General features: G+C 52.0%; 3 protein-coding genes across 3 annotated transcripts; 2 read left to right on the top strand and 1 right to left on the bottom strand.

Moving 5' to 3' along the window:
- The first annotated feature begins 6,827 nt into the window (after positions 1-6,827).
- On the top strand, positions 6,828-7,808 carry LOC127028261 (olfactory receptor 14A16-like). Its single transcript, XM_050913996.1, has one exon. It carries the CDS (start codon positions 6,843-6,845, stop codon positions 7,806-7,808), a length of 966 nt encoding a protein of 321 aa, XP_050769953.1. The 5' UTR covers positions 6,828-6,842.
- A 9,395-nt stretch (positions 7,809-17,203) lies between these two features.
- LOC127028260 (olfactory receptor 14A16-like) lies at positions 17,204-31,354 on the bottom strand. The gene is made up of 2 exons (XM_050913995.1): positions 30,839-31,354; positions 17,204-17,638 (listed from the first exon to the last, which is right to left on the bottom strand). Exons 1-2 carry the CDS (start codon positions 31,346-31,348, stop codon positions 17,204-17,206), a joined length of 945 nt encoding a protein of 314 aa, XP_050769952.1. The 5' UTR covers positions 31,349-31,354.
- A 15,847-nt stretch (positions 31,355-47,201) lies between these two features.
- On the top strand, positions 47,202-48,121 carry LOC127028259 (olfactory receptor 14I1-like). The gene is given in 2 exon segments (XM_050913994.1): positions 47,202-47,514; positions 47,517-48,121. Coding segments are annotated over 2 exon segments (918 nt in total).
- The last annotated feature ends 19,272 nt before the right edge of the window (positions 48,122-67,393 follow it).

Raw genomic sequence — 67,393 nt, 5'->3', positions numbered from 1 at the left:
GTTTTCGGTAAGGATATAGTTCAGTCCATGTGCAATTCGTAAGTAACAAATTACTTTGAGTTTCCTGTTGTCGAAATTTTTAGACAGGGTTAGCGAGGTCACAGCCAATCCACCAGCTCTGTGTAGGTTCCTGGCTATGGGTAGTTTTGTCTTTCCAGGGAGGATGTTCCTCAGTGTCAGGAAGGTTCCTGATTCCAATTCTAGACCGGTCACGGCTTTCAGGAGGGAGTGATGGATCCAAGTCGGTTTTTCTTCCCCTTTACTGCTGAGAAAGGTGAGCAATACCAGCAATGGTCCCTCCCACCAAGGGGATAAGTGTTCCTTTTTTTTCATGTGTTTTACCCAAACATAATTCCTTCGATTGAAGCAAAGTTCCTTCTAGAGGTACTGGCTGTAGTAGCTGTGCCCAGGCCTGATTGTGATAGTGTTTCACAGGGAGACAGCTTTGTTTTTGTTGAGGTCTTGCTAAATATTCATTAAGGCTAAAGGTAGTGCGTGCAAGAGGCAGTTACCTATTTGGCTGTGGCATAAATTCCTGGCACGAACCAATTCTTCAGCGCTGTCTGGGCTAGTGCAACTGTCCCCAAATGCCCTGGATGGTGATGCGTTTTTGCTATGGGAATCCGGTGTTGCTCAGGTAAAATAGGAAGGTTTTCCGTCCCTCTCTCTGGAGTACTCTTCCCTGGGAGTCTTTGGTTGCTTCTTACCTTTCCAAGAGTCAATTTCTTCAGCAGGAACAGTCAAATAGATTTTTCAGGAGCAGATAACACCAGGTCAGACCGCGGGACTGCTTGTAAGCCTGGTGTTTTGTACGGCTGTCGTGCTGTTGCTTTAGCTGTAACATCCGATAGATCTTTTCCTATTTCTTCTTTTGTCCTTTCACCAGTATTGGCTGGCTGATGAATGACAGCTAGTTTTTGTGGCAACTGTCTAGTTTTTAACAGTTCAGTACTTACTCTCACAAAAAGTTATAAACCCGCGCCCCTTCCAGAACTGCCCAGTGGCGTGGCACGCTCCAAAGGCTATCGAGACTCAGTGTATTTACAGTCTTGTCTTTGGACAGCTGGCAAGTCTTTGTTAATGCAATCCATTCTGCTGCTTGTTCACTCAGCTTTGGACTGAGTGGCAAAGGCTCCACGACTTTATTTTCAGGAGTTACTGAATAACCTGTAACCTGGTCACTGTTAGATAATATGGGGACCCGTCTACACAGAGGTCAAGATCCGGATCTGGAAAGGCACTTCTGTAAATATTTTTGAGTTTTTGGCTTCACGGGTTGTTACCAGACAATCGTGATGTGGAGGTTCTTCCCCAGGTGGAGGGAGTAGAGTAAGAGGGTTCAGTGTATGACATCACTTCATTCTTCTGTGTTCCGCCATTAAGAGAATCAGCTCATAGCGATGTATTCGCTGTGGTGACAGTGTGGTGACAGCAGCATTTCAAGTCCATGTGGTACTTGTAGCACTAGAGGGGATCCAAGCAGCACGTTTTTCACTCTGTTCAACTAGGAGTGCTGCGGCAGCTGTCCTAGGGGCACAAGCAAAGGGTCCTTGAGCTGCCAGACCGTACTGGTGTTGGCTGGGATAGTTACATTGCTTCATGTACAAACAAGATAAATGGCTTCCTGTAGTCTGGCGATCCCACAGCAGGTGCAGTCACTAATGCGTGCCTCAAAAGCTCAGATGCCTTTACCTTGTCTGTTGTTCAGTGGATGGGTTCTCCAGCACCATGAGCAGTTGCCCGTGTACCTGTTAGAACAGGAGGAATTATGTCATCAGCAGTAAAAGGTTTGAGACCAGATTCTCATAAGAAGAAAGGGGAAAAATTTCCTATTCAGAGGTCCTGTAGTGTCTGCCCGAGGTTCCTGGTAGGCTGTCAGTCCTGGGTGAAATCGAGCTGCCCCTGGTGCAGAGAGCAGGGCAAGGACTGCAGCAGAGGATTGAGAGGTGGCTGTTGGGAGGCCCTTTGGTCACACTGGGGCACTCCTGTTTCCCATGGCCTTAGTGTCCACAATAATTACAACCGTCTCCAGTTCCTCGAGGTCCATTGCTCCTCCAATTTCCTCCTCTGACCTTACCTCAGAAAAACCTCCTCATCCCTGTCCCCTTAGTCAGGATTGCTGTTTAATGCTGCCGCCAACTAGCTTTCTGTTCCTGTTCTTTCTTTTTTTGCTTCAGCTGTCTTTTCATCTCTTCCATTCAACACAAACATAGCAATGCTGACTATTTCATCCAATCCTTTGCCCTGCCATCCCTGCACAGGTTAGAAAAAATATTTCTTTATCTCTGGGCTGACTGATGTACAAAAGAAAGATACGATTAAAGATCGATTTTCCACCTTCTCCAGGGTCGACCCCTCCAAAACAGTCTTGTTTGTTTAACCAATTGGACGTAATATTCAGAGAGGTGTTTGGTGTTTCCTTGCTGACATTCTTGGACTTTAACCCAATCTACACTCTTTCTAATGACTCTAACAATCCCCTTCTCTCTCTTTGCAGCATACCTCTGTTCACTGGTAAGTTGGGGTCCCGTCCTGGGTCATTGCCTGGCCATGGGCTTCTGCCCTGTGCTTCCCTGGCCCATCTGCAGTTTGTTTCCCAGATTTTCAGTTTTTCATCTGCAGAAAAAACAGTCTCAAACAGTTGCTGCACATGGGCCCACGTAGAGTCATAAACACAGAAGATGCTGTGCGTGGTTTGCAGCAGCTTCTCTGGATCATCCTGCAGTCTGGGCATTTGTTGTTTCCCCAAAACCAAATCAGTGGGTGCAAATGGCAGGCGGCCTGTTCCCACAGAAAGCTGGCCAGGTTCCCGTCCTGGCCCTAGAATTTCTTCTCCAGAGACGTGCTAGCAAAGCAGAAGCAGTCGCAATAGCTGGAGCAGAAACCAGAGGAAAAGCAGAAAAAAGAGCAGTAGGATGGGCAGGGGTGGAGCTGAATGGGGAACATCCTTGGTTTTCCCATTTGGCTGAAGGTTTTATTCACTTTCCAACCCACAGGGGAAACTTCTCTCTGATATTTGTAAATTCCAGAATGGAAAGAGCTCTTCTTTTTCCAATTCATTCAGAGATCTTTACTTATTGCTCTGCTCTGGAGGGAATTTTTTAGGTTTTTGTTTTGGGTTTTTTTTTAATACCTGGTATCCCAATGGTCCAGTAATTATCCCAGATACCCCAAGAGTCCATCTGTAATGGGAACCAATCCTTCAATTGCTGGGATAAATACCTCAGCCTAATGTCATCAACAGAACCAGGCCATGGCCACATTTGGGACGCATCATCAAAGGCGGTCACTTCTGGCCAAATTTCCTGACACAGGGCTCGGGCTTTTGATGACCCGGCCATCCCATCAATGGATTTCCAGGGCTGCAGCAATTCACCTATCGGTGGACCTCATCACCATACTTTGTCTGCCTCTCATTATATAAAAACATCACCTCCTTACTGCCAAGCAAGATCCATGCTTCATTGTCCCTGTGCCCAAGTATCCTGAGGGGAACTCACTTACAAGCTCGCAGTGGAGATCATCAGGGTCCTGGTGGTAGTGAGAGGTTGGATCAGGTGAGTCGGCTGTGTCCCACCTGGGTCACCAAACTGTTAGGGAAATTCACAACTGGCCCGTGCCGACCGAGGACTGAGGCTGCGACACAAAGTGCAGAATTACAAGCGTAAATATTTAGTCAAGTGCCTGAGGTGTTCCAGACCAATTGGGGCACCCTGAATGTGGTTAATACAGAGGGTTCGTACACTCTTCAAGCATTCAGGTACAACAGGATTTGACTAATCACTAATTAACACACACACTACCCATTGCTAATCATAGTAAAACTTGACAAAGCAACTGCTTCTGCAGCACCATCATCCATCAGCAGTCTTATTGCGTGTCTATTGATCCAGAACATCCCTGGAGTCGGTCTTGCTATAATTACCTGTCTAAGATATCAGCCAACATTGGGAGGGTTTGAAAGATGTGTTAGAGGGGCTGGGCTGCTGGCATTATCTTGGTTTTCCAGGGGTAGCTTTTATCTTCATGGAAAGCTCAAAGATACTGAGAAGCCAAAGCTTTGTTTCAAGGGCTATGCTGTCCTTCTGGTCCTTGTGATGATCCTGGTGTCCTTTAGTTTTGCTTCCTCAAGCATGACTAGCAGTGTAGAATGCGAAATACATATATATTAAGAAAGTTAATACACTTTCATACTAGAAAGAGTGGTTTGCATACTAGTTAGGAGGGAAATGTTCATAACACTATGTAGACACAGATACAGTATGGTTCCTCCCAGGAGCTGCTCTTAGAACCTCTGTCTATCCAGGAGCTGGCCCTGGGATCCCCTCATCCTGCCAGTTCCTCCCTGCACAGACAAGCACACACACACACACACTGAGATGGCTCTCTCCAGCACAGAATCACAGAAGCCTTGAGGCTGGAAGGCAGCCAGCTTCCCCCTTCTCTGGGCTTCCACATCCACCCACCACAGTGTTGACCATGAGCGTTCAGCTCTCAGCTGACTCGTCGTCCTCCCCAGGCAGAGCTCCACATGTTCCTGCTGCTCTCTGCCGTAAAAGGCAAATTCCCCTCGGGGTCCACACCTATGTAGGACAGGCTATCATGGAGATCATAAAGGTCTGAAGAAAGCTGGAAAAGCCCCCAACAGAGATGAGCTCTTTCTCCCCTTGGCTATGGCTGTTGTCTCTGCCACTGATGCCTATGAGGAAGCACCTTATCCTTACAACACGAGGGTCTGACTGCCTCCCCTTCCCCACCCGAGAGCCTGGGAGGTGTTGCACCATAATCCTGCCCTTGACATTGCACGTCCCCACGTCACACTGCCCCAGGAAGAGCCCTGAGCAATGTGTGAGGGACAGGATCTCCCTTCCCAGGGGCTGGGCTCACGCCTTGGCCCTTTGGCTTAATGGAACACATCCAGGTTTCCTCAGAATCTCTTCCACCTTTACATTGCCTTTGTCTACCTGTCATCTGTGCCTCCAGTTCTGTGTTCTAACCACATCCCAGGGAAGCTTTGTCAGTAATGGTCCCCACTGGGACCCATTAACGCTCCTTGAAACTTTGGAGTTTGCATCTGACTTTGACTTCTGGAGAGGTTTCTTCAGCATCCTCTCACTGTCTGAGGTTCATGGAGTCGACACCAAACCCACCAGAGGGGTCATTAAAATGCCACCTTGAGCTGATCCTGTGCTGCTGAGCTGGGCTGGGCTCCTGGGATGGAGGGAGCTCATGGCAAGCGGGCAGCGCTGCCAAGAGACAGCTCTGCCCAGGAGCAGCTCCTCTGCAAAGGGCAGCAGGGCTGAGGGCACTGCCTGCAGGCACTGAGGGGAGACATGCAAGAAAGAGAGAGGTTTAAAGGCAGTGTGGGATGGGAGGATGCTGAGAGCTCAACAGAGGAGAAACCTTCACAGCCCTTGACACGGTAAGTCTCTGCGTGCAGGGCTATGCAGCTGCAGTTCATGGAGGGATCTCCTAAAGCTGGCACAGCCCACAGCCTGTGGGATGTCTCTCTGGTGTAGAGGAGGAGGATGTGCTCCAGAGCAGGGCTTCCCTGCTGCACCATCAGAGGGAGAGGGCATGACGGCTGCCTTCTTTCCGGAATGGCTGCAGCTGGGTGTGCAGGCAGGGGTGCCCAGGGCTGTCCTTCACAGCAGGGTCCCTGCACCTCAGGGGGCTGTGTGCTGGGGCAGGGACTCTGCCACCTGCCAGGGTCAGCACTCAGCCTGCCCGGGGAGCTCCCCATGGTGCTGTGGGGAGAAGGTGTGGGTGGAAGGAGCAGCCCTTGTCAGGGCAGGGTCCTTCTGCTGTTGAGAGGGTGCTGCATGGGTCGGGTCTGCTCACAGCTCCAGATCACCCCACAACATTGGCAGAGGCAGCATTTTAAGAGGAAGGTCAAGGCAGGGGCTACCTTGAAGATGAAGACCCTTCCAGGGTCTGTGATCTCAGCTTCCTTCTAAGGGAAAGGGGAAAGGAGATGTCAGGTGTGGATAAGTCACTGAGACTCCTGAACTGTTACACGGAGGGATCAGCACATCTGCCAGAAGCCTCCTCAAGTGCCTTCCCCCACTCCTCTGCCTCCAGGCAGCACCAGCATCCCCTTTGCTTGCAGCATCAGTGCTGATCTGCCCTCGTGCTTAGGACCTGCTAAGAGGGAGATGGTCCTGGGCAGTGCCCTGCTGCCAGGAGGGGTGTGCAGGGCCGAGCTGAGCACAGAGCGGGTGGGATGGGCTCTGTGAGCACTGAGAGGGAGGAGACCTGGGGACAGAGAAACAGCTCCCTGCAGGGACAGCTCCAGGCAGCAGAGAGCCAGGCCACCCCTCTGCATCACTCTCTGCTCAGGTGCCTGGGGAAAGAGAGAAGAGTTTGGAGAAAGGGACTTTGAAACTGGACTCCTCGGAGCTCACTAAAGTCCAGTTTCTTCTTCAAGTACGTTGTTCGTGAGGTCATCCTCCAACGGAGAGAGGTGTAATAAGCACAGGGCACCTGCATGGTGACCAGCAGGTCAGTCGTGGGCAGAGCAGCTCTCCTGACTGTGCATTAGGGCACAGGGAGCCCATTTGTCCCTCAGGACTCTGCAGTGTTCACGCTGAGAACAATGCGAAAGATGTTGACTTCTGCCCCTTCACAGAAAGTGCCTTCTCTCAGCAGCACAAACCTGAGCTCACAAACAAGAGCTGAATGAAGTTGCCCCAAAGAAATCTCTTTCTTTAAAAAAGAGAAATCTCTTTCAGTAATTCTGAGGGGATTTTTTGGGAAACAGCATAGGACTGCCTCAAAGACGTCTGCCCTAATGTGTCAATGTTTTCTCCTCTTCCAACAGTCCCAATGCAGACAGTCAGCAGATGTCCAACGGCAGCTCCATCACTGAGTTCCTCCTCCTGGCATTCGCAGACACACGGGAGGTGCAGCTCTTGCACTTCTGGCTCTTCCTGGGCATCTACCTGGCTGCCCTCCTGGGCAACGGCCTCATCATCACCACCATAGCCTGCGACCACCACCTCCACACCCCCATGTACTTCTTCCTCCTCAACCTCTCCCTCCTCGACCTGGGCTCCATCTCCACCACTCTCCCCAAAGCCATGGCCAATTCCCTCTGGGACACCACGGCCATCTCCTACACAGGATGTGCTGCCCAGCTTTTTTTTTTCCTCTTCTTGATATCAGCAGAGTATTTTCTTCTCACCATCATGGCCTATGACCGCTACGTTGCCATCTGCAAACCCCTGCACTACGGGACCCTCCTGGGCAGCAGAGCTTGTGTCCACATGGCAGCAGCTGCCTGGGGCAGTGGGTTTCTCTATGCTGTGCTGCACACTGCCAATACATTTTCCCTACCTCTCTGCCAAGGCAATGTCCTGCACCAGTTCTTCTGTGAAATCCCCCACATCCTCAAGCTCGCCTGCTCAAACACCTACCTCAGGGAAGTTGGGCTTCTTGTGGTTAGTGCCTGTTTAGTTTTTGGGTGTTTTGTTTTCATTGTGCTGTCTTATGTGCAGATCTTCAGGGCTGTGCTGAGGATCCCCTCTGAGCAGGGACGGCACAAAGCCTTTTCCATGTGCCTCCCTCACCTGGCCGTGGTCTCCCTGTTTGTCAGCACTGCCATCTTTGCCTACCTGAAGCCCCCCTCCATCTCCTCCCCATCCCTGGAGCTGGTGGTGTCAGTTCTGTACTCGGTGATGCCTCCAGCAGTGAACCCCCTCATCTACAGCCTGAGGAACAAGGAGCTCAAGGACACCATGTGGAAACTGATGACTGGATGTTATTCTGAAGCAATCAACTGCCCATCTTCTTCTGCAGAGCAGTTATAATGTAACTCATTACAGGCCCAGCTGGTCATCTGTAGTTTTTGGTGGTGGTGGTGGTGTTTTACTTGTGATAATGTTTTCATCCCCTTTCTAATTCACTCTCTGCTTTTCTTTTCTGACCAAGTGGCTGTGTAAACGAGGAGCTGTGCTGTCTGTGTGCTGAAACAAAATAAAGGGCCCTGCAGCGACTTTTTCTTTTCTAAGATCGTTCCTCCAAGAACTTTTGGGAGCTGCAGGGACAATTTCTGTGTGCAGAGGTGGAGAGGAAGAGTGTCCCGGCATGGCAGCACTGCCAGGGAGCACTTGGTCTTCCACAGCTGTTCTCTTTTCACTTCCACACTCTCTTTCTGATCGCTTGGGTTTGGTGTAAGGCCTGATTGCTCTGGCACCTTGGTCTTAGTTCTGCTGCATGGCAGTCCTGTGACCGCAGGCAGGGACAGGCAATGGGCACTTCTGTGACAGAGCTGGCCTCTGTAAGAGCGGTTCCATCATGAAAGGGGATCTCCTGAGGACAGTGCCTGAAGGCTTAGGTCTTCTTCCAAAGTTGCTCTCACAAACATGCCCAAGAAAGTGGCCTGCAGATGAAGACACCAGTGTAAAGCTAAACAGTGTGAGTGTGCAGGGTTGGGGCATGCAGCAGTGTCCTCACACAGCCAGGCCTCCTGTGAGAGACCTGAAGGACCAGCAGAGCAGGGTGTGGTCTGTGCCCGTGTTCACTGGACACCCTGGGGAAGCTGCCCCAGGGCAATCATCATGGACTAGCCCCTCACAGCCACCATTTCCAGCACTCACCTCTCACCCCTGTTCGCAGAGGTTCTTTGACCCTCCACGGAGGGACACCAAAAGAGTAGCTCAGAAGTCCATGTTGGCATTGTACGGATGAGATGTAAGCATGCACATCATGCGCGTGAGGTGAGATGAACCTGAGTGAGCACAAATGCCACCAGCTATTCCTAGGGGTTCCCTGAAGGCCTGAGAGACAGGCAACATCCTGAGGTCACTTCATGTTGGGAATAACATCCCATGGGAAACCACCTGAATGCAGCACTGGGATGTGCTTCCTTGAATGGAGGTCCCTGTGTCCATTTCTCTTGCCTTGGGGCATCGCAGATGAGTGCAGAGCAGGGCGACACACGGCAGGGCTGAGGTGCCTCCCAGCCTCTGGGAGTGGCAAGAGGAGGCCAGAGAGACACGGTGACTCCTGCAATGCACTGCTTGTGCGTGTGCAAGGGAAGGGCTCGTGTCTCTGAACACATCTGTGTGCATCAGGAGTGCCTGAGGCCAGCTCAGCTGTGGACACCTGACAGAGCCCTGACACTGCTGTGGGTGACTCCAGGAACAACCCCCACCCTCCCAGTGAGATTCAGCTCAGCTGCCTTGGATGGGCTCATTGCAGGTGCTCCTGTTTGCTACGTCACCCTTGCCTGTGATTCTGGACTGTGCCCTCAAAAGTGCCAGAGCAAGGAGAGAGGTTGTGGGGTCCATGGAAAGGCAGACCTCAAAGTCATCTTCAAGAAGTACACGAACGAGAATTGGGAGAATTACAGGCTGGTCATCCTACCTCCGTCCCTGGGAAGGTGATGGGACATGTCCTCCTGCAGCCGCCTCCAGGCACTTGAAGGACAAGAAAGGGATGGCCGAACCAAAATGGAGAGGGGAAAGTAGAGCATGTTGTGTACAGGGATTTTGCAAGGCCTTTGACATGGTCTCCCGTGGTGTCCTTCTAGCCAGGTTGGTGCTATCTGGGCTGAAGAAGTGGACGTTACGGTGGGTGGGAATCTGGCTGGATGATCAAGCCCAAATGTCGTCAGTGGTACAAAGTCCTCCGTGCAGCCAGTTACTAGTGGCATCCCTCAGTGACCAGCACTTGGGCCAACACTGTTGACCATCTTTATTGTCCCCCTCTATGATGTGACAGAGTGCGCTTTCAGCTCCTTTGTGGATGATGCAAATCTGGGCAGAGGCCTTGAACAACCTCATCTAGTTCACCCTGCCTTGAGCAGGAAAGTCGGACACAATGATGTTCAGGGCTCTCTTCACACCTGAGTTTTAACCTGTGAGTCAATGAATCTTTCCCTTGAAGAGGTTTTTGAAGATAGAATAGGCTGAGGAAGAAGGGGAAAAAAAGAGGCAGAAGAGAAGATATAAAATGTATCAACACAAATACTTCAGTTCCTGTGAAGAATGTTTCTCCACTCCAATCATTGGTAGGAAATATATTTGACAAACTGGATAAAACAAGCATACTTTTATCCTGTCAGGTCCTGCGCCATAAGGAGGGTGGTGGATGGGTATGGTATTATGACGTTGCTTGTGTCTCAGAAACTCCTCATCCAGTAAGAAGGGTATGGCTGTGAAGGGGACTGTGAGGTCAGTTCTGTCTCTGGAGGTGCTAGGCAGCAGAAGGAACATGGCTGGGAAAGTACCTCTGCCCGAGTACCCCATAGGCCCTGTCCAGGAAGAGGGCTTGGATAGGGGTTGTCATGTCCATTCCACCCGAGTACATGATGGGACAGCCGCAGGCACATGGCTTGGTCGCGTCTATATGAGAAGCTGAAAGGCCAGCAGCACTCGTGGTTTAGAAGATCATGGTGAGGTTACTTCTCTGTGGTCAGGTGAAAGGCCACAAGAAGGCTAACGGGTTGGGTTGCCTGCTTGAAGGGTCCTTTCTGAGATGTTCAAGCTTTCCTTGGTAGCAGGGAAAAACAAAAGAGAGAGAAAAAAATATGACAAAGTGCAACTTGGAAGGTGGAGACTGGCTATCAGGAGGAAGAAATGTCACTCAAAGGGTACTGCTGTGGTGCAAGAGGTCACCCAGAGGGAGTGTGGATCAGCCCATGGCTTTGTGTTTGAAGGAACAGCCAGTGAGGGTGGAGATACACCAGTGAACGTACGGAAATGGTGAGGTGAGAGCAAGGCGGGGAAGCGAGATGGGTGTCTACAGCCTGCAGGGAAAGAGGGGCAGGTGTAGGACAGTGTAGAACAGCCTGCGGTGGAGATGGCAAGAGGCACTGGCAATGCTGGAAGGCACCAACAGAACCAGGGTCTCTGTCCCCATGGCTCTGGCAGTTGTCTCTGCCACCGAGGTCTCTGAGAAGACATGTTGTCCTCATGGCACTGGCGCCTTGATGCCTCCTCGCAGCCCCATGGCGAAGCTGGAAGTTGTTGTGCCATTGTTGTCCTTCGCTCGGCCTTGCACACCCTCACATCCCACGGTCCCAGGAAGAGCCCTGAGCCACGCGTGAGGGACAGGACCTGCCTTGCCATGGGCTGGAGATCAGGGCTTGGCCTTTCTGCTTCATAAAGCAAAGCAAGGGTTTTCTCAGCATTACAGCCACCTGCACAGTGCCTTTGCCTACCTGCAATCACAGCCTCCAATTCTCTGCTCTAACGAGTCCCTGGGGAGGCTTTGTCAGTAAAGGCCCTCAGTGGGGCCAATCAGTGCTTCAAGGTACTTTGGGTTTTGCTTCTGACTTGGACTTCTTGAGAGGTTTGTTCAATCTCCTCCCAGTGTCTGAGGTTCATGGATGCAGCCTCAAACACATCATGGGGCTCATTAAAATACAGAAAGCCTAATGAACTATTTCTCTTCCTAATTTCCTTCAAGTCTTCAAGCGCTGTACAGCTAATTGGAGTCATTTCATACTGTAGAGAATGAAGAAGATTTCAAAGTGCACCTAATAAGAATGAGGTTTTTTTAAAGTATATTTTTAATTACTTTTCAGTTTAAAGAAGAGGTGATAGAAGCTTTCTCTCATTAATATTGATGCAGAGTGTCTCCTCAGGAGGTCTGGACAGGTAGGAAAAGCAGTCCCTTGAGGTCTGACACTGTATGGAGAACTTTGCTCCTCACCTCCCCAGCCTCACCATTTCTGACATTGGCCACCTGGGACTTGCATCACTCTTCCTTGCATCAGACTTCTCCACTGAAGTCTGCAGCTGGATGTTACAGCTCCTTTGCACCATCTCCCGCCTGCTCTCCTTAGAGAACTGGCTGCACACAGGCACAGAAGATTTTTTCCTATTTGTAAGACAAGAAAAGTAAAGCATGATCACTTTTCATAAACAATCAAACACACTCTGTAACCATAGGCTCAGTACAAGCTGCCTCTAGTGAGGTTGCCTTTTTACAAAGGATAATCTTGTCAGAAATGTTTTAGATGGGTAGATACAAAAAGCTGGATAGAAACATAACTAAAAAGTTGGCTACAGAGAGAATTAGGCTACTGAAAGAGAGGCCAACTTTTACTCCCGGAATCTCGAAGCAGCAACATAGGTGAGAGGGATGGGAATGAAGAAAGAGTGAGGGGAGGAGAAAAGTGGAGAATAATGGAAAGGGCCTTTGCCTCGGCCATCTGCATCTGACAAGATGACTTCAGAAATGGTCATTGTATCAGGACAGGTGCAAGTATATGAAAGATCAGAGAAACTAAATACACCGTAGAACAGGCAAAACAGTGGTACTGAAGTTACAGGGGAACATTGATTATTTCTTTGGAATATCCCTTTTGAATTGGGATTGGTAGAGGTCTGTTGTGAGTGAGGACATGCCAATGTTGCACCCATCTTTGAAAGGGGCCAAAAGTGCAACCGAGGGAACCACAGGCTGTACAAGCTCGCTTTGGTGAGGAGTGTGCCATCAATGAGAGGCCTCTTGAGGGACATTTCTGGGCAGCTAAAAGAGAAGAATGTGTCCAAAAGCAGGCAGCATGGACTTACCGACGATAAATCATGCCTCAGTAAGGCCGTGGTGACAGTAAGGAAAGCTCTCAGATTTTCCGCGACCGTGGAAGTCAGTCAGATATTAGTATAATCAGAGCAGCGGCACCCTTCTTGTGCTGCTCCAGGCTGTGCGGCTCAGATGCAGGGCTACTTGACAGGTATCCCCAAACAGCCTTGATCATTTGCTTCCCCATTCACTCCTTCTCCACTCTTTTCCCCCCTCTCAAGTCCTACTCTTTAACCAACCTTATCCACTCCCTTGCAAAAAGTCAACCCCTTTTCACCATTTCCCCACTGGCGCTGCATTTCCTCACTTTGCACCCTCCTTTCTTGTTTCTGAGATGGTTATCCCGGTGCTTTCTACCTTGATTAGCAACTCCATGACACTAGTACTCTTTTCTCATCTGTAGTGTCCTGTTGCTGCTTAAGTTCTGGTCTTGTTAGAGGCATCATGCCTCAGGAGGGATATCAGCACATGTACTTTGAATGCCTGCCTGCTGGAGGTTCAGTGCACCCACAAACCTCACCTGCTCTTCCTTTCTCTCCTCCCAAACCCTGAGCAAGGGACAGGAGGAAAGGCAGCAGAAAGGCCCTTAGGGCTCTGTGAATGAGCTGGGGTCTGGCACTTGGCAGGGCCACAGTGTCATTGCAGTGGACCCCCAAGAAAGAATCAAGGCGGGAAGTGAGTGTGCAAGGCTGATTCAACAAAGTCCATGGGCAGGCAAGGCTGTGTCTCTGGCTGTGTCTGGAGAGCAGGAGAGCTCCAGCAGAGACCAAGGTGGGGCTGAAACTGAGGCCTGGCTTCAATGGTCTGCTGGGCCCATGGACAGAGGGGTGAGTGGAGGCCGCAGGTGACGCTGGTCAGGGCCATGAAGGCCTATGGATGGTGTCAGGGCCCTGACACTGCCCCCATAGGATCCCACCTGCCAGTGCCCTCAACAGGCCAAGTTCTCATGCCCTCATGTCCAGGGTCTGTGCTCTGCGACTCTCCTTCCCCATTTCCCGGGGAATCTGGGAGACCACAATTTCATGGTCGCTGCAGCCAAGGCTGACACTGGTCTTCACATCCCACACCAGCTCTTCCCCGTTTGGGAGTACCAGGTCCAGGTGAGCATCAGAGTGGATGGCCCATTTCAAAGTTGACCCCCACAAAAGCTCCCACCTCACCTGTTGCCTGTCCCACAGAGAACCTCCATTTATCTGAGCTGCCCTGAAATCACACAGGGCATCCCCCACTTCTCACCTTCCCCGTCGGTCTCTCCTAAAGGCGCTGTATCTCCATCCAGCACAAAAGCCATGGGAGCTGTCCTTCCCTGCCTCAGCTCTCCTTCCCCTGATGTCCCAGCTCTGTGATGGCGCACGAGGGTCCTGCTGTCAGTGCCCCCGGTTGTGGGCTTTGGTGCACATTTGGGCTGCAGCACCTCAGATAGGGCAGCAGGGCCAAGGGCAGACTTGTCACGTGGAAACCTGGTACCCACGGACTCGACCCCTGGGTGGCAAGGCTTTGCTTCCCAGCAGAGGCATGCTGGAGGGGACGGCAGGTGGCAAGAGAATGAGGAAGGAGGTTGCCACAAGGAGAGCAAAAGCTGCAGTCCCCAAGGCCCGAGAGCAACAGGCCTGGGCTCTGCAGCCCCGGCAGGAGAGGGCTTTGCTGTGCCAGGTGACTCTGCAGCGCTGTGTGGGGCCCTGTGACAGAGGGGAAGCTGCTGCCCAAGAAGGACAAGGTGCTGCTGAGAAAGTCCCTGCAGGAGGACAGCCTCTGATCCAGCCACCCTGTGGCCATCATGCTGGAGGCCGACCGGCTAGAGAGCAGCTCTGCAGAGAAGGACCTTGGGGTCCTCCTGCAGCGAGGACAAGCAGCTGAGCATGGGCCATCAATGCAGCCCTGCGGCAAAGGCCAACAGCCTCCTGGGCTGCGTTAGGAAAAGCACTGGTGGCAGATGGAGGGAGGTGGCCCTTCCCCTCTGCTCGGCACTGCTGAGGCCCCATCTGGAGTGCTGTGTCCAGTGCTGGGCTGCCCAGTACAGCCAACTTGTTGACCTCCTAAAGCAAGTGCAGCAAAGGGCCCCAAAGCTGGTTTAAGGGACTGGCGCATCTTTCCTAAGAGGAAAGGCTGAGAGTTGGGGCACTGTTCAGTGTGGAGAAGAAAAGTCTTGGAGAGATCTTAGTCATGTCTATAAAATTCCACCTGAGCCCAAGAAAACACTGTTTGACTGTGAGGGCTGTCAATCACTGGAACAGCTTGCCCAGAGAGGTTGTACAGTGTCCCTCCATGGAGATACTTGAAACCCAGCTAGACAAGGCGCTGAGCAAGCTGCTGTGGCTGACCCTGCCTCAGCTGAGGCCTTCAGCTAGATGATCTCCAGAGGTCCCTTCCAATCTCAACAGTTCCATCATTCTGTGAGTATATAGGAGAAAAGTAAGACAGAAAGACATGAACACCACATAGCCTTGGCTGCAAATATGGTGGGATCCCATGGAGAAAACTCAAGCTGGAGCAGGGGAAAAGTGTGAGGAAGGAGCGGCAGAGATGTTCTGTGCTGACTGTAACCCCCATTCCCCATCCCTCCCCCTCCTTGTCTTGGGGTTGGGTGAGTAGAAGTGTTGGGAATGAAGGAGTAATCTGAGCCTGGGAAAATGGAGTGGTGTGGGGGAATGGTCTGTAATATTTTTGTTATAGTTTCTCACAATCCACAGCTTTTTTTTAATTGGTAATAAATTAAATTGATCTTCCCCAGGTTAATTCTTCTTTGCCCAGTAATTGGTAAGTGATGACAATGACAGTAAGGGGTAAGTGCTCTCCTTTTCTTTACCTTGACCCATAAGCTTTTCTCTATGTTTTTCCTCCCTTTGTCCTGTCGTTTTGAGGAGGGAGAGTGAGGGAGCAGCTGTGTGGCTGGGTGGCTGCTGCTCAAAGCTAACCCAGCACAGGAGCGCATCAGGCCTGCTGCATGCAATCTGGGTCTCCCCAGCACAAGGCAGGCCCTGACAGAGTGGCGCGAGTCCTGCAGAGGCCAGAAGGATGGTTGGGGCCTGGAGCACATTATGGCCAAGGGGAGGCTGAGAGAGCTGAGGTTTTGAGAAATCCCTCAGAGCCCCACACCGGAGCAAGGACCCAGGCCACTTGGTGGGAGCTCAAACAATGCAGATTTTCGATACATGTCACGACACAGCCATGAATACCTGATCTAGGTGGAGGTGTCTGAGAACGGGCTTGGCTGAGAGACCAGCAGTGGCAAGAGCTCTGGGACCTGGTTTCTAATGAGTGTCAGTAGGAAAGTGGTTTTCTTTTTATTACTAATGGCAGTGGAGCTGGGTATCAGAGAGCCCCAGAGGAGAACAGGGGTGTCCATGCAGCAAAGGTCCCTCCTGAGGGCTGGGGTGTATGGCCAGAGCTGGAAATGGCCGGTGTGTGGGGTGGTCAGGGAAAATTGCCCTGGGACAGCTTCCGTGGGGTGTCCAGGGAACATGGCACAGGCTGGGCCCCTCTCTTCTGCCCCTTTGGTGCCTTGCTTCCTTCACCATGAGGCCTGGCTCTGCACTGTGAGCACCCTGCCCTCACTTTGCATGCTCACACAGCTGAGTTCTCCACGGGTGTTTTCCTCTGCCAGACACTTTCCTGCCCAGCCCAGCCCCTCCCCACCTCTCCCCACCTCCCCTGCATTCTGCCCAGCCCAGCCAAGCCCAGCAGCCCACTCTGCCCTGGCCCCACCACACTGCCCACCCCAGGGTGCTGCAGAGCTCTGCGCGCTCCCCCCACAGCCCCAGCCCCTCTGAAGGGCACAGCAGGTCCTGGGGGGCAGGGAAGGCTCTCAGCCTGCCCATCAGCCCCACGGCTGCTGCTTGCAACAACGACACAAGCAAACAGAGGCCACTCACTCCCAGGCTCTCCTGCTGACATTTTGTAGCTGAGCCTCAGCCCCCACTGCATTTCACCTCTTCTCTGCCCCCATCAGCCCCACTCCCCAGGGCACCACCACAGCCCTGGGCCTCCTCACGCAGCTCCCGCATCTCTCCACTCTCCCTTCCCTCTGCCTGCTGCGTCCCCCTCACTCCCATGCCACTTCAGAGTCCTTCTTTGGGCATACCTCGATTCAGTGCTTTACTTTTGGGGGACATCACCTTGGAGGGGGTTTCACCTTCTGAGTCTTTATTCCCTCCCAGCCCAAGGCACATGGCAAGTCCCCATCCCCTCCCCATCCCTCCACATTCATTTTTGTATATGCCATCAGTCCTGTCATACGTGAAGCAGCCTGAGGAGGGAATTGGGAGCCCATGCCCCATCTCCACTGCCACTGGACACCACAAAGAGAGCCTTTAAAACCACAACGTTCAGTTCAATGGAAGCCCATGGTACCGTGAGCTTAACCCCAATCACAGGGAGAACACAAGGAGACAAAACTCTTTAAAAGACCACTTCCGTGGACATTTTATTGGCAGCACCTTTGGAGGAAGAGCTCAACCTTCAGGTACTGCACGTGGGAGATGCCCTTTTATTGAAGAGCTGCTATTGGACAGGCCACATCTGATCCGGTGTTGTACAAGGGTCAGAAACAACTGGATCAAACCTCAAGACAAGTAGTAGAAGCCCAGAACATTATCTATAAGTAGGATTATGACAAGGGAAAAAAGCAGGCTCATGGCCTCTGGGAAATGCACAGAGAAGAGGAGGCAGGTTATTGTCGGTGAAACAGCGTCCATTCGGCCAGTTTCCGGAGGGCATCCTTGAGCTCCTGGTTCCTCATGCTGTAGATGAGGGGGTTCACTGCTGGAGGCACCACCGAATACAGAACAGTCACCACCAGGTCCAGGGATGGGGAGGGGATGGAGGGGGGCTTCAGGTGGGCAAAGATGGCACTGCTGACAACGAGGGAGACCACGGCCAGGTGAGGGAGGCACGTGGAAAAGGCTTTGTGCCGTCCCTGCTCAGAGGGGATCCTCAGCACAGCCCTGAAGATCTGCACATAGGACAGCACGATGAAAACAAAACACCCAAATGCTAAACAAGCACTAACCACAAGAAGCCCGGCTTCTCTGAGGTAGGAGTGTGAGCAGGCGAGCTTGAGGATGTGGGGGATTTCACAGAAGAACTGGTGCAGGAGATAGATTGCCTTGGCAGAGTGGTAGGGAAAAAGTATTGGCAGTGTGCAGCACAGCATAGAGAAACCCACTGCCCCAGGCAGCTGCTGCCATGTGGACACAAGCTCTGCTGCCCAGGAGGGTCCCGTAGTGCAGGGGTTGGCAGATGGCAACGTAGCGGTCATAGGCCATGACAGTGAGAAGAAAACACTCCCCTACAATCAAGAGGAGAAAGAAAAAGACCTGGGCAGCACATCCCAAGTAGGAGACGGACCTGGTGTCCCAGAGGGGATTGGCCATGGCTTTGGGGAGAGTGGTGGAGATGGAGCCCAGGTCGAGGAGGGAGAGGTTGAGGAGGAAGAAGTACATGGGGGTGTGGAGGTGGTGGTCGCAGGCTATGGCGGTGATGATGAGGCCATTGCCCGGAAGGGCAGCCAGGTAGATGCCCAGCAAGAGCCAGAAGTGCAAGAGCTGCAGCTCCCGCGTGTCTGCAGGTGCCAGGAGGAGGAACTCAGTTGTGGAGCTGCCGTTCAACATTTGTTGCCTCTGTGCATGGGTTCCTGACCTTCAAGGAGAGTCAATGACAAATTAGGGGAGACTTCTCTGAGCAAAATCACAACCATTTCTCCTACACCCTCCCCCTGCTACGCACACCCACTTTGCCTTTTCCAGCAGACCTTCCTTCAGCTCCAGTGCAGGAGCTCTGGTTAGTGCTGGCTGAGCGTGCCCTAAGAAGGGCCTCTTCCCGCTGGCTGCCGAGGAGTCAGCCCTGCTCTGCAGCAGTGGGTTCATGGGAATGGTGGGGGCAGGGGCCAGGCCTGGTGGTCAGCTGTGTCAGATGAAACCGCTCCTAATGCAGAAGAGCTTGTCAGCATCTGCTCTCCCACTGCTAAGGAACCAGGATGGCAGAAGACAGTTGGAGAGGTTTGGGGTCTTTTAAAGCTGCCCCCATCTCACCTGGGCAGTGTTCTTTGATCTCAGAAAGCCTCCACATTTCTGCTGCCCCCAGGGAGAACAGAAGGAGACCTGCGAGGCAAGAGGATTGCCTGGGGCTTAGTGCAGAGTGAGGGGAGCTGGTCTGTCTCTCTGTCTTCTTCCTCACTGCCCTGGACTCGCACCTTCACAAGGTGGAGGGCGATCAAACTCTTCTATTACCCTGAAAAGTCACCAGGCACTGCTGACAGCAGAGGGATCCACTACACACCACGAAATGTCTCACCCTTTCTCAAGGTCTCAGCACCCCCCTTCTAGCCAAGGACACACATGCCTCATTTCACCAGCCCAACAGCATTCCCTCAGGCAGAGTACGTCTGCATTTCTCCGTGGGGCTTTCAGATAACACAAAGGGGCTGTGGAAGAGGTTTGCATCCTGGAGGGCAGCTCACAGCTTGGAAGGACACCCCAAGGAGGGAGCCAATTGTCCTAATGTCGGCATCTCAGGAAGAGAAAACGGACTCATTCCCCAGCCCCACACACTGCATTGCCCACAGCCCACACGTTAGAGGAAAGCTGGGACACTTGTTCCCAGGGACACACCTGCATGAACGGATAAACAAGAGCAGTGTGTGACTCGGCAGCTGAAACTCCCATCCCCAGGGACTCTGACAGCACTAAAAAGAGACCTTTAGACCAGGCAAGTGGAGCAAGAAGGCAAAATACAGTGAGGGTCTGGCTGAGAGAGGCAAGGGGAGAGGCAGCCGGGCACTCGGGAAAGCCTTCCCCTGACCCCCCTGTGCACGCCACCTCCCAGACAGCGGTAATGCAGAGCAGTTGCCCTCAGCCCGACTGCTGCTCAGCGGGAAACGGGCACGTGGCAGGAGGGATGCCCTTCGCCTCTGCTGCTGCTCTGCTGGACAGAGAGGGGACTCCCACCCTCGACCCCATGGCCGTGAGGGCTGAGGGTTGTGCTGGGTGGGAGAGGAGAGGTGAAGGAGGCGTCTCAGTGAAGGCATCTGCAGTGCAGGGGTGGCCGGGAGGTGCCCCTATCTCCCCTGCAACAGGGTTTCCATTAGCAGTTCCTTCCTTTCCTGCCCATCTCTGCTGCCTGGAGCTGTGCCTGCCAGGAGCTCTTTCTCTGGCCCCACATCTCTTCGCTGACAGGGCTCAGAGACCCCATCTCAGCCCCTGTGTGCCCAGCTCTGCCCTGCAGCCTCTCCGTGTGTGCAGCGGCTACAAAGCAGGTCACAGAAACCCTGCTGAGACTGGAGAGGTGATGCTGGTGCTGTCTGTAGCCCCCAGAGCTGGAAACTGAAAACACAGCCTCAGCAAAGCTCCTTAGCCATACAGTAATCCCTCCTTTTTACCTTCCAGTAGAAAAGTCCCCTTGGAAATGTCCCACTGCCAACCCAGCCAACCAAGATGAGAAACCTCAAAAGACAGACACCTTCCCTTTCAGGGAACTCCATCTTGGAAAGTTCCCTTGGAAATGCGCGGGGGTAAGCTGGAGCTGTGAGCAGCCCTGACCCATGCAGCACCCTCTCAACAGCAGAAGGACCCTGCCCTGACAGGGGTCGCTCCTTCCACCCACAGCTTCTCCCCACAGTGCCATGGGGAGCTCCCCGGGCAGGCTGAGTGCTGACCCTGGCAGGCGGCAGAGTGCCTGCCCCAGCACACAGCCCCCTGAGGTGCAGGGACCCTGCTCAGAAGGACAGCCCTGGGCACCTGTGGCTGCACACCCGGCTTCACACCCCTTCGGCCATCCCTGGGAGAATGCAGCCATCATGCCCTCTGCCTCTGATGGTGCAGCAGGGAAGCCCTGCTTTGGAGCATGTCCTCCTCCTCCACACCAGAGAAGTTGTGAGAGTCCTCCTGAAAGATTCCATAGGCTGTGGGATGTGCCAGCTTTTGGAGATCCCTCCAGGAACTGCAGCTTCTTTGCCCTGCCACTACAGACTTACCATGTCAAAGGTTGTGAAGATTTTTTCCCCCATTAACTCTCAGCATCCTCCCATTCCACACTGCCTTTAACCTCTCTCTGCCTCACTGCTCTCCCCTTGGTGCCTGCAGGCAGTGCCCTCAGCCCTGCTGCGCTTTGCAGAGGAGCTGCTCGTGGGCAGAGCTGTCTCTCGGCAGCGCTGCCCGCTTGCCATGAGCTCCCTCCATCCCAGGAGCCCAGCCCAGCTCAGCAGCACAGGACCAGCCCAAGGCAGCACTTTCTCTGCCTCCTACCCCCACCCCCTCACCCTCAAATCCCTCGAGGTGTCCCTGGGCCTCCAGGGCTGACAGCTCCTGAAAGGCAGCAGGGTCTCTCCTGGGGAACAGAATTTCAGGCAGACTGAAGGAATCACTGACTGTCCCTCTCTGAATCTTGGACAGAGTGATTCCTGCAGCAGGAATTGCTCTACCAGGGTGTGCGCATCTGCAGGAGGCGTCAATGTTGCCCTCTGGAAACCTCCATTCCTCCACTTGCTCTGCCCACTCTGGGCTCCCTCGAGGTGTCCCTGCAGCTCCAGGGGAACCTGCTGTGAAAGAGGCTGAAGGAATCCCTGATGTTCCCTCCCCCAGCTGGGGAGAGACACTTACTTCCAGCAGTGCCATTACTCCTATCAGAAAAGGAGCTGGGCATGAGAATCACTTGTTTGGTCCCGTATTTAGGCAGGACATCAGGAAGGTGACAGGGTAGGATCTACTATTGCAAGCTGGAGGAGATGTCTTCAGGGGAGTGAATGTAGGCCTCTCATTGTGGGTTTGTAGTGCTAGGGCTAGAAAGACATTCAGCTCTCTTTTGTCCATGCCGTGTCTCTGCTCTGAAGCAAAGCCTTTGCCCGCACGGGCTCTTGGACACTTGGTGCCAGCTTTCCTTCTGGCAAGTCAGAGCTTGCCTGGTGCCGCAGCTGGGCTGCTTCAGGCCAGATGTGCAGCAGTGCCCTCAGCCAGGGGCACAGACAGGATGAGCTGGAGCCGTTACTGTCAGAGACAGAGCTGTGACCCTGATGGAATCCATTGCCAAGGTGTGGAGGCAGAGGTTAGTACAGCTGGTCTTCAAGGACAGCATCCGCCAAGCACAGCGAGAGTCCAAAGAAAAATCAGTCTGTAAAACCTGTGAGGCAATTCAAGGGCACCATAATGAGTGTTTGCTACTTCAGCAACGGTTCAAAGAGAAACCAAGATACTGCGTGGCCACTGCTGAATTTAGAAAGAGCAGGTGCAGATAGATCTGCGCTACTCCATGTCCTCATTGCCTCAGTCGTCACCAGCAAGGTCTCGCAGGCCTTTGTGCCTCGAGGCAGGACTCTGGAGGAGAACAGCCGGCAGTGGCTGGGGATCAAGTTAGGTGTCCCTAGAGCAAAGGCAATCCTTACCGGTGTATGGGACAGGAGGGCAGCATCCAAGGAAGCTGAGAGAGCAGGCTGATGCCGCAGGGAGACCACTCTCCATCCCTGAAAGGTCATGGAGACTGGGGGGGACTCCCTGATGACTGGCAACACCCAAACATTGCCTGCACCTTTCAAAAGTGCCCAATGGATGAGCAGGGGAATGAAAGGCTGTGCTCCAGAGCGTGTCCACTTGGATGGCATTTCTGGGTGTCGGAAGGAGAAGGTGACTGGATTGACCCAGGGGAGATTGTGCCTGGCCAGCCTCTTTGCTTTCTGGTGGGGACGTGGGGGAGCAGTGATTGTCTTTCAGTTGGAAATCAGCAAGGCTTTCAACATCATCCCCCACAACTTGTGTCCAGGATAGGATCTTATGGTCTGCATGGGTGGATAAGTAGATGGGTAAAAAACCCAGCTGGATGGTGGGGCAGAGGGGGACGTGGTCAAAGCGTGGTACTCTGCCTGGAGACTTGTACCTAGTAGGGAACTGCAAGGGTCTGTCCTGCAGCCTGCCCTGTTTCACATGTTTTGAATGACCCAGAGGAGAGGAAAGGTTGAGTTTTCATTGCATTTTTAGAAGCCATCACATTGAGGAGAGCAGAAACTGCACTGGAGGGCAGGGTTGCCATCCCAAAGGATATGACCGACTGGAGGGAGGAGCCAAGAGGAACCTCATGATAGCCAAGAAATCCTGACCTTGAGGTGGACTAAGACCCTGCAATGACAGAGCCCAGGTCGGTAACAGCTCTGTGGGAAAGGCTCTTGTGGTCCTTGCGTTTCCTTAGGTAAAACCTGAGCCATCAGCAACAAAGGCCAACAGCATCTTGGGCTATGCGGGCAGGAGCACAGCCGGTCTGCTCAGCACTTTTTACATGGTATCCAAAATCATTCCCTAGGTTTTGACACCCCACCATGCCAGAGGGACCTTGATAAACTGGAACCAGTTCAATGTAGCACCACTGAGGCCATCAGGGTGGGAGAAGTTGGGTTCTGTGAGAAGAGGCTTAGAGAGCTGGTCTTGATCATCCTGGAGAAGAGAAGATCTTGAGGGGAACATGCAGCAGCATTGCGCAGTTCCCAGGCAGACGGTGTCAGGCTCATGTCCGTGACACAAGGACAAGAGGCAATGGGCTGAAACAAGAGACGCTAAGGCTAGATATAGGGAGAAACTTTTCTAGCATGAGGCTAGCCAAGCACTGGAAGCTTTTCCCAGGGAGTGTGCCCTGTATCTACCCTGGAATGTGGTCCAGAGGTGTTTGCATGAAGCCCTGAGTAATCTGGTCTGACCCTGCTTTGAGCAGGAGGTTGGTCGAGACACCTCCAGAGCTCCCTGCCAGCCTGAATGATGCTCTCTTTCCTTCCCCTTCATTTTTTCAAATGAGGGAAAGCTCTCAGGGTCTCCCTCACCCCAGAAGGAATTCACAGCAGGCACAGGGCTGCCTCACAGGTGCCCCCAAACAGCCCTCACCACATCCTTTGCTTCCCTTTTCATTTGCCCAAAGCCAGGTTCTTCTCTTTTACTATCCTTCTACCCTCCAAAAATAACAGCCTCCCCTGTTCATCCTTTCAGAGCAGGTTGCTCAGTAAATGTCAGCATCCATGTACAGAGCCTACAAAGGAGCCGGGCATTGAAGCCATCATTGCAGAAACAGGGACGAGGCCTTTGACCAGCTCCATGAACCCAGGAATCACTATGCCATGCTTCCTGACATTCCTGGCAACACCTCAGCTTTTTCTCCAGCCAAGTGTGATTCTTCTTTAGGTGTATGGGCCAATCTCCTGACATAGGCGAAGTTTTCGTTTGTGAAGAGAATCAAAAACAACTTTTTGACTAGGTTAGTTTCATTTTACATGTGGAAATGCAGGGCAGATGAAGGGAGCTGAGACCTCCCAGGCTCCCTGCTGCAGAGTTAGGGCTTCAGAGCCTCGAAATGCAGGTAATGCTGGTGTATCTGTATGCCACATGAACATTTTGCCTTTCTTTGTTCCTTTGCACTAACCTGGGATCTGTGCCTTGGCCTTCTTTGGCTAAAAATGAAACAACTGCCCTACTCCACCTCCTCCTCCTGATGAAAAGAGGGCGAAAAGAGATGGAGCAGGCACAATTTAGGGGCCAATCTGTCTCAGAGGTGTAAGCTTTAAATGATAAGAAGGAGGTAGCAGTGAGAAGTAAAACACTGTTCGAAGAACTTCATGCCAGAGGCTAGCTACTGAGAACTTAGAGGAATTTCCTCAATACAGAATGGCTGTTGGAAATTAAAGAGCTGTAGTTGATTGTCATCAAGAAGAAGAAAGAGTTCCCTTACAGCACTGTCCTGTTACTGGTACTAGGGATAGTACCACTAATTGCAAAACTTCCCTGAGAACTTGTTCATTTTGCCTTGGCTCCAAAGCTCAGCCTGCTCAGACCTTGAAAGGACTACCTCAAACCTCTGCAGCCCAAATCTCTCCCACCTTCTCCCATTCTCACTCTTTTACCCCAGGACCCTTCTCCCCATCACTTCAGCAGACTGCCCGGTCTCTATTTTTTTAGCTGGGTGAAGTCAGGGCACTCCCTTGTACAGTCTTCCTTAGAAAAGTCTTCTCTACATGCTGATCCCACTTCTATCACCTCACGCTGTGTCCAGCTCCATCTTCCTTCTGCACAGCTCCACTGGATGGGCACTTTTCCTGTTGCTTTCATGCCCATTCACCTTCACCACCTTTTAGTATTGTATGCAGATCAAATATCGTCTCAGGAAACACATTTATCCCCCACAGCTTCACCCATTTCCCATGGCAGGCTGAGATATTTCCTCTGTTGGAGCAGATGTTGTGCAAAGCTGTCCCACATATGGAAACCAACTTCAATTCTGCATAGTCATTTGGGTTTAAAAAAAAAAACAAACCATGCAGGGTTAGTTTTTCAGAGAGACAGAGTTTCAAAGTGGCAAAGCAGCTTAAATTCATAAATGCTGAGAGACAAGTTACAAAGAGAGAGGAAAAAACAGGTGAAGCTGTATCGTCTGGACTCTCAAATTCTCTGTCACTGAGGAGAAAGTCCCACAGCCTGTGGGATGTTTTCCTTAGTTGGCCCTCTGGGAAGTTTTCTTTGTTGGGCCTCTTGGCTGGAGCCTGCTGCATTCGCATTTCCAGCAAGGGCAGAAGTTCCAGCTCAGGCATCAAACGTTTGCCCATCCTGCCTGGAGCACCCGGACAGTTGTGTCACGCAATAGCCAGTGTCAGAAGGAAGATGGAGGTAGTGTGAATTGAAATGTTATGGGTTCAAATGGAAGCTCAAATCCTGAGCTGGCAGGACAACATTGGATGAATAGAATAGAACGGAACAGAACAGAACAGAACAGAACACAATAGAATAGAATAGAATAGAATAGAATAGAATAGAATAGAATAGAATAGAATAGAAAAGAATAGAATAGAACAGGCTATTTCAGCTGGAAGGGACCTACAACAATCATCTAGTCCAACTGCCTGACCACTTCAGGGCTGACCAAAAGTTCAAGCATGTTGTTAAGGGCATTGTCCAAATGCCTCTGAAACACTGCCAGGCTTGGGGCATCGACCACCTCTCGAGGAAGCCTGTTCCAGGGTTTGACCACTCTCTCAGGAAATAAATGCTTCCTCATGTCCAGCTGAACCTCTCCTGGTGCAGCTTTGAACCATTCCCAGGCGTCCTGTCCCTGGAATCCCAGGGAGAAGAGATCAGCACCTCCCTCTCCACGTCCCCTCCTCAGGAAGCTGCAGAGAGCAATGAGGTCGCCCCGCAGCCTCCTTTTCTCCAAACTAGACAAGCCCAAAGTCCTCAGCTGCTCCTCAGAGGACATTCCTTCCAGCCCTTTCGCCAGCTTTGTTGTCCTCCTCTGGACGCACTGAAGGACCTTCACATCCTTCTTAAATTGTGTTGCCCAGAACAGCACACAGTATTCAAGGTAAGGCCACACCAACACAGAATTTTAGCGGGATAGTCACCTCTCTTGACTGGCTGGAATTAAACAGAATTGGCTGCAATTAGACAGAAATTACCTGACATGACTGTGAGTTCAGACCTCATTGATAGAGTTTCTCACACAGCTCGCTGAGGAGGGCAGGCTGTCAGGCAAAGTGGAGTGTGCTTCAGTTTCCCAAATCCAAGGGAAGTGCCCAAACCTTTCTTCCCTTGGACTCTGGTGTCCCGTTTCTTGAGAATCAAATGTGCTGGGGCTTCTGTCAATCATCTCTCAACAATTCTTCAGGTGTTTTTATAATTTCCGCAAGAGTTTAATTCTCTACAAAGAACTCCACACTAATCTGCCTAAACAAAAATGTCTGGAAGAGAGCAGCTTGTATCTGTGGTAGCAACATTGGGCAGTGCCAACTGAATCAGTATTTGCCGTATACGTCATGATACCCAATCTTCAATGACATATCCAGGGCGGTTCAGATGAAGAGGGGTCTTGCAAAAGTCCCCTTTTGTGTCCCCAGATGGCAGAGGCTGGATCCCCTTCTCAGGGCAGACTCCTTGCCAGGAAGCCACAGCCTTGGGTGTTGCTCACCTCGTTCTTCCTGGCACGGCACTTGGCATCCTTTTTGGTGTATTTGAGGCTTTTCTCTGACTGCTCCTTCTGCACAGAAGATCAGAAAAAGACAATGATCTCATAAAAGATCATACTATCATAGGATCATCGAATCATTTAGGTTGAAAAAGAGCTTCAAGATCATCGAGTCCAACCGTAAACCTAACATATGGCTAAAGATGGTCCTAAAGGCCCTGTTAAGGACAAAAAAGTTTGCCATGAGCTCTGGAGGGAGCCAGGAAGATAGTTAATAAGCACCAGGAAGATCCAGGAAGCTCAAGGCCTCTTCTGAAGAGCGAGTGGCTGTAAGCAGCACTGATTGGCCGTGTGTAGGTCTCAGAGAGAGGACCGAGGGAGGTCAGTGAGAAACAAGGAGATGGCTGATGGCTTTAGCAAATCCTTAACCCATGTCTGAGCCCAGCAATGGAACTGGAAAGCAGTTGATGTCCGTGGGTGGGGAAGAGGAGGAGGTTTGTCCTGGGAAGATGTCAGGAAGGAAGACCCCTCTTCTGCTAGTCAGGGATGAAAGAGACATTTCTATGCTGTGTACATGCCTCAGCCTAGGAGATGGGGAATGTCTGCTGCTGAGAGTAGCCGTGCCCACTCATGCCCCGTGAGCTGACCTTGCCCTTTTCCTCCTTCACTCCCCACACTTGCATGGACCTCAGGAAGCATCCATGAGCATGAAGGATGCACAGACCTCCTGCAGTTAGGTCCCGTCACTGTTGCAGAAAAGGGAGGGGTTTGTGAGACATGTGGTAGTGCAGGGGGGGAGCGGTGCATGGGAGGATTCAAGGAAGTGTGGGGCTAGGACACCTTGGGTGTTAGAGGAGAATTAGCAGGGCTTTCAAAGAAGCTGGATGGGTTGTGGGGAACTGTGACGGATGCACTCAACCCCTTAACCAAACTCACAGTAGTTTGGTACAGGCTCCAAAGGAGGTAAAGGCCTGAGCCGCAGGCGGGCCAAGAACTCCTCTAGGAAACCCGTGAAGCAGCAGAGTGACACAGTGAACATCGATGCATATGAGCTTGGAACACCGATCATGTGATTAACGGGTGGCTTTTCCAAGACTCATTTATCAAGGAACAAAGGAAGTTGTGCGTACAAGGAGTCTCGTGCATACCTCTCCCATTGTGTGCAATTGGACTACAAGCCAACCACTTTATCCCATAAATATGAGAGCCTAAGGGAGCCTTCTTTGAGCTCTCCCTGCTAGGCAGCGTGGCTGCATGGCGGTGATCTCCCCTTGAGCTGGGACACCTCTCACGGTTGCTCCTAGAGGCAGAGAGACCTTCTACCAACAAGAGATCCTTGGATGAGCCCCATTTGAGTTCTCCCTGAATTGGAACTGGACTGCACACCAGGCGACTCTCTCCTTGAGCAGGGACGCCTCTCAAGGCTTGAGATTCCTTACCTGAGACTAAGAGAACCTTCCTTACCCAAGACAGAGAGACCCCTTATTCACAACAGATCCTTGGTAAGTGACTGACAGCATGCTGAACTAATGCTAATGAAATCCTTGGGTCTAGTTCCATTAGACATAAACTGTTGACCAAGTCTGGGACTAAGTCTGGATCCAGCTGCACCTAGACTCCTCTCTGAGAAGGAGTTTAGAAAGCAAAGGTGTCCATTCTGAACCTCATGACTCAAAGGGAGGGTCTCCCTTACCTTTTTTCGCCTCTGATCTTTGTGTAAATCGTTCTAAATTGACTCTAACTCAGTTTTCCTTTGTATGTTTCTTCCATGGATTAAGTAATAGAGTGACCCTTGCCATCGAACCTTGTTAAGTTGCACTTTTACAAATTGACATTAAAATCACTTTTGCTAATACCTTTGGCGGCAATTCTTTAAGTGATCTAAATCACTCATCCGCAACACCCCTCTCCCTAGGCCAGCACAAGAATCCTGGCCAGGGGACAGAGCAGCCTGCCCCGAGTGGGTGCCTGCAGAAAGAGGTTTCTCTTTGCCATGCATTCCTCCCTGCAGGCACAGATATGCTGCCTTGCTCTTCTCCACAGTCATCCCTGCTCTCCAGAGAGCCTTTCCCCAGGTGAGCGTGTCCGTGCCGGCCTGGGCAGCCGCTCCTGCTTCCCTCTCCATGCTCCCTGCAAGGCCCCAAGCTGGCGGTGCTGCTCTGCAGAGCGAGGGAGCTGTGGTGCCCTGGGACCATGGGGTGAGCCTGCACTGGCCATGCTGGTCAGGGTGGGGAGCAGACCCAGCCAGAAAGGGATCACTGCTGCTGAGCCCCTTTCCATCTTCCCTTGATGCTCAATAGCCAAGGACAGGGCTGGGCAGGAGCAAGGCGTGTCTGCAATGGCACAAAGGGCAGGGCAGGGCTGCGCTAGATCCAGCGCATGGGCTTTCCAAGAGGCTTTCAAGAACCACTCTCCAGCCTTTGGTCCTATTGCCTGCTGGCTCCTCACGGCCTTTTCTGGCATTGCAGAGCCCTCGTTAGCTCATGGTCTCCTCAGGTTTGCCTTTTCTTCCAGGACACTCCACCTCCGATGGTCACTAATTTTAGGAGGTGCAACTCACTGCCAAGTCAGACTCACACACTGTCCTGGAGATCCCCTGACTTCTCCTGGCACCTCCCAATTCCTCTCCAGGATGGCATCTGCCATCAGCCCCACCACAGGTGGGACAGCACCAGGGAGATAAGTCAAAGAACAACTGCTGTCTGCTTGGACATGTGCCACCAAGAAGGGAACTCTTGGTCCAGCCCTCAGTGCCTAACAGATCCCCCTGGGACTCTGAGCTTGTCTCTCCGAAGCCATCGAGAACCTCAGAAGAGCAAAAGTGCTTTTGAGGGAGTAGCTCCTTGAGTGTATTCCAGCTTTGGAAGAGGCATCTGGCCTTCTGGCCCTGCCCTGAGGAGCCCTTTTTGGTGACGCCTGTGCTAGCAGGGAGGCCAGCTCTGACACAGTGGTTCGCATGGTCTGCTCCTGCCCACAGCCACAGGGATGCCACCGTAGAGACAACAGGACTGTCTCAAGGTCCACGAGCCCTTAGAGCTAACAACACAAATGCAAGGGCACAAGAGGAGAGTGTGGAAGGGAGGAGAGACCAGCACTGAAAAGAGCATGTCCTACTGCTGGCCACGGCTCCAGGCAAGCAGCAGCCCTGATGATACGCAGGCAGAAGAGAGGGAGTGCCCGCTGAGGCAGCAAGGTGCAGCCTCGGGGGCCCCATGGGCTGCTCCTCCATGTGGCAGCTGCGATTTGGGCTCCTTAACCCTTTCTTCCTGCTGGGCTGTGCCCCCACCTCCAGAGAACATTTGGAGAGATGAGAGCTCAGACCAAAGATTTTCTGCTGGCTTCTTTATTTATGCAAGCAGCCTGGTACTGTAGGTCCGTGGGCTGGTTTTAGCTGGGATAGAGTTAAATTTTTTCATAGTAGCTTGTACGGGGCTATGTTTTGGACTTGTGATGAGAACAGTGTTGATAATACAGGGATGTTTGCTTTATTGCTGAGCAGTGCTTACACAGAGTCAAGGTTTTTTCTGCTTCTCACCCCACCCTGCCAGCGAGTAGTCTGAGGGTGCACAAGAAGTTGGGAGAGGACACAGCCGGGACAGCTGACCCCGACTGACCAAAGGGACATTCCAGACCATATGATGTCATGCTCAGCATATAAAGCTGGGGGAAGAGGAAGGAAGGGAGGGGATGTTCAGAGTGATGGCGTTTGTCTTCCCAAGTAACTGTTACACGTGATGGAGCCCTGCTTTCCTGGAGATAGCTGAACACCTGCCTGCCGATGGGAAGCAGTGAATGAATTCCTTGTTTTGTTTTGCTTGCGTGCACAGCTTTTGCTTTACCTGTTAACACTGTCTTTAACTCAGCCCACAGGTTTTCTCACTTCTACCCTTCCAATTCTCCCAATAAATGATAGCCCTGACTTTTTCTGAGATACCCTGGGAGTATTATAAGGTGTAGGGGTACCTTAATGATGCTGAAATAGTATGTGTTGAAATACTTTCCTCAGGGAATCTTTGATCTCTTTGTTCCTCATGCTGTAGATAAAGGGGTTCACTATTGGAGGCACCACTGAGTACAGAACTGCCATCACCAGATCCAGGGATTGGGAGGAGATGGAAGGGGGCTTCAGGCAGGCAAAAAAAGAGGTGCTGACAAAGAGGGAGACCACAGCCAGGTGAGGGACGCACGTGGAAAAGGCTTTGTGCCGTCCCTGCTCAGAAGGGATCCTCAACACGGCCCTGAAGATCTGCACATAGGACAGCACAATGAAAACAAAACACCCAAAGAATAAGCAGGCAATGACCACAAAAAGCCCGACTTCCCTGAGGTAGGCATTTGAGCAGGCAAGCTTGAGGATCTGGGGGTTTTCACAGAAGAACTGGTGCAGGACATTGCCTCGGCAGAGAGGTAATGAAAAAGTATTGGCAGTATGCAGCACAGTATGGAGAAAGCCACTGCCCCAGGCAGCTGCTGCCATGTGGACACAAGCTCTGCTGCCCAGGAGGGTCCCGTAGTGCAGGGGTTTGCAGATGGCAACATAGCGGTCATAGGCCATGACAGTAAGAAGAAAATACTCTGCTCCAAGCAAGAAGGAAAACAGAAAGAGCTGGGCAGCACATCCTACGTAGGAAATAGACCTGTTGTCCCAGAGGGAATTGGCCATGGCTTTGGGAAGAGTGGTGGAGATGGAGCCCAGGTCAATGAGGGAGAGGTTGAGGAGGAAGAAGTACATGGGAGTGTGGAGGTGGTGGTCGCAGGCTACGGCGGTGATGATGAGGCCGTTGCCCAGGAGGGCAGCCAGGTAGATGCCCAGCAAGAGCCAGAAGTGCAAGAGCTGCAGCTCCCGTGTGTCTGCGAATGCCAGGAGGAGGAACTCCGTGATGGAGCTGCCGTTGGACATCTGATTCCTTTGTTCCTGAGGTACTGCCAAAGGAAGAAAGCACACGGACAAGTGAGGACTACTCTGAGCAAAACTCTTCCCTTTCCCTCCCCCTCCAGCACCCCACCCCACCTCCCCAACACCCATTGCCTATATCCCTTCTTTCAGGACCTTCATGCATCCCCCAGGCTGGAGCTCAGGTTTGTGCTGGCTGAGTCTGATGTAAGGAGTAGGGCTCTGCCCATAGTCTCCCGAGGACTTGTCCCTGCTCTACAGCACTGGGAATGGGGGAAAGTGGGTGACAGCTGCTGAAATTCACCATTTCCCTTAGGGCTTACACAATCCTAAGGACACGGCAGGACAGTTTGGAAGTGCGGAGAGACCAGCACTGAGAAGACCATGTCCAGCTGCTGTCCATGGCCATCAGCTCCAAGGAAGCAGCAGCCCTGACATGCAGATTATATCGGTAACCCCTTGTAATATAGAGGAGCTGCTCAGCATCTTCCGGCAGCACAAGCCCAGGGAAGCTCCTGGATGTGCTAAAAGTGTAGGGACCTCAGCAGAGCCAGCTCAGTCCCCAGCCCCACACACTGCACTGTCCAGAGCCCACTCTCCACTGTCCAGCTTGGAAGGAACTGAGGCACCTTGCTCCCATGGACACAGCTGCGTTGCAGGACCTGCAGCGTCGGTGTGTGCACTGCACCTGAAGCCTCCTTGTTGCCAGAGAGTCCGAGGGTAAGACCAAGGGAAGCATGGACAGGAGGGCAAGATGGAGAAATGCCTCAACACTCTTGCCAAGGGAGCACTCGGGAGTTTCTCCTCCTTGCGCTGAACCTGCAGAGAATTCGACTCAGCTTGAGAACCCATGGTCTTGATGGCAGCAACTGCGCTGGGTGGGAGAGGAGACCAGGGGGTTGCTCAGCGGAAGGCATCTGCACTGCAAGGGACAGCAGGGAGGTGCCAGAATCCCCCTCCCAAGACCTTGATGGTAGCAGCTCTCTCTCACCCCCTGCCCATGTCTCTGCTGCCTGGAGCTGTCCCTGCCAGGAACCATTTCCCTGTCCCCACGCCTCCTCCCTCTCAGTGCTCACAGACCCCATCCCAGCCGCTGTGTGCTCAGCTCTGCCCTGCAGACCCCTCCTGGCAGCAGGGCACTGCCCAGGGGCAGCTCAGTGGTTGCAGGCTCTGATGGGAACATCAGACCAACCCTGAGGAGGCTGCCAAGGTGCCTCTGGTGCTGTCTGTAAGCTGCAGGGTGTTGATTTCTGATACTCCCAGGTTGATTCATCTCTAAGAGGAACAGATTTGGAGTTTAAGTGCCTGCTCCCAGAGAGGTGACTTTCTATGTCCCATTGCCCACCAGAAAAAACAAGAGTAGAAGACAGAAAGAACGGGACCCTGAGCTTTCAAGTAGGCATTGCCTTGATGTGCTTCTTGAAAAGTCCTCTTGGAAATGTCCTGAGGGTGATGTGGGGCTGTCAGCAGCCTTGACCTGTGCAGCACTCTCATGAAAGCAGAAGGATCGTGCCCTGTCAGGGGCTGTTCCTTCTACCCATAGCTTCTCCCCACAGTGCTCTGGGGTGCTCCCTGCCCTGGCATAGCCTGGGGTGCAGGGACCCTGCTCAAAAGGACAGCCCTGCACACCCCTGGCTGCACAGCCACCTTCACACCACTGCAGCCATTCCGGAAAGAAGGCAGCCGTCGTGCCCTCTCCCTCTGATGGTGCAGCAGGGAAGCCCTGCTCTGGAGCACGTCCTGCCTCTCTACACCAGAGAGACATCCCACAGGCTGTTGGTTCTGCCAGCTTTAGGAGATCCCTCCTCAAACTGCAGCTGCATTGCCCTGCACCCAGTCACTTACTGTGTCAAGGGCTGTGAAGATTTCTCCTTCACTGAGCTCTCAGCATCCTCCCATCCCACACTGCCTTTAAACCTCTCTCTTTCTTGCATCTCTCCCCTCGGTGCCTGCAGGCAGTGCCCTCAGCCCTGCTGCGCTTTGCAGAGGAGCTGCTCCTGGGCAGAGCTGTCTCTCGGCAGTGCTGCCTGCTTGCCATGAGAGCTCCCTCCATCCCAGGAGCCCAGCACAGCTCAGCAGCACAGGACCAGCCCAAGGCATTTTAATGACCCCTCTGGTGGGTTTGGTGCTGACTCCATGAACCTCAGACAGTGAGAGGAAGCTGAAGAAACCTCTTCAGAAGTCAAAGTTAGATGCAAACTCCAAAGTTTCAAGGAGTGTTAATGGGTCCCACTGAGGGACATTACTGACAAAGCCTCCCTGGGGTGTGGTTAGAGCACAAAACTGGAGGCCGTGATGACAGGGAGGCAAAGGAAAGGAAAAGATGGCTCTCATGTTGACTGAACCTGGATGTGTTCTATTAAGTCAAAGGGCCAAGCCCTGACCCGCAGCCCTTGGGAGAGGAGATCCTGTCCCTCCCACATTGCTCAGGGCACTCTACCTGGGGCAGTGTCATGTGGGGATGTGCAATGCCTAGAGCAGGACTGCAGTATCATCTCTTCCAGGCTCATGGGTTGCCATGAGGAGGCAATGAAGTCCTGGTGCTATAATGATAAGGTGTCTCCTCACAGGCATCAACTGCACAGGGAAGAGCCATAGCCCACGAGAGCAACAGGCTTCCAGCCTTGCCAGAGCCTTCAGCTCTCTCAACCACAGGATGTCCTACGGTGTCCCACACCTGCACCTCTTTTCCTGCAGGCTGGTGACATCCACCCTGCTCACCAACCCTGGTCTCACCTGAGCGTCTTCCTACCCTTACTGAGATCTCTCCATCCTCACAGAGTGTTCATTGAAATACAAAGCTTTGGCTAATCCAGACTCTCTCTGGGTGGTCTATTGTAACAGAGAACTGCACTTGGAGTGACATTTCTTTCTCCTCGTCTCCAGTCTCAACCTCCTGTCCTGGTTTTGGCTGGGACAGAGTTAACTTTCTTCTTAGTAGCTGGTACAGTGCTGTGTTTTGGATTTAGTGTGAGAATGATGTTGATCTCCAATCTCAACCTCCCAAGCTCCCTTTGTGGCATTTTTTCTTTCCCATGATGTTTCCCAGTTTGGAGAAAAGCTCCACCATCTCTGAAGCCACCCTGCAAGCACTCTCAGGCTACTCCTATACTGCCCCGAGCCTCTCTGCCACTGGGCAAAAGGGCCAAAGAAGCCCAGGTCTCTCAGCCCCTCCACACAGGGTATCGGCTTAAGGCCCCAAACCCCACCTTGCCACTTCTCCTCTGGGCACTCTCCAGCTTCTCCCAACTCCATCCAAATAGGGAACTGATAACTGGGGCAAACCCCTGTGTGTGGGTCCCTACCAGTGCTGCGTCAAGGGGCAGAATGACTCCCCTGGTCTGGGTGAACATGCTCATCCTAATGCAGCCCCGTATGCAACTGCCCTTGTTCCTGCTGAGCATAAACCACTGGCTCGTACGGCGTCCCTCATAGTTCCCAGGTCCTTCTCCTCAGAGTCACTGCAGAGTTTTCTGTGGGCCACACCGCTGAGCTTCTCAAGGTCCCCCTGGACTGAAGCTCCATTTGGCCAGCTGTTCATGTCTGTGTGCAGGTGGCTCCCCATGCTGCTGGTGCAGGCTCACAGATAACAGCCTGAGGAGCTGCAGGTCTCTCCAGAGCCAGGCAGGAATTGCCATGAACACAATCTCCAAAACACCAAAGGAGGGGACAAAGCAAGCAAAAGCAGGGTCAGCGGAGAAAGGGTAAATGAGGGTTGGGCTGTTTGTGTGCAAGGCTGTGTTAGTGGAAAATGTTTACCTATAGGGACACACAGACAAATTAGATCCCTCCAGGAGCTGGTCTGAGACCCTCTGTCTATGTGGGAGCTGGCCCCACGATCCCCTCACCCCCCAGTTCCCCACGCACAGACAAACACACACATGCAAATGGCTCTCTCCAGCACAGCAGCACAGAAGCCTTGAGGCTGGAAGGCAGCCAGCTTCCGCTTTCTCTGGGCTTCCTCTTCCTGCTTGTTTTTTGTCAGGAGCTCTTTTCTCATCCATGCCAGCCTCCTGCCACCTTTGCTTGACTTTCTGCATGCGGGGGTGGAGCATTCTGGAGCTTGAAGAGGAGATCCTTGACCATCAAAGAGCACTCTGCACCCCTCTTGTCTGCAGGGCCGTCTCCCATGGGATTCTGCCAAGCAGGTCGCCCTGCAGGCCAAAGCCTGCTCTCCTCAAGTCCTGCTCTTGGCCTTGTTCCCTCTTCTCAGGATCCTACACTCTGCTTTCTCATCCCTGGCTGTTACATCTCTGAGCAGTTCTTCCTTGTTTGTAAGTAGGAAGTCCCGCAGGGCAGCTCACCTCCCTGGCTCTTCTTGTTGCCACTCTGCTCCCGTGAGGGAGTGGTCTGGGGGGCAGCGAGGGAACTTGCTAAAACTCCAGTGTGAACTGGAGTCAAAAGGACGGTGACCTATGGATGAGTTCACACTGGAGGTACATCAGCTGTACCTCAGGGACGGTTGCCTTTTGGTAAGCCCATGCCAGAACATGTACACCCCTGTAGGGACTGGGACGAGTCACCCCCACCAGAGCAGGTACACCTCTGAAGGACTGTGGCCTCTGGACAGACCCACACTGGAGTAGGAACAGCCACAAAGTTCCTTCTCTTGCCCAGGCGGAACAGTCCCAGTTCTCTCAAGCTATCCTCATATGAGAGATGCCCTTTGTGGCCCTTTGCTGGACTCTCTCCAGTTGCTCCATGTCTCTCTTGTCACTGGGGAGCCCAGACGAGGACACAGGCATTCGTCATAGCCAGCATGGGTTCACGAGGGGAAAGTCCGGCTTAACCAACTGAACTTCCTTTCATGACAAGGTCACCCATCCAGTTGACCAAGGGAAGCCAGTAGATGTGGTGGGTTTGGATTTTAGCAAAGCTTTTGATCCTGTCTCTCCCACTATCCTTCTGGAGAAACGGTCCAGCACACAGCTAGACAAGTCCATCATACGTTGGGTGAGCAATTGGCTGAGAGGTCAGGCTCAAAGGGTTATAGTAAATGGGGTTACATCGGGCTGGCAGCCAGTCACCGGCGGAGTTCCCCAGGGCTCCATTTTAGGGCCAGTGCTCTTTAATGGTTTTAGAAATGATCTGGACACAGGAATCAAATGTCCATTAAGTCAGTTTGCTGATGATACTAAAGCAGGAGGAGCTGTGGAGTCCCTTGAGGGTAGAGAGGCCTTGCAGAGAGATATCATAGACTGGAGAGATGGGCAATCACCAACCATATGAAATTGAACAAGAGCAAATGTTGGATTCTCCACCTGGGATGGGGTAGTCCTGGTTATACATACAAAGTGGGGGACGAGAGGCTGGAGAGCAGCCCCGTGGAAAGGGATTTGGGGTTTTGGGCTGATGGCAAGTGGAATAGGAGTCAGCAGTGTGCCCTGGCAGCCAAAAGGGCCAGCTGTATCCTGGGTGCATCAAGCACAGCATAGTGAGCTGGTCGAGGGAGGTGATTGTCCCACTCTGCTTTGGACTGGTGTGGCCCCACCTCGAGTAATGTGTGCAGTTTGGGGCGCCTCAATATAAGGAGGACATCAAACTCTTAGAGTGTGCCCAGAGAAGGGTGACCAAGACAGGGAAAGGCATCGAGGGCAAGACTTCTGAGGAGCGGCTGAGGTCACTTGGTTTGTTCAGCTTGGAGAAGAGAAGGCTGAGGGGTGACCTCATCACAGTCTCCACCTTTCTCAAGGGGGCAGCGGAGGGGGAGGTGCTGGTCTCCTCTGTCTGCTGACCAGCAATAGGACACAAGGGAATGGAATGAAGCTGCATCAGGGGAAGTTCAGAGTAGACATTAGAAAAAGGTTCTTCACTGAGAGGGTGCTCAGTCACTGGAACAGGCTCCCCGGGGAAGTGGTCACAGCACCAAGCCTGTCAGAGTTCAAGGAGCATCTGGATGATGCTCTTAGTCATATGGTTTAGTTTTAGGTAGTCCTGCAAGGGGCAGGGAATTGGACTCAATGACCCTTATGAGTCCCTTCCAACTTGAGATATTCTATGATTCTATGATTCTATGAATTACATCTTAAATTACATCTGCATCTGCACTGGCATCTGCAAAGACACCTTCCTCTGAAATGGTGTCTGTATCAGCAACGCTCTCTCTGCCTGCCAGGGTATCTGCAATGCTATCTGCGCCTCCAATTTTTCTACATCCACAACGACATATGCAGGGTATCTGGAGTGGCATCTCCACCCGTAATTGCATCTGAACTTGTATGTGTGTAATGTCTGCGACTGCCATGGCATCTACAATGGCATCTTCATCTGCAATGGAGTCTGCAGTGGTATCTCTCATGGTATCAGCGTTGGTGTCTCTGCCTATATTGGTATTGGTGTCTGTAATGGGATCCCGATGGGCACCTGCATGTCTAATTGTACCTGTATCTGCATCTGTACTGGTATTTGGATGTGTATCTTCAATTGCATTTGTATGGTGCTATGTTTTGGATTTGTCATGACAACAGCATTGATAACACATCTATGTTTTAGTTACTGCTGAACAGTGCTGACTGTCACAAACATTCGCAACTGGCCCGTGCCGACCGAGGAGAGAGGCTAGGACACAAAGTAAAGAATTACAGGGGCAAATATTTATTCATGTGCATGCAGTGTCCCAGAAAAATTGGGGCACCCAGAATGTGGCTTTACACGGGATTCTTACAGCCTTCAAACATTCAGGTACAACATGATTTTACTGTTCACTAACACCCACACTACCGATGACTAATCATAGTAAAACTTTGCAAAAGAACAATATTTCTGCAGCATTCTTGCTGCTTGTCTATTGATCCAGCTGTCCCTGGAGTCAGCCTTGCTCGAGTGACTGATCTGTGACGCCAGACAATGCTGGGAGGGTTTCAAAGAGGTGTGAGAGGCGCTGGGATGCTGGGGTTACCTTGGTTATCCCGGGGTATCCTTTATCCTTCAGGGACACCTCTAAGCTTCCACAAAGCAAAGTCCTTCTTTCCAGGGCTGGGCTGGCCTTTCTTTTGTTTTACTCTAGTCAAGGACAATACCAAAGTCTCCAGTAAAATTCCACTGCCTCATTACATTGCAGTGTATAATGTGAACTAATATACATTAACAAAGTGAATATCCTTTATACTATAAAGACTGATTGTTATAATAGGTAGGGACCTGTCACATTATATTATCCATTGTTTTAGTACTAAGTCAAGTGCATAAGGTGATACAACACTGCAAAGACACATATATAATATACAAAGCAAAATAAGAGAGCAAATACAGCATCCAAAGTCCTTTTAGTTCACAATCTTATACTCAAGTGTGGGAGCCAAGAGGTTAACCACCCAAACAGATAGAGCGGAGATGCCTTTCTTAATTCATGTATTACTTTGAAATGTGTCTTTACCTTGTTTATATCAGTTTCATTTTTCTGGTCTGGATTTACATAAACCCAGCAGCTGTCATTCATTGCACATACTCCATCCTCTGCTGCTAATAGGTAGCCTAAGGCTAATCGAGTCTCTGTTACCTTTTGTGATCGCCATGTGATTTCTTCCTGTAGGGCTGTCATACTATCTGCCGTTTCTTTAATGGCTTTTTCTAATTCTGTTGACACATTTCCAACCATGCTTTCTCGTTCAGCAACCCCTAACCATGGGATAAAAGCTCTTACACACAGGTGGAGTTCAGTGCCACATTCTGTCAGAGGGCTGTGATGCTTTTTCTCACATATACCAGTAGTTATGAGCTCCAGAGGCAGAAGAGATACTGGTTCTAACCTGTGCGCATGGTATTAATGCACCGAGAGTACACTGCCCAGCCCAGGTCGGGGGTCAATACTTGCATGCCCTTTCTCCATATATCCAATATTGCTCAGGTAGTCGTGTAAATAGAGGAGTAGAATCCTCAAAGAAATCATAATCATGGTAAGTATGTCCTGCAAAAGGGTTAGCGGGTACTGGATCTGGTTGTTTAGGTAAGCCAGTAAGGCTTGGACCCAGATTAGATGACTCAAACCAATCAGGCTCCCATAGGAAACCAACATTTTACAGTTATCTTTCCTTTGATTATGGCTTCCTACAGAATACCGTGTTAATTTCTCTGCAAACATCCACATTGTTTGGGAGTTTGCAGAGCTCGATAAACTCCATCCCAGAACAAATCTATGATGTGGTGTATCATTATAACAGGTTTTGTGTAAGGGTTTTGAAAGTATTATTCTTAGTAAGAAAAAACAGACAGCATATTGCAACAGAGAGAATTATCTCTTGATTACACTGTAGTTTTCGGTAAGGATATAGTTCAGTCCATGTGCAATTCATAAGTAACAAATCACTTTCGACTTTCCTGTTGTCGAAATTTTTAGACAGGGTTAGCAAGGTCACAGCCAATCCACCAGCTCTGTGTAGGTTCCTGGCTATGGGTAGTTTTGTCTCTCCAGGGATGGATGTTCCCTCGGTGTCAGGAAGGTTTCCTGGTTCCAATTCTAGACCGGTCGCAGCTTTCAGGAGGGAGTGATGGATCCAAGTCGGTGAGCAATACCAACAATGGTCCCTCCCCCCAAGGACATAAGTGCAACTGTCCCCAAATGCCCTGGATGGTGATGCAGTTTTGCTATGGGAATCTGGTGTTGCTCAGGTAAAATAGGAAGGTTTTCCGTCCCTCTCTCTGGAGTACTCTTCCCTGGGAGGCTTTGGTTGCTTCTTACCTTCTCCAAGAGTCAATTTCTTCAGCAGGAACAGTCAAACAGATCTTTTCAGGAGCAGATAACACCAGGTCAGACCGCGGGACTGCTTGTAAGCCTGGTGTTTTGTACGGCTGTCGTGCTGTGGCTTTAGCTGTAACAGCCACTAGATCTTTTCCTGTTTCTTCTTTTGTTTTTTCACCAGTATTGGCTGGCTGATGAATGACAGCTAGTTTTTGTGGCAACTGTCTAGTTTTTAATGGTTCAGTACTTACTCTCACGAGAAGTTATAAACCCACGCCCCTTCCAGAACTGCCCAGTGGCGTGGCACGCTCCAAAGGCCTATCGAGACTCAGTGTATTTACAGTCTTGTCTTTGGACAGCTGGCAAGTCTTTGTTAATGCAATCCATTCTGCTGCTTGTGCACTCAGCTTTGGACTGAGTGGCAAAGGCTCCACCACTTTATTTTCAGGAGTTACTGAATAACCTGTAACCTGGTCACTGTTTAGATAATATGGGGACCCGTCTACACATAGGTGAAGATCCAGATCTGGAAAGGGCACTTCTGTAAATATTTTTGAGTCTTTTTGGCTTCACGGGTTGTTACCAGACAATCGTGATGTGGAGTTTCTTCCCCAGGTGGAGGGAGTAGAGTAAGAGGGTTCAGTGTATGACATCACTTCATTCTTCTGTGTTCCGCCATTAAGAGAATCAGCTCATAGCGATGTATTCGCTGTGGTGACAGTGGTGGGTGACAGCAGCATTTCAAGTCCATGTGGTACTTGTAGCACTAGAGGGGATCCAAGCAGCACGTTTTCACTCTGTTCAACTAGGAGTGCTGTGGCAGCTGTCCTAGGGACACAAGCAAAGGGTCCTTGAGCTGCCAGACTGTACTGGTGTTGGCTGGGATAGTTACATTGCTTCCTGTACAAACAAGGTAAATGGCTTCCTGTAGTCTGGCAATCCCACAGCAGGAGCAGTCACTAATGCGTGCCTCAAAAGCTCAGATGCCTTTACCTTGTCTGTTGTTCAGTGGATGGGTTCTCCAGCACCATGAGCAGTAGTCTGTATCAGTGGATTTGCCATTTCCCCAGAAGCAGCTCTCCAGGGGCGGCAGAATGCTACAGCTCCTGAAAAGGCTCGCATTTGTTTTTAGTAACTGCTTGGGGAAGATTTTGAATGGCTTGACTACGGTGCTCAGGTAAACGACACTCCCCTTGTTGGAGAATGTAACCCAGGTGTTTTACACTTCTCTTACAAAAGTTGTGTCTTATGTGGAGAAGCCCGATGGCCCTTCTCAGAGAAGGCTAACAGTAGAGGTGTGGGTGTCAGCTCTATAAGATGCCTTGGCTACCAATAAATCAGTAACAGATTGCATCAAAAAGGGATCCATTTCTTTAAAGACAGCATCCTGCAAATCTTCTAACAAAACTTTAGAAAACTAGTGGAGGATGCAGGAAAGCCCTGAAGGAGCCTTGTCCATGTTAGTTGGATCTTTCCCCAGGGAAATGCAAAAAGGTATTGAGACTCCGGATGAATAGGTATACTGATTTCAGGTCGAAACAGTTGCCCCTGTACGTGTTAGACAGGAGGAATTATGTTCATTGGTCAAAAGGTTTGAGACCAGATTCTCATAAGAAGAAGGGGAAAATATTTCCTATTCAGAGGCTCCTGTAGTGACTGCACCGTAGGTCGCTGGTAGCTGTCAGTCCTGGGTGAAATCGAGCTGCCCCTGGTGCAGAGAGCAGGGCAAGACTGCAGCAGAGGATTGAGAGGTGCTGTTGGGAGGCCCTTTGGTCACACTGGGCACTCCTGTTTCCCATGGCCTTACTGTCCACAATAATTACAACAGTGTCTACTTCCTCGAGGTCCATTGCTCCTCCAATTTCCTCCTCTGACCTTACCTCAGAAAACCTCCGTGTCCCTGTCCCCTTAGTCCAGGATTGCTGTTTAATGCTGCCGCCAACTAGCTTTCTGTTCCTGTTCTTTCTTTTTTTTTTTTTTTTGCTTCAGCTGTCTTTCATCTCTTCCATTCAACACAAACATAGCAATGCTGACTATTTCATCCAATCCTTTGCCCTGCCATCCTGGCACAGGTTTAGAAAAATATTTCTTTATCTCTGGGGCTGACTGATGTACAAAAGAAAGATACGATTAAAGATCGATTTTCCACCTTCTCAGGGTCGACCCCTCCAAACAGTCTTGTTTGTTTAACCAATTGGACGTAATATTCAGAGAGGTGTTTGGTGTTTCCTTGCTGACATTCTTGGACTTTAACCCAATCTACACTCTTTCTAATGACTCTAACAATCCCCTTCTCTCTCTTTGCAGCATACCTATGTTTGCTGGTAAGTTGGGGTCCCGTCCTGGGTCTTTGCCTGGCCATGGGCTTCTGCCCTGTGCTTCCCTGGCCCATCTGCAGGTGTTTCCCAGATTTTCAGTTTTTCATCTGCAGAAAAAACAGTCTCAAACAGTTGCTGCACATCGGCCCACGTAGAGTCATAAACACAGAAGATGCTGTGTGTGGTTTGCAGCAGCTTCTCTGGATCATCCTGCAGTCTGGGCATTTGTTGTTTCCCCAAAACCAAATCAGTGGGTGCAAATGGCAGGCGGCCTGTTCCCACAGAAAGCTGGCCAGGTTCCCGTCCTGGCCCTAGAATTTCTTCTCAGAGACGTGCTAGCAAAGCAGAAGCAGTCGCAATAGCTGGAGCAGAAGCCAGAGGAAAAGCAGAGAAAAAAGCAGTAGGATGGGCAGGTGGAGCTGAATGGGGAACATCCCTGGTTTTCCCATTCAACTGAAGGTTTTATTCAATTTCCGACCCAGAGGGGAAACTTCTCTCTGATATTTGTAAATTCCAGAATGGAAAGAGCTCTTCTTTTTCCCATTCATTCAGAGATCTTTACTTATTCTCTGCTCTGGAGGAAATTTTTTAGGTTTTGTTTGGGTTTTTTTTAATACCTGATATCCCAATAGTCCAGTAATTATCCCAGATACCCCAATAGTCCATCTGTGATGGGAACCAATCCTTCAATTGCTGGGATAAAGAGCTCAGCCTAATGTCATCAACAGAACCAGGCTGTGGCCATGTTTGGGACGCATCATCAAAGGCGGTCACTTCTGGCCAAATTTCCTGACAAAAGGCTCGGGCTTTTGATGACCCGGCCATCCCATCAATGGATTTCCAGGGCTGCAGCAACTCACGTACTGGTGACCTCGTCACCATACTCTGTCTGCCTCCCACTATATAAAAACATCACCTCCTTACTGCCAAGCAAGATCCACGCTTCACTGTCCCTGTGCCCAAGTATCTTGAGGGGAACTCACTCACAAGCCCGCAGTGGAGACCATCAGGGTCTGGGTGGTAGTGAGACGTTGGATCAGGTGAGTCGGCTGTGTCCCACCTGGGTCGCAAAACTGTTAGGGAAATTCACAAGAGGCCTGTGCCAACCGAGGACTGAGGCTTGGACAGAAAGCGTAGAATTACAAGAGTAAATATTTAGTCAAGTACCTAGGGGTGTTCCAGACCAATTGGGGCACCCTGAATGTGGTTAATACAGAGGGTTCTTATACTCTTCAAGCATTCAGGTACAACAGGATTTGACTAATCACTAATTAACACACACACTACCCATTGCGAATCATAGTAAAACTTCACAAAGCAACTGCTTCTGCAGCACCATCATCCATCAGCAGTCTTGTTGCTTGTCTATTGATCCAGAACATCCCTGGAGTCGGTCTTGCTATAATTACCTCTCTGTGATGCCAGCCAACATTGGGAGGGTTTGAAAGATGTGTTAGAGGGGCTGGGCTGCTGGCATTATCTTCGCTATCCAGGGCTATCTTCATGGAAAGCTCAAAGACACGGAGAAGCCAAGGCTTTATTTGAAGGGCTGGGCTGTCCTTCTGGTCCTTGTGATGATCTGGTGTCCTTTAGTTTGCTTCCTCAAGCATGACTAACCAGTGTACCATGTGAACTACATATATATGAAGAAAGTTAATACACTTTCATACTAGAAAGAGTGGTTTGCATACTAGTTAGGGAGGGAAATGTTCATAACACCATGTAGACACAGATACAGTATGGTTCCTCCCAGGAGCTGCTCTTAGAACCTCCATCTATCCAGGAGCTGGCCCTGGGATCCCCTCACCCCCACAGTTCATCCCTGCACAGACAAGCACACACACACACACACTGAGATGGCTCTCTCCAGCACAGAATCACAGAAGCCTTGAGGCTGGAAGGCACCCAGCTTCCCCCTTCTCTGCCCTTCCTCCTCACACTTGATTTTCGCCAGGAGCTCCTTTCTCATCCATGCCAGCCTCCTGCCACCTTTGCTTGACTTCCTGCAAGTTGGGGACAACCCTTCTGGAGCTTGAAGAGGAGATCCTTGACCATCAAAGAGCTCTCTGCACCCCTCTTCTCTTCAGTGTCGTATGCCATGGGATTCTGTCAAGCAGATGCCTTAGCAGGCCAAAGCCTGCTCCTGCACTCCTGCTCTTGGCCTTGTTCCCTTCTTCAGGAGCCTCAACTCTCCCTACTCATCCCCAACTCTTACATCCCTGACCAGCTCTTTCTTGCTTGTAAGTATGGTGTCCCACAGGGCACCTCCCCTCACTGGCTCCTCACTCACCCTTGTCAGGAAGACATTGTCAACGAACTCCAAAAACCTCCTGGATGGCTTTCACCTCGCTGTGTTGCCCGTTCATCAAATATTGGCATAGTTTAGGTCTGCCATGAGGACCAGGGCCTGCAAACAGGAGGCTTCTTCCAGTTGTCTGAAGAAGGCTTCATCTACTTCCTCTTCCTCATCAGGAGGTCCATAGCAGACATCCACCCACCCACCACAGTGTTGACCATGACCCTTCAGCTCACAGCTGACTTGTTTTCCATCCCCAGGCAGAGCTCCACATGTTCCTGCCGCACTCTCGACCATAAAAGGCAAATTCCCCTTGGGGTGCAGACCTGTGTAGGACAGCCTGTGGTGGAGATGATAGAGGGGGGAAGAAAGTCTGAGAAGCCCCTGACAGAGATGAGCGCTTTCTCCCCTTGGCTATGGCTGCTGTCTCTGCCACTGATGCCTGTAAGGAAGCACCTTATCCTTACAACACGAGGGTCTCATTGCCTCCCCTTCCCCACTTGAGAGCCTGGGAGGTGTTGGACCGTAGTCTTGCCCTTGACATTGCATGTCCCCACGTTACACTGCCCCAGGAAGAGCCCTGAGCAATGTGTGAGGGACAGGATCTCCCTTCCCAGGGGCTGGGCTCACGCCTTGGCCCTTTGGCTTAATGGAACACATCCAGGTTTCCTCAGAATCTCTTCCACCTTTACATTGCCTTTGCCTACCTGTCAGCTGTGCGTCCAGTTTTCTGCTCTAACCACACCCCAGGGAGGCTTTGTCAGTAATGGTCCCCAGTGGGACCCATTAACGCTCCTTGAAACTTTGGAGTTTGCATCTGACTTTGACTTCTGGAGAGGTTTCTTCAACTTCCTCTCACTGTCTGAGGTTCATGGAGTCAACACTAAACTCACCAGAGGGGCCATTAAAAAGCCACCTTGGTCTGGTCCTGTGCTGCTGAGCTGGGCTGGGCTCCTGGGATGGAGGGAGCTCATGGCAAGCGGGCAGCGCTGCCGAGAGACAGCTCTGCCCAGGAGCAGCTCTTCTGCAAAGCGCAGCAGGGCTGAGGGCACTGCCTGCAGGCACCGAGGGGAGAGATGCAAGAAAGAGAGAGGTTTAAAGGCAGTGTGGGATGGGAGGATGCTGAGAGCTCAGTGGAGGAGAAATCTTCACAACCCTTGACACGGTAAGTCTCTGCATGCAGGGCAATGCAAATTAACTTCCTAGAGGGATCTCCTAAAGCCGGCATAGCCCACAGCCTGTGGGATCTCTCTCTTCTATAGAGAAGGAGGATGTGCTCCAGAGTAGGGCTTCCCTGCTGCAATGTCAGAGGGATGGGGCATGATGGCTGCCTTCTTCCAGGGACAGCTGCAGATTGTGAAGGTGGGTGTGCAGGCAGGGGTGCCCAGGGCTGTCCTTCCGAGCAGGGTCCCTGCACCCCAGGGGGCTGTGTGCTGGGGCAGGGACTCTGCCGCCTGCCAGGGTCAGCACTCAGCCTGCCCGGGGAGCTCCCCACAGTGCTGTGGGGAGAAGGTGTGGGTGGAAGGAGCGACCCCTGTCAGGGCAGGGTCCTTCTGCTGTTGAGAGGGTGCTGCATGGATCAGAGATGCTCACAGCTCCAGATCACCCCACAACATTGGCAGAGGCAGCATTTTAAGAGGAAGGTTAAGGCAGGGGCTGCCTTGAAGATGAAGACCTTTCCAGGGTCTGTGATCTCACCTTTCTTCTAAGGGAAAGGGGAAAGGAGATGTCAGGTTTGGATAAATCACTGAGACTCCTGAACTGTTGCAGTGAGGGATCAGCACATCTGCCAGAAGCCTCCTCAAGTGCCTTCCCCCACTCCTCTGCCTCCAGGCAGCACCAGCATCACCTTTGCTTGCAGCATCAGTGCTGATCTGCCCTCGTGCTTAGGACCTGCTAAGAGGGCGATGGCCCTGGGCAGTGCCCTGCTGCCAGGAGGGGTGTGCAGGGCCGAGCTGAGCACAGAGCGGGTGGGATGGGCTCTGTGAGCACTGAGAGGGAGGAGACCTGGGGACAGAGAAACAGCTCCCGGCAGGGACAGCTCCAGGCAGCAGAGAGCCAGGCCACCCCTCTGCATCACTCTCTGCTCAGCTGCCTGGGGAAAGAGAGAAGAGTTTGGAGAAAGGGACTTTGAAACTGGACTCCTCGGAGCTCACTAAAGTCCACTTTCTTCTTCAAGTACATTGTTAGTGAGGTCATCCTCCAACGGAGAGAGGTGTAATAAGCACAGGGCACCTGCGTGATGACCAGCAGGTCAGTTGTGGGCAGAGCAGCTCTCCTGACTGTGCATTAGTGCACAGGGAGCCCATTTGTCCCTCAGGACTCTGCAGTGTTCAGGCTGAGAGCAATGCGAAAGATGTTGACTTCTGCCCCTTCACAGAAAGTGCCTTCACTCAGCAGCACAAACCTGAGCTCACAAAAAGGAGCTGAATGAAGTTCCCTCAAACAAATACAAGTAATTCTGAGGGTATTTTTTGGGAAATAGCATAGGACTGCCTCAAAGACGTCTGCCCTAATGTGTCAATGTTTTCTTCTCTTCCAACAGTCCCCCATGCCCAGAGTGAACAAATGTCCAACGGCACCTCCATCACCGAGTTCCACCTCCTGGCATTTGCAGAGACGTGGGAGCTGCAGCTCTTGCACTTCTGGCTCTTGCTGGGCATCTACCTGGCTGCCCTGCTGGGCAACGGCCTCATCATCACCGCTGTAGCCTGTGACCACCATCTCCACACCCCCATGTACTTCTTCCTCCTCAACCTCTCCCTCCTCGACCTGGGCTCCATCTCCACCACTCTCCCCAAAGCCATGGCCAGTTCCCTGTGGGACACCACGGCCATCTCCTACTTGGGATGTGCTGCTCAGCTTTTCTTTTTTTTTATTTTTTTCCAGCAGAGTATTTTCTTCTCACTGTCATGGCCTATGACCGCTACGTTGCCATCTGCAAACCCCTGCACTACGGGACCCTCCTGGGCAGCAGAGCTTGTGTCCACATGGCAGCAGCTGCCTGGGGCAGTGGCTTTCTCTATGCTGTGCTGCACACTGCCAATACTTTTTCCCTACCTCTCTGCCAAGGCAATGCCCTGGACCAGTTCTTCTGTGAAATCCCCCAGATTCTCAAGCTCGCCTGCTCAGACACCTACCTCAGGGAAGTCGGGCTTCTTGTGGTTAGTGCCTGTTTAGTGTTTGGGTGTTTTGTTTTTATCGTGCTGTCCTATGTGCAGATCTTCAGGGCCGTGCTGAGGATCCCCTCTGAGCAGGGACGGCACAAAGCCTTTTCCACGTGCCTCCCTCACCTGGCCGTCGTCTCCCTCGTTGTCAGCACCGGCATCTTTGCCTACGTGAAGCCCCCCTCCATCTCCTCCCCATCCCTGGATCTGGTGGTGTCATTTCTGTACTCAGTAGTGCCTCCAGCAGTGAACCCCCTCATCTACAGCCTGAGGAACAAGGAGCTCAAGGATGCCCTATGGAAACTGATGACTGGATCTTAATCTGAAGCAATCAACTGCCCATCTTCTTCTGCAGAGCAGTTATAACGTACCTCGTTACAGGCCCAGCCGGTCCTCTGTAGTTTTGGTTGTTGTTGGTGGTGGTTTACTTGTGGTAATGTTTTCATCCCCTTTCTAATTCACTCTCTGCTTTGCTTTTCTGACCAAGTGGCTGTGTAAATGAGGAGCCATGCTGTCTTTATGTTTAAACAAAATAAAGGGCCCTACAGTGACTTTTTCTTTTCTAAGATCGTTCCTCTAAGACCTTTTTGGAGCTGCAGGGACAATTGCTTTGTGCAGAGGTGAAAGGGAAGTGTGTCCCAGCATGGCAGCACTGCCAGGGAGCACTAGGTAATCCAGAGCTGTTCTCTTTTCACTTCCACACTCTCTTTCTGATCGCTTGGGTTTGGTGTAAGGCCTGATTGCTCTGGCAGCTTGGTCATAGTCCTGCTGTGTGGCAGTCCTGTGACCGCAGGCAGGGACAGGCAATGGGCACTTCTGTGACAGAGCTGGCCTCTGTAAGAGCGGTTCCATCATGAAAGGGCATCTCCTGAGGGCAGTGCCTGAAGGCTTAGGTCTTCTTCCAAATTTGCTCTCAAGAACATGCCCAAGAAAGTGGCCCGCAGATGAAGACACCAGTGTAAAGCTAAACAGTGTGAGTGTGCAGGGTTGGGGCATGCAGCAGTGTCCTCACACAGCCAGGCCTCCTGTGAGAGACCTGAAGGACCAGCAGAGCAGGGTCTGGTCAGTGCCCGTGTTCACTGGACACCCTGGGGAAGCTGCCCCAGGGCAATCATCATGGACTAGCCCCTCACAGCCACCATTTCCAGCACTCGCCTCTCATCCCTTTTCGCAGAGGTTCTTTGACCCTCCACGGAGGGACACCAAATGAGTAGCTCAGAAGTCCATGTTGGCATTGTACGGATGAGATGTAAGCATGCACATCATGCGCGTGAGGTGAGATGAACCTGAGTGAGCACAAATGCTGCCAGCTATTCCTAGGGGTTCCCTGAAGGCCTGAGAGACAGGCAACATCTGGAGGTCACTTCATGTTGGGAATAACATCCCATGGGAAACCACCTGAATGCAGCACTGGGATGTGCTTCCTTGAATGGAGGTCCCTGTGTCCATTTCTCTTGCCTTGGGGCATCGCAGATGAGTGCAGAGCAGGGCGACACACGGCAGGGCTGTGGTGCCTCGCAGCCTCTGGGAGTGGCAAGAGATGGCCAGAGAGACACGGTGACTCCTGCAATGCACTGCCTGTGCGTGTGCAAGGGAAGGGCTCGTGTCTCTGAACACATCTGTGTGCATCAGGAGTGCCTGAGGCCAGCTCAGCTGTGGACACCTGACAGAGCCCTGACACTGCTGTGGGTGACTCCAGGAGCAACCCCCACCCTCCCAGTGAGATTCAGCTCAGCTGCCTTGGACAGGCTCATTGCAGGTGCTCCTGTTTGCTACATCACCCTTGCCTGTGATTCTGGACTGTGCCCTCAAAAGTGCCAGAGCAATGAGAGAGGTTGTGGGGTCCACGGAAAGGCAGACGTCAAAGCCATCTTCAAGAAGGACACGAACGAGAATTGGGAGAATTACAGGCTGGTCATCCTACCTCCGTCCCTGGGAAGGTGATGGGACATGTCCTCCTGCAGCCACCTCCAGGCACTTGAAGGAGAAGAAAGGGATGGCTGAACCAAAATGAAGAGGGGAAAGTAGAGCATGTTGTGTACAGGGATTTTTCAAGGCCTTTGACATGGTCTCCCGTGGTGTCCTTACAGCCAGGTTGGTGCTATCTGGGCTGAAGAAGTGGACGTTACGGTGGGTGGGAAGCTGGCTGGATGATCAAGCCCAAATGTCGTCAGTGGTACAAAGTCCTCCGTGCAGCCAGTTACTAGTGGCATCCCTCAGTGACCAGCACTTGGGCCAACACTGTTGACCATCTTTATTATGCTCCTCTATGATGTCACGGAGTGTGCTTTCAGCTCCTCTGTGGATGATGCAAAGCTGGGTGGAGGCCTTGAACAACCTCATCTAGTTCACCCTGCCTTGAGCAGGAAAGTCGGACGCAATGATGTTCAGGGCTCTCTTCACACTTGCGTTAACCTGTGAGTCAATGAATCTTTCCCTTGAAGAGGTTTTTGAAGATAGAATAGGCTGAGGAAGAAGGGGAAAAAAAGAGGCAGAAGAGGAGATATAAAATGTGTCAACACAAATACTTCAGTTCCTCTGAAGAATGTTTCTCCACTCCAGTCGTTGGCAGGAAATATATTTGACAAATTTGCTAAAGCAAGCATACTTTTATCCTGTCAGGTCCTGCGCCATAAGGAGGGTGGTGGATGGGTATGGTATTATGACGTTGCTTGTGTCTCAGAAACTCCTCATCCAGTAGGAAGGGTATGGCTGTGAAGGGGACTGTGAGGTCAGTTCTGTCTCTGGAGGTGCTAGGCAGCAGAAGGAACATGGCTGGGAAAGTACCTCTGCCCGAGTACCCCATAGGCCCTGTCCAGGAAGAGGGCTTGGATAGGGGTTGTCATGTCCATTCCGCCCGAGTACATGATGGGACAGCCGCAGGCACATGGCTTGGTCGCGTCTATATGAGAAGCTGAAAGGCCAGCAGCACTCGTGGTTTAGAAGATCATGGTGAGGTTACTTCTCTGTGGTCAGGTGAAAGGCCACAAGAAGGCTAACGGGTTGGGTTGCCTGCTTGAAGGGTCCTTTCTGAGATGTTCAAGCTTTCCTTGGTAGCGGGGAAAAACAAAAGAGAGAGAAAAAAATATGACAAAGTGCAACTTGGAAGGTGGAGACTGGCTATCAGGAGGAAGAAATGTCACTCGAAGGGTACTGCTGTGGTGCAAGAGGTCACCCAGAGGGAGTGTGCATCAGCCCATGGCTTTGTGTTTGAAGGAACAGCCAGTGAGGGTAGAGATACACCAGTGAACGTACGGAAATGGTGAGGTGAGAGCAAGGCGGGGAAGCGAGATGGGTGTCTACAGCCTGCAGGGAAAGAGGGGCAGGTGTAGGACAGTGTAGAACAGCCTGCGGTGGAGATGGCAAGAGGCGCTGGCAAGGCTGGAAGGCACCAACAGAACCAGGGTCTCTGTCCCCTTGGCTCTGGCAGTTGTCTCTGCCACTGAGGTCTCTGAGAAGACATGTTGTCCTCATGGCACTGGGGCCTCGATGCCTCCTCGCAGCCCCATGGCGAAGCTGGAAGTTGTTGTGCCATTGTTGTCCTTCACTCGGCCTTGTACACCCCACATCCCACGGTCCCAGGAAGAGCCCTGAGCCACGCGTGAGGGACAGGACCTGCCTTGCCATGGGCTGGAGATCAGGGCTTGACCTTTCTGCTTCATAAAGCAAAGCAAGGGTTTTCTCAGCATTACAGCCACCTGCACAGTGCCTTTGCCTACCTGCAATCACAGCCTCCAATTCTCTGCTCTAACGAGTCCCTGGGGAGGCTTTGTCAGTAAAGGCCCTCAGTGGGGCCAATCAAGGCTTCAAGGTACTTTGGGTTTTGCTTCTGACTTGGACTTCTTGAGAGGTTTGTTCAATCTCCTCCCAGTGTCTGAGGTTCATGGATTCAGCACCAAATACATCATGGGGCTCACTAAAATACAGAAAGCCTAATGAACTATTTCTCTTCCTAATTTTCTTCAAGTCTTCAAGACTTGTACAGCTAATTGGAGTCATTTCATACTGTAGAGAAGGAGGAAGATTTCAAAGTGCACCTAATAACAATGATTTTTTTAAAAGTATATTTTTAATTACTTCTCAGTTTAAAGAAGAGGTGATAGAAGCTTTCTCTGATTAATATTGATGCAGAGTATCTCCTCAGGAGGTCTGGGCAGGTAGGAAAAGCAGCCCCTTGAGGTCTGACACTGTATGGAGAACTTTGCTCCTCACCTCCTCAGCCTCACCATTTCTGACATTGGCCACCTGGGACTTGCATCACTCTTCCTTGCATCAGACTTCTCCACTGAAGTCTGCAGCTGGATGTTACAGCTCCTTTGCACCATCTCCCGCCTGCTCTCCTTAGAGAACTGGCTGCACACAGGCACAGAAGATTTTTTCCTATTTGTAAGACAAGAAAAGTAAAGCATGATCACTTTTCATAAACAATCAAACAAGCTCTGTAACCATAGGCTCAGTACAAGCTGCCTCTAGTGAGGTTGCCTTTTTACAAAGGATAATCTTGACAGAAATCTTTTAGATGGGTAGATACAAAAAGCTGGATAGAAACATAACTAAAAAGTTGGGTAAAGAGAGAATTAGACTACTGAAAGACAGGCCAACTTTTACTCCTGGAACCTCCAAGCAGCAGCATAGGTGAGAGGGATGTGAATGAACAAAGAGTAAGGGGAGGAGAAAAGTGGACAATAACGGAAAGGGCCTTTGCCTCGCCCATCTGCATCTGACAAGATGACTTCAGAAATGGTCATTGTATCAGGACAGGTGCAAGTATATGAAAGATTAGAGAAACTAAATACACCATATAACAGGCAAAATGGTGGTAAAGGCGTTACAGGGGAAGAATCTCCCTTTTGAATTGGGATTGGTAGAGGTCTCTTGTGAGTGAGGACATGCCAATGTTGCACCCATCTTTGAAAGGGGCCAAAAGTGCAACCCGGGGAACCACAAGCTGTACAAGCTTGCTTTGGTGAGGAGTGGGCCATCAATGAGAGGCCTCTTGAGTGACATTTCTGGGCAGCTAAAAGAGAAGAATGTGTCCAAAAGCAGGCAGCATGGACTTACCAATGGTAAAGCATGCCTCAGTAAGGCAGTGGTGACAGTAAGGAAAGCTCTCAGGCTTCCCGTGACCATGGAAGCAAGTAAGTCACATGTTAGCATAGTCAGACCAGCAGCAGCTTTCTTGTGCTGCTCCAGGCTGTGTGGCTCAGATGCAGGGCTACTTGACAGGTATCCCCAAACAGCCTTGATCATTGCCTTTGCTTCCCCATTCATTCCCTTTTCACTCTTTTCCCACCTCTCCAGTCCTACTCTTTAACCAACCTTATCCACTCCCTTGCAAAAAGTCAACCCCTTTTCACCATTTCCCCACTGGCGCTGCATTTCCTCACTTTGCACCCTCCTTTCTTGTTTCTGAGACAGTTATCCCAGTGCTTTCTACCTTGATGAGCAACTCCATGACACTACTACTCTTTTCTTATCTGTAGTGTCCTGTTGCTACTGAAGTTCTGGTCTTGTTAGAGGCATCATGCCTCAGGAGGGACATCAGCACATGTACTTTGAATGCCTGCCTGCTGGAGGTTCAGTTCAGAGGGATCTTGACCCCCCTGGGGATTTGGCCAACAGAAACCGGAAGGTTGAGAAGGAAAAGCTGCAGAAGAACTCCAGGCAGCAGCATGGGCAGCGAGCATAGCAGCTAAGGAGTGCCCTGAGGAGAAGGGCCTGTGAGTCCTGATGGCTGCCATATGAGCCAGTGGGCTTTGCCTTTCAAAAGGGGAATGGAGAGACTGGAGAGGGTGCGGAGGAGGCCTGCCAAGATGGAGTGAGGAGCCTAAAGTAGGAGCTGTGAGGGGAGTCTGAGGGAACTGGGCCTCTCTAGCCTGCTGAAGTGGAGGCACGGGGCAACCTCGTAAGAGCCTACACCTACGTGGAGAGATGATGGAGCCAAGCTCTCTTCTGCAGTGGCCAATGATATGACAGAGGCAACAGCCACAAACTGCCTCTTGGGAGCTTCAGGCTGAGCCTCAAGAAAAAGAAAATGGACTAGGAGGAGCGTTGGTATGATCTCCACCTTTGGAGCTCTTCAGGTTTGAGCTCCACAGCCACAGCCAGCCTGGAGGCTGGACTAGAGACCCCCAGAAGACTCTTTCCCACCAACCCTTCCAAGAGCCTGCGCCTTCACCACGTGCCCTCTGAGAAAAGATGAAGGTGGAGGTGAGGGTCTCTGCATCATATGCTCATAGGAGACTTCAGGGTGGAAGGCAGCTAAGGAGGTTGGTAGTGCAACGCCCAGCTCCAAGCAGGGCAAGCTCTGAGGTCAGACCAGGTTGCTCAGTACATGCCAGCATCCAGAGAGAGAGCTTACACGTGAAGCAGGCACCTAGGCCACCATTACAGACATGGAGATGAGGCATTTGACCAGCTCCATCAACACAGCTGACAGTATGCCATGCCTCCTGAGATTCCTGGGAACATCCACCTCCTTGTCCAGAGGAGTGCCTTCCTTCTGTAAGTTTCCTGGCATAGCTGCAGAGCATGGGGTGCTTTAGGGTGCAAACAGAATTGAAAGAAAGCCTCTGCCTTGGGTACTCTCAAGTGAATTGCAGAAAGAGCGAAGGATGGAGGGATCTCAGCATTTGCAGGTTCCTGTGGGAGATGTAAGGCCTCCAAGAAAGGAGCTGAAGAGAACACTCTAGAACTAGCATAGCCTTTAGATCATTTTGGATGTGATGGCTCTGCTCCCCCAGCTCAATCATTGGCACCCACAAACCTCACCTGCTCTTCCTTTCTCTCCTCCCCAACCCTGAGCAAGGGACAGGTGGAAAGGCAGCAGAAAGGCCCTTAGGGCTCTGTGAATGAGCTGGGGTCTGGCACTTGGCAGGGCCACAGTGTCATTGCAGTGGACCCCCAAGAAAGAACCAAGGTGGGAAGTGAGTGTGCAAGGCTGAATCCACAAAGTCCATGGGCAGGCAAGGCTGTGTCTCTGGCTGTGTCTGGAGAGCAGGAGAGCTCCAGCAGAGACCAAGGTGGGGCTGAAACTGAGGCCTGGCTTCAATGGTCTGCTGGGCCCATGGACAGAGGGGTGAGTGGAGGCCGCAGGTGATGCTGGTCAGGGCCATGAAGGCCTATGGATGGTGTCAGGGCCCTGGCACTGCCCCCATGGGATCCCACCTGCCAGTGCCCTCAACAGGCCAAGTTCTCATGCCCTCATGTCCAGGGTCTGTGCTCTGCAACTCTCCTTCCCCATTTCCCGGGGAATCTGGGAGACCACAATTTCATGGTCGCTGCAGCCAAGGCTGACACTGGTCTTCACATCCCACACCAGCTCTTCCCCGTTTGGGAGTACCAGGTCCAGGTGAGCATCAGAGTGGATGGCCCATTTCAAAGTTGACCCCCACAAAAGCTCCCACCTCACCTGTTGCCTGTCCCACAGAGAACCTCCATTTATCTGAGCTGCCCTGAAATCACACAGGGCATCCCCCACTTCTCACCTTCCCCGTCGGTCTCTCCTAAAGGCGCTGTATCTCCATCCACCACAAAAGCCATGGGAGCTGTCCTTCCCCGCCTCAGCTCTCCTTCCCCTGATGTCCCAGCTCTGTGATGGCGCACGAGGCTCCTGCTGTCAGTGCCCCCGGTTGTGGCTTTGGTGCACATTTGGGCTGCAGCACCTCAGATAGGGCAGCAGGGCCAAGGGCAGACTTGTCACGTGGAAACCTGGTACCCACGGACTCGACCCCTGGGTGGCAAGGCTTTGCTTCCCAGCAGAGGCATGCTGGAGGGATGGCAGGTGGCAAGAGAATGAGGAAGGAGGTTGCCACAAGGAGAGCAAAAGCTGCAGTCCCCAAGGCCCGAGAGCAACAGGCCTGGGCTGTGCAGCCCCGGCAGGAGAGGGCTTTGCTGTCCCAGGTGACTCTGCAGCGCTGTGTGGGGCCCTGTGACAGAGGGGAAGCTGCTGTCCAAGAAGGACAAGGTGCTGCTGAGAAAGTCCCTGCGGGAGGACAGCCTCTGATCCAGCCACCCTGTGGCCATCATGCTGGAGGCCGACCGGCTAGAGAGCAGCTCTGCAGAGAAGGACCTTGGGGTCCTCCTGCAGCGAGGACAAGCAGCTGAGCATGGGCCATCAATGCAGCCCTGCGGCAAAGGCCAACAGCCTCCTGGGCTGCGTTAGGAAAAGCACTGGTGGCAGATGGAGGGAGGTGACCCTTCCCCTCTGCTCGGCACTGCTGAGGCCCCATCTGGAGTGCTGTGTCCAGTGCTGGGCTGCCCACTACAGCAAAATTGTTGACCCACTGAAGCAAGTGCAGCAAAGGGCCCCAAAGCTGGTTTAAGGGACTGGAGCATCTTTCCTAAGAGGAAAGGCTGAGAGATGGGGCACTGTTCAGTGTGGAGAAGAAAAGTCTTGGAGAGATCTTAGTCATGTCTATAAAATTCCACCTGAGCCCAGGAAAACACTGTTTGACTGTGAGGGTTGTCAATCACTGGAACAGGTTGCCCAGAGAGGTTGTGCAGTGTCCCTCCATGGAGATACTTGAAACCCAGCTAGCCAAGCTGCTGAGCAAGCTGCTGTGGCTGACCCTGCCTCAGCTGAGGCCTTCAACTAGATGATCTCCAGAGGTCCCTTCCAATCTCAACAGTTCCATCATTCTGTAAGTATAAAGGAGAAAAGTAAGACAGAAAGACATGAACCCCACATAGCCTTGGCCGCAAATATGGTGGGATCCCATGGAGAAAACCCAAGCTGGAGCAGGGGAAAAGTGTGAGGAAGGAGCAGCAGAGATGTTCTGTGCTGACTGTAACCCCCATTCCCCATCCCTCCCCCATGCTTGTCTTGGGGTTGGGTGAGTAGAAGTGCTGGGAATGAAGGAGTAATCTGAGCCTGGGAAAATGGAGTGGCATGGGGGAATGATCTGTAATATTTTTCTTAGAGTTTCTCACAATCCACATCTGTTTTTAACTGGCAATAAATTAAATTGATCTTCCCCAAGTCAACTCTTCTTTGCCCAGTAATTGGTAAGTGATGACAATGACAGTAAGGGGTAAGTGCTCTCCTTTTCTTTACCTTGACCCATAAGCTTTTCTCTATGTTTTTCCTCCCTTTGTCCTGTCGTTTTGAGGAGGGAGAGTGAGGGAGCAGCTGGGTGGCTGGGTGGCTGCTGCTCAAAGTTACCCCAGCACAGGAGCGCATCAGGCCTGCTGCATGCAATCTGGGGCTCCCCAGCACAAGGCAGGCCCTGACAGAGTGGCGCGAGTCCTGCAGAGGCCAGAAGGATGGTTGGGGCCTGGAGCACATTATGGCCAAGGGGAGGCTGAGAGAGCTGAGGTTTTGAGAAATCCCTCAGAGCCCAACACCGGAGCAAGGACCCAGGCCACTTGGTGGGAGCTCAAAGAATGGAGATTTTCGATACATGACACGACATGGCCATGAGCACCTGATCTAGGTGGAGGTGTCTGAGAACGGGCTTGGCTGAGAGACCAGCAGTGGCAAGAGCTCTGGGACTTGGTTTGTAACGAGTGTCAGTAGGAAAGTGGTTTTCTTTTCATTACTAATGGCAGCGGAGCTGGGTATCAGAGAGCCCCAGAGGAGGACAGGGGTGTCCATGCAGCAAAGGTCCCTCCTCAGGGCTGGGGTGTATGGCCAGAGCTGGAAATGGCCGGTGTGTGGGGTGGTCAGGGAAACTTGCTGTGGGACAGCTTCCGTGGGGTGTCCAGGGAAGACGGCACAGGCTGGGCCCCTCTCTTCTGCCCCTTTGGTGCCTTGCTTCCTTCACCATGAGGCCTGGCTCTGCACTGTGAACACCCTGCCCTCACTTTGCACGCTCACACAGCTGAGTTCTCCACGGGTGTTTTCCTCTGCCAGACACTTTCCTGCCCAGCCCAGCCCCTCCCCAGCTCTCCCCACCTCCCCTGCATTCTGCCCAGCCCAGCCAAGCCCAGCAGCCCACTCTGCCCTGGCCCACCACACTGCCCACCCCAGGGTGCTGCAGAGCTCTGGGTGCTCCCCCCTCACTCCCATGACACTTCAGAGTCCTTCTGTGTGCATACCTCGATTCAGTGCTTTACTTTTGGGGGACATCACCTCTGAGGGTGTTTCACCTTCTGAGGCTTTATTCCCTCCCAGCCCAAGGCACATGGCAAGTCCCCATCCTCTCCCCATCCCTCCACATTCATTTCTGTATGTGCCATCAGTCCTGTCATACATGAAGCAGCCTGAGGAGGGAATTGGGAGCCCATGCCCCATCTCCACTGCCACTGGACACCACAAAGAGAGCCTGTAAAACCACAACGTTCAGTTCAATGGAACCCCATGGTACCGTGAGCTTAACCTCAATCACAGGGAGAACACAAAGAGACAAAAGTCTTTAAAAGACCAGTTCCGTGGACATTTTAGTGGCAGCACCTTTGGAGGAAGAGCTCAGCCTTCAGGCACTGCACGTGGGAGATGCCCTTTTATTGCAGAGCTGCTACTGGACAGGCCACATCTGATCCAGTGTTGTACAAGGGTCAGAAACAACTGGATCAAGCCTCAAGACAAGTAGTAGAAGCCCAACACATTATCTATAATTAGGATTATGACAAGGGAAAAAAGCAGGCTCCTGGCCTGAGGGAAATGCGCAGAGCAGGGGAGGCAGGTTATTGTCGGTGAAACAGCGTCCATTCGGCCAGTTTCCAGAGGGCATCCTTGAGCTCCTGGTTCCTCATGCTGTAGATGAGGGGGTTCACTGCTGGAGGCACCACCGAATACAGAACAGTCACCACCAGATCCAGCAATGGGGAGGAGATGGAGGGGGGCTTCAGGTAGGCAAAGATGGCAGTGCTGACAAATAGGGAGACGACAGCCAGGTGAGGGACGCACGTGGAAAAGGCTTTGTGCCGTCCCTGCTCAGAGGGGATCCTCAGCACGGCCCTGAAGATCTGCATATAGGACACCACAATGAAAACAAAACACCCAAATGCTAAACAGACACTACCCACAAGAAGGCAAATTTCCTTGCGGTAGGCATTTGAGCAGGAGAGCTTGAGGATGTGGGGGATTTCACAGAAGAACTGGTGCAGGACATTGCCTTGGCAGAGTAGTAGTGAAAAAGTATTGGCAGTGTGCAGCACAGAATTGAGCAATGCAGTGCCCCAGGCAGCTGCTGCCATGTGGACACAAGCTCTGCTGCCCAGGAGGGTCCCGTAGTGCAGGGGTTGGCAGATGGCAACGTAGCGGTCATAGGCCATAATGGTGAGAAGACAATACTCCCCTACAATCAAGAAGAGAAAGAAAAAGACCTGGCAGCACATCCCAAGTAGGAGATGGCCGTGGTGTCCACAGGGAATTGGCCATGGCTTTGGGAGAGTGGTGGAGATGGAGCCCAGGTCGAGGAGGGAGAGGTTGAGGAGGAAGAAGTACATGGGAGTGTGGAGGTGGTGGTCGCAGGCTACGGCGGTGATGATGAGGCCGTTGCCCAGGAGGGCAGCCAGGTAGATGCCCAGCAAGAGCCAGAAGTGCAAGAGCTGCAGCTCCCACGTGTCCGCGAGTGCCAGGAGGAGGAACTCTGTTGTGGAGCTGCCGTTCAACATTTGTTGCCTCTGTGCATGGGTTCCTGACCTTCAAGGGAGAGTCAATGACAAATTAGGGAGACTTCGCTGAGTAAAATCACAACCTTTTCTCCTACACCCTCCCCCTGCTACGCACACCCACTTTGCCTTTTCCAGCAGACCTTCCTTCAGCTCCAGTGCAGGAGCTCTGGTTAGTGCTGGCCGAGTGTGCCCTAAGAAGGGCCTCTTCCCGCTGGCTGCCGAGGAGTCAGCCCTGCTCTGCAGCAGTGGGTTCATGGGAATGGTGGGGGCAGGGGCCAGGCCTGGTGGTCAGCTGTGTCAGATGAAACCGCTCCTAATGCAGAAGAGCTTGTCAGCATCTGCTCTCCCACTGCTAAGGAACCAGGATGGCAGAAGACAGTTGGAGAGGTTTGGGGTCTTTTAAAGCTGCCCCCATCTCACCTGGGCAGTGTTCTTTGATCTCAGAAAGCCTCCACATTTCTGCTGCCCCCAGGGAGAACAGAAGGAGAGCTGCGAGGCAAGAGGATTGCCTGGGGCTTAGTGCAGAGTGAGGGGAGCTGGTCTGTCTCTCTGTCTTCTTCCTCACTGCCCTGGACTCGCACCTTCACAAGGTGGAGGGCGATCAAACTCTTCTATTACCCTGAAAAGTCACCAGGCACTGCTGACAGCAGAGGGATCCGCTACACACCACAAAATGTCTCACCCTTTCTCAAGGTCTCAGCACCCCCTTCTAGCCAAGGACACACATGCCTCATTTCACCAGCCCAACAGCATTCCCTCAGGCAGAGTACGTCTGCATTTCTCCGTGGGGCTTTCAGATAACACAAAGGGGCTGTGGAAGAGGTTTGCATCCCGGAGGGCAGCTCACAGCTTGGAAGGACACCCCAAGGAGGGAGCCAATTGTCCTAATGTCGGCATCTCAGGAAGAGAAAACGGACTCATTCCCCAGCCCCACACACTGCATTGCCCACAGCCCACACGTTAGAGGAAAGCTGGGACACTTGTTCCCAGGGACACACCTGCATGAACGGATAAACAAGAGCAGTGTGTGACTCAGCAGCTGAAACTCCCATCCCCAGGGACTCTGACAGCACTAAAAAGAGACCTTTAGACCAGGCAAGTGGAGCAAGAAGGCAAAATACAGTGAGGGTCTGGCTGAGAGAGGCAAGGGGAGAGGCAGCCGGGCACTCGGGAAAGCCTTCCCTGATCCCCCTGTGCACGCCTCCTCCCAGACAGCGATAATGCAGGACAGTTGCCTTCAGCCCGACTGCTGCTCAGCGGGAAACGGGCACGCGGCAGGAGAGATGCCCTTCACCTCTGCTGCTGCTCTGCTGGACAGAGAGGGGACTCCCACCCTCGACCCCATGGCCGTGAGGGCTGAGGGTTGTGCTGGGTGGGAGAGGAGAGGTGAAGGAGGTGTCTCAGTGAAGGCATCTTCAGTGCAGGGGTGGCCGGGAGGTGCCCCTATCTCCCCTGCAACAGGGTTTCCAGGGTTCCTTCCTTTCCTGCCCATCTCTGCTGCCTGCAGCTGTGCCTGCCAGGAGCTCTTTCTCTGGCCCCACATCTCTTCGCTGCCGGTGCTCAGAGACCCCATCTCAGCCCCTGTGTGCCCAGCTCTGCCCTGCAGCCTCTCCGTGTGTGCAGCGGCTACAAAGCAGGTCACAGACATCCTGCTGAGAGTGGAGAGGTGATGCTGGTGCTGTCTGGAGCCCCCAGAGCTGGAAACTGAAAACACAGCCTCAGCAAAGCTCCTTAGCCATACAGTAATCCCTCCTTTGACCTTCCAATTGAAAAGTCCCCTTGGAAATGTCCCACTGCCCACCCAGCCAACCAAGATGAGAGACCTCAAAAGAGAGACACCTTCCCTTTCAGGGAACTCCATCTTGGAAAGTTCCCTTGGAAATGCGCGGGGTAAGCTGGAGCTGTGAGCAGTCCTGACCCATGCAGCACCCTCTCAACAGCAGAAGGACCCTGCCCTGACAGGGGTAGCTCCTTCCACCCACACCTTCTCCCCACAGCGCTGTGGGGAGCTCCCGGGCAGGCTTGAGTGCTGACCCTGGCAGGCGGCAGAGTGCCTGCCCCAGCACACAGCCCCCTGGGGTGCAGGGACCCTGCTCGGAAGGACAGCCCTGGGCACCCCTGCCTGCACACCCACCTTCACACCCCTTCGGCCATCCCTGGGAGAATGCAGCCGTCATGCCCTCTCCCTGTGACAGTGCGGCAGGGAAGCCGTGCTTTGGAGCATGTCCTCCTCCTCCACAGCAGAGAAGCTATGAGAGCCTTCCTGAAAGATTCCATAGGCTGTGGGCTGTGCCAGCTTTTGGAGATCCCTCCTCAAACTGCAGCTGCATTGCCCTGCCACCAGAGACTTACCGTGTCAAGGGCTGTAAAGATTTCTTCCCCCATTAACTCTCAGCATCCTCCGATCCCACACTGCCTTTAACTTTTCTCTGCCTCACTGCTCTCCCTCGGTGCCTGCAGGCAGTGCCCTCAGCCTGCTGTGCTTTGCGGAGGAGCTGCTCGTGGGCAGAGCTGTCTCTCGGCAGCGCTGCCGCTTGCATGAGCTCCCTCCATCCCAGGAGCCCAGCCCAGCTCAGCAGCACAGGACCAGCCAAGGCAGCACTTTCTCTGCCTCCTACCCCCACCCCCCCCGCCCAAGAATCCCTCGAGGTGTCCCTGGGCCTCCAGGGCTGACAGCTCCTGAAAGGCAGCAGGATCTCTCCTGGGGAACAGAATTTGAGGCAGACTGAAGGAATCACTGACTGTCCCTCTCTATACCTTGGACAGACTGATTCCTGCAGCGGAATTGCTCTACCAGGGTGTGCGCATCTGCAGGAGGCGTCAATGTTGCCCTCTGGAAACCTCCATTCCTCCACTTGCTCTGCCCGCTCTGGGCTCCCTCCAGGTGTCCCTGGGGCTCAGTGGGAACCTGCTGTGAAACAGGCTGAAGGAATCCCTGATGTTCCCTCCCTCAGCTGGGGAGAGACACTTACTTCCAGCAGTGCCATTACTCCTATCAGAAAAGGAGTTGGGCAGGAGAATCACTTGTTTGGTCCCATATTTAGGCAGGACATCAGGAAGGTGACAGGGTAGGATCTATTGTTGCAAGCTGGAGGAGATGTCTTCAGGGGAGTGAATGTAGGCCTCTCATTGTGGTTTGTAGTGCTAGGGCTAGAAAGACATTCAGCTCTCTTCTGTCCATGCCGTGTCTCTGCTCTGAAGCAAAGCCTTTGCCCGCACGGGCTCTTGGACACTTGGTGCCAGCTTTCCTTCTGGCAAGTCAGAGCTTGCCTGGTGCCACAGCTGGGCTGCTTCAGGCCAGATGTGCAGCAACGCCCTCAGCCAGGGGCACAGACAGGATGAGCTGGAGCCGTTACTGTCAGAGACAGAGCTGTGACCCTGATGGAATCCATTGCCAAGGTGTGGAGGCAAAGGTTAGTACAGCTGGTCTTCAAGGACAGCATCCGCCAAGCACAGCGAGAGTCCAAAGAAAAATCAGTCTGTAAAACCTGTGAGGCAATTCAAGGGCACCATAATGAGTGTTTGCTACTTCAGCAACGGTTCAAAGAGAAACCAAGATGCTGCGTGGCCACTGCTGAATTTAGAAAGAGCAGGTGCAGATAGATCTGCGCTACTCCATGTCCTCATTGCGACAGTCGTCACCAGCAAGGTCTCGCAGGCCTTTGTGCCTCGAGGCAGGACTCTGGAGGAGAACAGCCGGCAGTGGCTGGGGCTCAAGTTAGGTGTCCCTAGAGCAAGGGCAATCCTTACCGGTGTCTGGGACAGGAGGGCCAGCATCCAAGGAAGCTGAGAGAGCAGGCTGATGCCGCAGGGAGGCCACTCTCCGTCAATGAAAGGTCATGGAGACTGGGGGGGACTCCTGATGACTGGCAACACCCAAACATTGCCTGCACCTTTCAAAAGTGCCCAATGGATGAGCAGGGGAATGGAAGGCTGTGCTCCAGAGCGTGTCCACTTGGATGGCATTTCTGGGTGTCGGAAGGAGAAGGCGACTGGATTGACCCAGGGGAGATTGTGCCTGGCCAGCCTCTTTGCTTTCTGGTGGGGACATGGGGGAGCAGTGATTGTCTTTCAGCTGGAAATCAGCAAGGCTTTCAACATCATCCCCCACAGCTTGTGTCCAGGATAGAATCTTATGGTCTGCATGGGTGGATAAGGAGATGGGTAAAAAACCCAGCTGGATGGTGGGGCAGAGGGGGACGTGGTCAAAGCATGGTACTCTGCCTGGAGACCTGTACCTCGTAGGGAACTGCAAGGGTCTGTCCTGCAGCCTGCCCTGTTTCACATGTTTTGAATGACCCAGAGGAGAGGAAAGGTTGAGTTTTCATTGACATTTGTAGAAGCCATCACATTGAGGAGAGCAGAAACTGCACTGGAGGGCAGGGTTGCCATCCCAAAGGATATGACCGACTGGAGGGAGAAGCCAGGAGGAACCTCATGATAGCCAAGAAATCCTGACCTTGAGGTGGACTAAGACCCTGCAATGACAGAGCCCAGGTCGGTAGCAGCTCTGTGGGAAAGGCTCTTGTGGTCCTTGGGTTTCCTTAGGTAAAACCTGAGCCATCAGCAAAGAAGGCCAACAGCATCTTGGGCTATGCGGGCAGGAGCACAGCCGGTCTGCTCAGCACTTTTTACACGGTATTCAAAATCATTCCCTAGGTTTTGACACCCCACCATGCCAGAGGGACCTTGATAAACTGGAACCAGTTCAGTGTAGCGCCGCTGAGGCCATCAGGGTGGGAGACCTTAGGTACTGTGAGAAGAGGCTTAGAGAGCTGGTCTTGATCAGCCTGGAGAAGAGAAGATCTTGAGGGGAACATGCAGCAGCATTGCACAGTTCCCAGGCAGATGGCGTCAGGCTCATGTCCGTGACACAAGGACAAGAGGCAATGGGCTGAAACAAGAGACGCTAAGGCTAGATATAGGGAGAACTTTTCTAGCATGAGGCTAGTCAAGCACTGGAAGCTTTTTCCCAGGGAGTGTGCGCTGTGGTCTATCCTGGAATGTGATCCAGAGGTGTTTGCATGAAGCCCTGAGTAATCTGGTCTGACCCTGCTTTGGCAGGAGGTTGGTCGAGACACCTCCCGAGCTCCCTGCCAGCCTGAATGATGCTCTCTTTCCTTCCCCTTCATTTTTTCAAATGAGGGAAAGCTCTCAGGTTCTCCCTCACCCCAGAAGGAATTCACAGCAGGCACAGGGCTGCTTCACAGGTGCCCCAAAACAGCCCTCACCACATCCTTTGCTTCCCTTTTCATTTGCCCAAGGCCAGGTTCTTCTCTTTTACTGTCCTTCTACCCTCCAAAAATAACAGCCTCCCCTGTTCATCCTTTCAGAGCAGGTTGCTCAAGAAATGTCAGCATCCATGTGCAGAGCCTACAAACGAGCCGGCATTGAAGCCATCATTGCAGAAAGAGAGACGAGGCCTTTGACCAGCTCCATGAACCCAGGAATCACTATGCCATGCCTCCTGACATTCCTGGCAACAACTCAGCTTTTTCTCCAGCCAAGTGTGATTCTTCTTTCGGTGTATGGGCCAATCTCCTGACATAGGCAAAGTTTTAGTTTGTGAAGAGAATCAAAACCGACTTTTTGACGAGGTTAGTTTCATTTTACCTGCGGAAATGCAGGGCAGATGAAGGGAGCTGAGACCTTCCAGGCTCCCTGCTGCAGAGTTAGGACTTCAGAGCCTCAAAATGCAGGTAATGCTGGTGTATCTGTATGCCACATGACAATTTTGCCTTTCTTTGTTCCTTTGCACTAACCTGGGATCTGTGCCTTGGCTTCCTTTGGCTAACAATGAAAACAATGCCCTACTCCACCTCCTCCCTCCTGATGAAAAGAGGGCGAAAAGAGATGGAACAGGCAGATTTAGGGGCCAATCTGTCTAAGAGGTGTAAGCTTTAAATGATAAGAAGGAGGTAGCAGTGAGAGGTAAAACACTGTTCAAAGATCTTCATGCCAGAGGCTAGCTACTGAGAACTTAGAGCAATTTTGTCAATACAGAATGGCTGTTGAGAAGGAAATTAAAGAGCTGTAGTCTTGATGGACATCAAGAAGAAGAAAGAGTTCCCTTACAGCACTGTCCTGGTACTGGTACTAGGGATAGTACCACTAATTGCAAAACATCCTTGAGAAACTTGTTCATTTTGCCTTGGCTCCAGAGCTCAGCCTGCTCAGACTTGAAAGGACTGCCTCAAACCTCTGCAGCCCAAATCTCTCCCACCTTCTCCCATTCTCACTCTTTTACCCCAGGACACTTCTCCCCATCACTTCAGCAGACTGCCCGGTCTCTGGTTTTTTAGCTGGGTGAAGTCAGGGCACTCCCTTGCACAGCCTTCCTTAGAAAAGTCTTCTCTACATGCTGATCCCACTTCTATCACCTCATGCTGTGTCCAGCTCCATCTTCCTTCCGCACAGCTCCATTGGATGGGCACTTTTCCTGTTGCTTTCATGCCCATTCACCTTCACCACCTTTTAGTATTGTATGCAGATCAAATATTGCCTCAGGAAACACATTTATCCCCCACAGCTTCACCCATTTCCCATGGCAGGCTGAGATATTTCACCTCTTGGAGCACATGCTGTGCAAAGCTGTCCCACATATGGAAACCACCTTCAATTCTGCATATTCATTTGGGTTTAAAAAAAAAACCAAAACATGCAGGGTTAGTCTTTCAGAGAGACAGAGTTTCAAAGTGGCAAAGCAGCTTAAATTCATAAATGCTGAGAGACAAGTTACAAAGAGAGAGGAAAAAACAGGTGAAGCTGTATTATCTGGACTCACAAATCCTCTGTCACTGAGGAGAAAGTCCCACAGCCTGTGGGATATTTTCCTTAGTTGGCCCTCTGGGAAGTTTTCTTTGTTGGGCCTCTTGGCTGGAGCCTGCTGCATTCGCATTTCCAGCAAGGGCAGAAGTTCCAGCTCAGGCATCAAACATTTGCCCATCCTGCCTGGAGCACCAGGACAGTTGTGTCACACAACAGCCAGTGTCAGAAGGAAGATGGAGGTAGTGTGAATTGAAATGTTATGGGTTCAAATGGAAGCTCAAATCCTGAGCTGGCAGGATAACATTGGAATGAACAGAATACAAGAACAGAATAGAATAGAATAGAATAGAACAGGCTATTTCATTTGGAAGGGACCTACAACGATCATCTAGTCCAATTGCCTGACCACTTCAGGGCTGACCACAAGTTCAAGCATGTTGTTAAGGGCATTGTCCAAATGCCTCTGAAACACTGCCAGGCTTGGGGCATCGACCACCTCTCGAGGAAGCCTGTTCCAGGGTTTGACCACTCTCTCGGGAAAGAAATGCTTCCTCATGTCCAGCCTGAACCTCTCCTGGTGCAGCTTTGGACATTCCCAGGCATCCTGCCCTGGATCCCAGGGAGAAGAGATCAGCACCTCCCTCTCCACGTCCCCTCCTCAGGAAGCTGCAGAGAGCAATGAGGTCGCCCGCAGCCTCCTTTTCTCCAAACTAGACAAGCCCAAAGTCCTCAGCTGGCTCCTCAGAAGACATGCCTTCCAGCCCTTTCACCAGCTTTGTTTGTCCTCCTCTGGACACACTGAAGGACCTTCACATCCTTCTAAATTGTGTTGCCCAGAACGGCACACAGTATTCAAGGTGAGGCCGCACCAATGCTGAATTTTAGCGGGATAGTCACCTCTCTTGACTGGCTGGAATTAGACAGAATTGGCTGCAATTAGACAGAAATTACCTGACATGACTGTGAGTTCAGACCTCATTGGGAGAGTTTCTCACACAGCTCGCTGAGGAGGGCAGGCTGTCAGGCAAAAGGGAGCGTGCTTCAGTTTCCCAAATCCAAGGGAAGTGCCCAAACCATTCTTCCCTTGGACTCTGGTGTCCCGTTTCTTGAGAATCAAATGTGCTGGGGCTTCTGTCAATCATCTCTCAACAATTCTTCAGGTGTTTTTGTAATTTCCCAAGAGTTTAATTCTCTACAAAGAACTCCACATTAATCTGCCTAAACATAAATGGATGGAAGAGAGCAGCTTGTATCTGTGGTAGCAAC

This window comes from Gymnogyps californianus, unplaced genomic scaffold (assembly GCF_018139145.2).
Source record: "Gymnogyps californianus isolate 813 unplaced genomic scaffold, ASM1813914v2 HiC_scaffold_31, whole genome shotgun sequence".
In the NCBI taxonomy this organism is placed as follows: Eukaryota; Metazoa; Chordata; class Aves; order Accipitriformes; family Cathartidae; genus Gymnogyps; species Gymnogyps californianus.
Note: the sequence above shows the minus strand (reverse complement) of the source record. Positions and strands in the feature narration are given on the sequence as shown.

Coding starts and splice junctions, on each gene's coding strand:
- LOC127028261 (XM_050913996.1), top strand. CDS start 6,843: ATGTCCAACGGCAGCTCCATCACTGAGTTCCTCCTCCTGGCATTCGCA.
- LOC127028260 (XM_050913995.1), bottom strand. CDS start 31,348: ATGTCCAACGGCAGCTCCATCACGGAGTTCCTCCTCCTGGCATTCGCA. Junction 17,639..30,838: donor TACCTCTCTGCCGAGGCAAT/GTCCTGCACCAG, acceptor CACTCTGCCAAG/GCAATCTATCTCCTGCACCA.